We start from the raw sequence: 72,089 nt of genomic DNA, 5'->3' as shown, positions 1-72,089 counted from the left end.
TGGATTTAGAAATGGAAGAGGAACCAGCAATCAAATTGCCAACATCTGAAGGATCATAGAAAAAGCAAGAGAAAAAAAAATAATAATAAAAGCAAGAGAGTTCCTGAAAAATAACCACTTCTGTTTTATGGCCTATGCCAAAGCCTTTGACTGTGTGGATCGCAACAAACTGTGGAAAATTCTTACAGAAATGGGAATACCAGACCACCTCACATGCTTCCTGATAAATCCGTATACAGGTTAAGAAGCAACAGTTAGAACTGGACATGGAAAAACAGACTGGTTCCAAATAGGGAAAGGAGTATGTCAAGGCTGTATATTGTCATCCTGCTTATTTAACTTACATGCAGAGTACATCATGAGAAATGCTGGACTGGATAAAGCACAAGCTGGGATCAAGATTATAAGGAGAAATATCAGTAACCTCAGATATGCAAATGACATCACACTTATGGCCAAAAGTGAAGAACTAAAGGGCCTCTTGATGAAAGTGAAAGAGGACAGTGAAAAAGTTTGCTGAAAAATCTGGTAGACAGAATTCCTGAAGAACTACAGACAGAGGTTCATAAATCTGTCCAGGAGTCAGTGATCAAGATCATTCTCAAGAAATAGAAATTCAGGAAGACAAAATGGTTGTCTGTGGAAGCTTTACAAAGCTGTGGAAAGAAAAGAGGCAAAAAGCAAGGGAGAAAGGGAAATATATACCTAACTGAATTCTGAGTTCCAGAGAAGAGCAAGGAGATAAGAAGGCCTTCCTCAATGAACAATGCAAAAAAAAAAAAAAAGAGAGAGAGAGAGGAAAATAATAGAATGGAAAAGACTGGAGATCTTCCCACAAAACTGGAGAAACCAAGGGAATATTCCATGGAAAGATGGATACGAAAAAGGGCAGAAATTGTATGGACCTAGTTCAGCTCAGTTGCTTGGTTATGTCGGACTCTTTGTGACACCATGAACTACAGCACGCCAGGCCTCTCTGTCCATCACAAGCTCCCTGAGTCCACCCAAACCCATGTCCATTGAGTCAGTGATGCCATCCAACCATCTCATCCTCTGTCGTCCCCTTCTCTCCTGCCCTTAATCTTTCCCAGCATTGGGGTCTTTTCAAATGAGTCAGCTCTTCGTATCAGGTGGCCAAAGTATTAGAGCTTCAGCTTCAACATCAGTCCTACCAGTGAACACCCAGGACTCATCTTCTTTAGGATGGGCTGGTTGGATCTCCTTGCAGTCCAAGGGACTCTCAAGAGTCTTCTCCAACACCACAGCTCTAAAGCATCAATTCTTTGGCACTCAGCTTTCTTTATAGTCCAGCTCTCACATCCATACATGACTACTGGAAAAACCATAGCCCTGACGACATTACTTTAATATCTCTGCTTTTCAATATGATGTCTAAGTTGGTCATAACCTTCCTTCCAAGGAGTAAGCATCTTTTAATTTCAGGGCTGCATTCACCATCTGCAGTGATTTTGGAGCCCAAAAATATAAAGTCAGCCACTGTTTTCAGTGTTTCCCCATCTATTTGCCATGAAGTGATGGAACGGGATACCATGATCTTAGTTTTCTGAACGTTGAGTTTTAAGCCAACTTTTTCACTCTCCTCTTTCACTTTCATCAAGAGGCTTTTGAGTTCCTCTTCACTTTCTGCCATAAGGGTGCTGTCATCTGCATATCTGAGGTAATTGATATTTCTCCCGGCAATCTTGATTCTAGCTTGTGCTTCTTCCAGTCCAGCGTTTCTGATGATGTACTCTGCATATAAGTTAAATTAGCAGGGTGACAATATACAGCCTTGATGTACTCTTTTTCCTATTTGAAACCACTCTGTTGTTCCATGTCCAGTTCTAACTGTTGCTTCCTGAGCTGCATACAGGCTTCTCAAGAGGCAGGTCAGGTGGTCTGGTATTCCCATCTCTTTTAGAATTTTCCACAGTGTTTTGTGATCCACACAGTCAAAGGCTTTGGCATAGCAGAAATAGATGTGTTTTTTTGTTGTTGTTGTTTGTTTGTTTGTTTCTGGAACTCTCTTGCTTTTTCGATGATCCAGTAATTGTTGGCAATTTGATCTCTGGTTCCCCTGTCTTTTCTAAAATATGCTTGAACATCTGGAAGTTCATGGTTCATGTATTTTAAGCATTGTTTTACTATGAGTGCAATGGTGCAGTAGTTTGAGCATTCTTCGACATTGCCTTTCTTTGGGATTGGAATGAAAACTGACCTTTTCCAGTACTGTGGCCACTACAGTGTTTTGTGTTTTGTTTTGTTTATTTTGCTGGCATATTGAATGCAGCAGTTTAACAGCATTATCTTTTAGGATTTGAAACAGCTCAGGTGGATTTCCATCACTTCCACTAGCTTTGTTTGTAGTCTTGCTTCCTAAGACCCAGTTAACTTCATAGTCCAGGATATCTGGCTCTAGGTGATTAATGATACTGTCATGGTTATCTGGGTCATTAAGATCTTTCTTGTATAGTTCTGTGCATTTTTTGCCATCTACTCTTAATATCGCCTCCTTCTGTTTGGTCCATACCATTTCTGTCTTTTATTGTGCCCAACTTTGCATGGAACGTTCCCTTGGTATCTCTAATTTTCTTGAAGAAATTTCTAGTCTTTCCCATTCTATTGTTTTTACTCTTCTTTTCATTGATCACTTAGGAAGGCTTGATTCTCTCTCCTTGCTATTCATTGGAACTCTGCACTCAGATGGGTATATCTTTCCTTTTCTCCTTTGCCTTTCCTTATCTCCCCCTTTTGCCTTTTTGTTTTTTCTCAGGATGTTTTTGATCAATGACTCCTGTATAATGTTATGAACCTCCCTATATAGTTCTTCAGGAACTCTGTCAGATCTAATCCCTTGAATCTGTTTGTCACTTCCTTTGTATAATCACAAGGTATTTATTTAGGTCATAATTAATTGGTTTAGTGGTTTTCCCTATTTTCTTCAATTTTAGTCTGAAGTTAGCAATAAGAAGTTCATGATCTGAGTCACAGTCAGTTCCAAGCCTTGTTTTTGCTGACTATACAGAGCTTCTCCTCATTGGACTGTGAAGAATGTAATCAATCTGATTTTGGTATGGACCATCTGATAATGTCCATGTTTTGAGTCATCTCTTGTATTGTTGGAAGAGGCTGTTTGCTGTAATCAGTGTGTTCTCTTGGCAAAACTCTATTATCCTTTACGCTGCTTCATTATGTACTCCATGGTAAAACTTCCCTGTTACTTCAGGTATCTCTTCATTCCTACTTTTGCATTTCAATCTCCTGTTATGAAAAGGACCACTTTTTTTGGTGTTAGTTCTGTAAGGTCATGTAAGTCTTCATAGAACTGGTCAACTTCAGCTTCTTCAGCATTAGTGGTTTGAGCATAGATTTGGATTACTGTGAATGGTTGGCCTTGGAAACAAACCAAGTTCATTCTGTCATTTTGAGATTGCACCCAAGTATTTCAAACTGTTTTGTTGATTGTGAGGGCTGCTGCATTTCTTCTAAGGGATTCTTGTCCACAGTAGTAGATATAATGGTCATCTGAGTTAAATTCACCCATTACAGTTCATTTGTTCACTAATTCCTAAAATGCTGATGTTTACTCTTGCCATTTCCTTCCAATTTACCTTGATTCATGCATCTAACATTCCAGGTTGCTTTGCAATACTGTTCTTTACAGCATCGGGTTTTACTTCCATCACCAGTCACAACTACAACTGGGTGTTGTTTTTGCTTTGGCTTGACCTCTTATTCCTCTGGAACTATTTATCCACTCTTCTCTGGTAGCATGTTGTGCACCTACTGATCTGGGAAGCTAATCCTTCAGTCTCATATAGTTTTACCTTTGCATGATGTTCATGGTGTTCTCAAGGAAATTACTGAAGCGGTTTGCCATTCCCTTCCACAGTGGACCACGTTTTGCCAGGACTCTCCACCATGACCCGTCTGTCTTCGGTGGCCCTACACAGCATGGCTCATATTTTCATTGAGTTAGACAAGGTTGTGACCCATGTATTCAGTTTGGTTAGATTTCTGTAATGTGGCTTTCATTCTGTCTTCCCTCTGATGGATAAGGATAAAAGACTTCTGGAATCTTTCTCAAGGGAAGGACTGGGTGTGGGGAAATCTGGGTCTCATTCTGATGGGTATAGCCATGCTCATCTTTAATCGAGTTTTCTGTTGATGGGTGGTGCTGTGTAAGGGTAATAATGGTAATGGCCACCTCCTTCAGAAGGAGATGCTAGGTAAGTATTCACTAATCAGAACTGTCTGAAGAGATGAAAAGTCTTGAGAAGCCACAAGAAAACTCTAAATCTACCACTAGTTTTTTAGAGAAGATGATGATTATAGTAGAGCTTTCTGTACAACATGTGACTCAAATATTTTATGTGGAAAATGCAGATAGTAAAACATACTTAAGCTAATGAGGATAATATTGCTATATTATATATTGCAAAAATAATATTGCAATATTAATATTCTCAGTGGAGAACTCTAGGATCAAGGAAAGAAAAATTGGCAGAGACCACATTGCTTTCATAGTTAAATCTTACAGTAAATACAGAACAGAAATTGAAATACAGTAGTGAAAATATCTGGACTAGGAGATCTGGATCAAGGAAAACAGTTAGAACTGGACATGGAACAACAGACTGGTTTGAAATCAGGAAATGAGTACATCAAGGCTGTGAATTGTCTCCCTGCTTATTTAACTTATATGCAGAGTACATCATGTGAAATACCAGGCTGGATGAAGCACAAGCTGGAATCAAGATTGCTGGAAGAAATATCAATAACCTCAGATATGCAGATGACACCACCCTTATGGGTGCAAAGAAAAACCAAAGAGCCACTTAATGAAAGTGAAAGAGGAGCGTGAAAAAGTTGGCTTAAAACTCAATATGCAGAAAACTAATATCATGGCATCCAGCCCCATCACTTCATGGCAAATAGATGGGGAAACAATGGAAACAGTGACAGACTTTATTTTGGGGGTGCTGCAAAATTACTGTAGATGGTGACTGTAAGCATGAAATTAAAATATACTTGCTCCTTGAAATAAAAGCTTTGACCAACCTAAACAGCATATTAAAAAGCAGAGACATCTCATCGAAGCTATGGTTTTTGCAGTAGTCATGTAATGATGTGAGAGTTGGACCATAAAGAAAGCTGAGCACTGAAGAACCGATGCTTTTGAACCGTAGTGTTAGAGAAGACTCTTGAGGCTCCCTTGAACTGCAAGGAGATCCAACCAGTCCATCCTAAAGGAAATCAGTCCTGAATATTCATTGGAAGGACTGATGCTAAAGCTGAAACTCCATTACTTTGGCCACCTGATGTGAAAAACTGACTTACTGGAAAAGACCTTGATGGTGGGAAAGATTGAAGGTGGGAGGAGAAGGGGATGACAGAGGATGAGATGGTTGGATGGCATCACTGACTCGATGGACATGAGTTTGAGTAAGCTCCAGGACTTGGTGATGCACAGAGAAGCCTGGTGTGCTGTAATCCAAGGGGTCGCAAAGAGTCAGACATGACTGAGCAACTGAACTGAACTGAACTGAAGAGCCCTAGGTGAAATCACAAATGCATGCAGGAATTGTTCTCTGAGATAAAGGTTTGAAATTCAGAGACAAGAAAAATGATTTTTTTTTTTTTGAGCCTGAAGTCTAACTCAGATTTTCATGTATTATTCAACTATTCATCAGGTTCTTATCCCACATATATATTTCCCATAACCCTCACAAAGAATTATACATGGCACAATTAAAATTAGATCCTTTTCACTGATGGTATACTTTGTTTCTTAAATTTTCCTCAGCAGTTCTGCAGTCCATGTTCTTTCAGTTTCCCCACACCATGAGGGCTATAAGAAAACTTACTGACTACACTGAGACTCACAGAACAGAGAGCAGTGTTGGAGATGGTAGACATCACTTTCCTTCTGCTCCACAGTGCATGTATGGATGTTCGATATGCTCTGCGCTTGTATTCTAGATGTGTACAAAGAGTTTTGCCTGGCATCACAGGGCAGTAGACATTTCCATTTCTGTCCACTTTAGTCAGTCATGCATTGTAATTTTGAGCATTTTGTATGTCACAAATATTTATTCAATTATACTTGGGCTGTGCTTTCACAAACCAAATGGTTGTTCATCACCTTCTACAGGTAGTCTGGTTTAGCATGGCTTGTCCACAGGGAACAGAAATTAGCTGCAAAAGCAGAAAAACCTTTGTATTTGTTATTTCATTTTCTTTCACACTAGGGAGAAAAAGAAGTAATTTTATGAGCTTTTCAAGTTAACAGCTAAAATAGCTATAATTTTCAATAATAGTTTAGTGCAGTTTTAAAAAACATAATTCAACTGATTTTCCAAATGCTGTAATCCATGCATTCTTGAATCTTATCTTTTGTACATTCAAAAAGTCTACATACTTGGGGCTGGGCACAGTGGTAACAGAGACTTATCTCTCCTTCACTCATTGTTAGGGATCAGGTGTCTTTACTGATAAGTCAGTTTAGGTTCCCCTTTATGCTTTCCTGTCCAGAATTATATATCGTTACTTGTTTCTATTCTTGATATATTCTTGTTCAAGCATCACGTCTGTGTTGGCACATTTGAAAGGAGTGGCAGCTCAAAACTTAGGGGGTTCTTTGGGGGATAGTAATGTCTCTAGCATTCAAAGAAGTGATCTCTTTTTATAGATATAGAGAAAGAGGAGATGGGAAGGAGATGGATAGAAAAAAAGAGCGAGAGAATGGGAGACGAAGAAAGAGGAGGAGAAATGGTTACATAAGCAAACAAAAATTAAATCCTCATCGTGTTTGAAGTAACAGAATGTTGAATGTCAAAAAAGTGTACTGTCAAACAATGAGACCAAAAACAGTACAGTGTTGGATTAGATGAAAACACACACGCACAAACATTTCCAAAGGAGTTGAGAGTTGATTGTCTTCTTCACGTATGAAATATACTCATACATTAAATACTGCAAGGGCAAAGAATAATGTCCATAAAAGTAACACTTAATAAGTAAAATTCATGAGCAAACATAAACAGTACTTTTATTTTCCCCCCTATGGCTGCTGGTCACTGTTCATATTTCACTCACCAAATAATGTAAAGAGAATTTATGGATTATCATTTGCAAGAATTTACAGTGATAAACCCTATTAGTAAGCACTGCCTATTAAAATACTTCCTCATGGCTGCTATTAACATGCTTTGTACTAATGGTTCTCAAACATTTTCACCACATAAGTGAGTAAATTTATGGAGAAGAGTGCTGATAATGAGAGCTGGCCATTTCTTATTATATAAAATAATAGTATTACAATAAAACATTATCACCACAATTTCAAAAAAATATATATTACCAATATTTAGAAAGGATATAATCTCAGAATAAAAATCTAAATAGATATATCTGACAAAATTAAAATTAATACTTTAAATGTAAGTATACATTTATATATATTTTTTACTTTAAAATAGTCTAATGTTAAAAAGTAGCATGCATAATGTTGGGATATATAAAAACTTTTTAGGACATATCTCAAACATGGAGAATATATTTACCAGTTGTTAACTCTTCTATACATGTTGAGTGTAACTTTTGTAAATAATGTTTAAAAATGTTGCAGCACTGTTGGTGGTACAGTCTGTTTTGTATCATCATCAAACTTATTCTTCCATAGTTCTGGTCACATTTGTAATTATTTTACCAAGTATGAAAAGTGAAAGTCACTCAGTCCTGTTCAATTCTTTGTGACCCCATGGACTGTAGCCTGCCAGGCTCCTCTGTCCATGGAATTCTCCAGACCACAACACTGGAGTGGGTATCTGTTCCCTTCTCCAGGGGATCTTCCCAACCTAAGGATTGAACTGTGGTCTCCTGCATTGCAGGCGGTTTCTTTCTCAGTTGAACTACCAGGGAAGCCATGGTAATAATCTTTCCTTTCATGTCACATATACACATATGTACAAAAATCATTAGTGACTTTTTGAACAGTAAAAATTTTTGCATAAGTGTGATAATATTGCACAAAATCACTCAAAAATCTTTTTAATTTTGTATACTGGAGCTTTTCTCCTGGTTCAGACAGTAAAAAATCTACCTGCAGTGTGAGAGATCAAGGTTCAATACTTTTGTTGGGATGATACCCTGGAGAAGGGAACAGTCACCCACTCCAGGATTCTTGCCTGGAGAATTCCATAAGCAGAGGAGCCTTGCAGGCTACAGTCTATGGGTTTGAAAGAGTCAGACACTATTGAGCGACTTTCACTTCAGTATGTTACATTGTTACTCAAAGATCAGTTTGTGTATTTAATTTTCTGTATAATTTTCCATTTTATAACTTTTCTCAAGTTACGCATGAACCCCTTCCCTCCGAATCAATATTTGGGATGTTTACAATGTGCTTACAATGTACTATGTTTGTGCATGTATTACATGTGTGTTAGTTGCTCAGTCATGTCTGACTTTTTGAAACCCCATGGACTGTAGCTTGTCAGGCTTCTCTGTACATGGGATTCTCTTGGCAAGGATACTGGAATGGGTTGCTATTCTCTTCCACAAGAGATCTTCCCAACGCAGGGAATGAACCCAGGTCTCACATATTGCAGGCAGATTCTCTACCATCTGAGCCACAAAGGAAGTCATCATATTGTGTTTATGATGAAATAAACCATTCATATCTGTCCATTTGTCCCTGCAGGTCTTTCAATTCTTTTCAAAATGTCCATAAATCATTTTAATTCAGTTTATTCACTAGGTCGTGTCTGACTCTTTGTGACCCCATGGAATGCAGCATGTCAGGCCTCCCTGTCAATCGCTGACTCCTGGAGTTTACTCAAATTCATGTCCATTGAGTCAGTGATGCCATCCAACCATCTCATCCTCTGTCGTCCCCTTCTCCCCTCACCTTTAATCTTTCCCAGTATCAGGGTCTTTTCAAATGAGTCAGTTCTCCACATCAGGTGACCACAAGTATTGGAGTTTCAGCTTCAGCATCAGTCCTTCCAGTGAACATTCAGGATTGATTTCCTTTAGGATGGACTGGTTGGATCTCCTTGAAGTCCAAGGGACTCTCAAGAGACATTTGAATCAGTTCTGATGAGATGGATGAAACTGGAGCCGATTATACAGAGTGAAATAAGCCAGAAAGAAAAACTGAAATACAGTATACTAACACGTATATATGGAATTTAGAGAGATGGCAATGACGACCTTGTATGCAAGACGGCAAAAAAGACTCAGATGTGTATAACGGACTTTTGGACTCTGAGGGAGAGGGAGAGGGTGGGATGATTTGGGAGAATGGCATTGTAACATGTATACTATCATATAAGAATAGAATCGCCAGTCTATGTCCGACGCAGGATACAGCATGCTTGGGGCTGGTACATGGTGATGACCCAGAGAGATGTTATGGGGAGGGAGGTGGGAGGGGGGTTCATGTTTGGGAACGCATATACACCCGTGCTGGATTCATGTCAATGTATGGCAAAACCTATACAGTATTGTAAAGTAAAACAAAGTAAATAATAATAATAATAATAATAATTTTTTTAAAAAGGGTCTTCTCCAACACCACAGTTCAAAAGAATCAATTCTTTGGTGCTCAGCTTTCTTTGTAGTCCAACTCTCACATCCATATATGACTACTGGAAAAACCATAGCCTTGACTAGATGGACTTTTGTTGACAAAGTAATGTCTCTGCTTTTCAATGTGCTGTCTAATTTGGTCATAACCTTCCTTCCAAGGAGTAAGCATCTTTTAATTTCATGGCTGCAATCACCATCTGCAGTGATTTTTGGAGCCTCCAAAATATAAACTCTGATTCCGTTTTCACTGTTTCCCCATCTATATCCCATGAAGTGATGGGACTAGATACCATGATCTTCGTTTTCTGAATGTTGAGCTTTAAGCCAACTTTTTCACTCTCCTCTTTCACTTTCATCAAGAGGCTCTTTAGCTCTTCTTCCCTTTCTGCCATAAGGGTGGTACATCTGCATATCTGTAGTTATTGATATAGCAAGCTCATGTAAACCTAAAATCTAAATTAAAACTAGGACTATTAAAATATAAAAATTTGTCATCAAATTATATGCTGCAAAGTAGCAACATAATCTCTTTCTTTCCACTCTTCTAAAGTAAGACTTACTATCTCTTATTTTTCTTCTTCCTATGAATTCCTTTTATTTTATTTTATTTTTTGCAATATTTGGAATTGTTTTAATGACAAGAAACCAACCCTGAATATTCATTGGAAGGACTGAAGCTGAAGCTCCAATACTTTGGACTCCTGATGTGAAGAGTCAACTCATTGGAAAAGACCCTGATGCTGGGAAAGATTGAAGGAAGGAGAAAAAGTGGCAGCAAAGGATGAGATGGTTGTGTGACCTCATTGACTCAATGGACATGAGTTGACCAAACTTTGGGAGATAATGAAGGATAGGGAAGCCTGGCACACTACAGTCCATGGTGTCACAAAGAGTTGGACACAGTTGAGCAATTGAACAACAACAATAGCAACATGTACTAGTGTTCATTTTTTTGCAAATATTCTTATCATATTTCTAGTTTTTGATTTTTTTCTGAACATAACTTTTTCTTCCAGAAATTCAGGAGAAATTTTCATGTAAGATTTATTTTTCTTTCTCTTATAATTAAATGGACTTCCCCGGTGGCACTAGCAGTAAGGAATCTGCCTATCAATGCAGGAAGTGTAAGAGATGTGTGTTCGACCCCTGGGCTGGGAAGATCCCTTAGAGGAAGGCATAACAACCCTCTTCATTCTTCTTGCCTGGGAAATCCCATGGACAGAGGAACCTGATGGGTATTATGTATTATTAAATGATATCGGTGGGTATTAAATATCATTGCATGATATCAATAAATATTAAATGATATTAAATAAGTATCCCTATTTCAAAATCAAATACACATGCATACACACACCTCATTTAAACATTTACTTTTGTGACACTCATTTCCCCAAATCTTCCCTTCCTTCTGCAAATCAGCATTTTGAGTTTCTAATTGTCATCTCTCTTTCTCACCCAGTTAACCTTGATTCTGCCTCGAGAGAGAATGAAGTTACATTTTGTGGTAAAACAAAACAAAACATATATCAAGTTTCATCACTTAAGTTCAGGGTGAAATCTGTAGAAGTTGCAGTTTTCACCAGGGTTAAATATCTGTTGACTTCGCTAATTATCTGCATTACTTTACAATCTGAGTAATGCCTAGATAGTCATATGTTAGAATTTTTCTCTGTCTTGAGTTTCTAAGGAATGGTTTCATACAGCTAATAATGAAAATTCTTATATCAATAAGAGAATATAAGGAGTGTTCATTTAGATGTCTGGATGCTTTTGTGAAGTAAGATTTATAACATGACAATGAGTAGTGCATATAGTTTTAGATTTTTTTTTTAATTTTACAATTACATTAGTGCTAAAACTGTTTTGCTTATCTTGAAGAAAAAAAAATGTATAAAAGAAATAAATGGTGTTCAGAGAAAATAACCCACTATACTTTGTATAATTTTTCTTATGACATTTGTCAGATTTTTTTTTTATTCTTGAATTTAATTGGTTGGATTTTAGAAAATACTTTTACTGACATTAAATGCACATTAAGGAACGGCTAAAATGCAAACTAACAAGATCCAGGATATTAAAAATGTTAGACATTTCTATTCTTATCTAGAAGTAATGCTTTTAGCTGAGTTAAATTTAAATACACATACACAGGCATAAAATCATAAATACATCAGTTTTATTTTTAGTCTGCATGGTAGATATACAACAAGGTTGTGTTTGGATTAGAAACCCCAAATCTGCATTAAAAGACAACATGTTTTGCACCTGCATGTTTCCCTAGAGTAATTTAATGTTACAATTTCTGACAGGATAATTCCATCTTCACTGTAGCTGACTGTGCAGTAAGCTGCTGGGAGGAAATAAATGTGAAACCTACAGTGGGTTAGGAAAAGTATGTTTAACTAAGAAGAACTCAGCATATAATCCAGAAAACCTCAAATTGAAAAAGAATGAAAAGACCCATATAGAATGGAATCATAGCTTTGTCTTTACTTCACTTCCACATCTGGTGTTGTGTGTGTCCAGTGTGTCTGCATGTAAGCACAAATTGCTCAGCATACTGCTGGGGTGCAGCCCCGGTGGATCCAGGGAATTCGAAGCAGGGATGGAGTCGGCGATTAAAGAGGGATTAATTAGAAACTTAAAGAGAGATTAGGGAAGAATAATGTAATGAAAAAGTAGAGAAGAAAAGAGGCTGATATTCCTTGGTTCATACAGAAAACTACTAAAGTCTCAAGACAAGAAACTTGCACCATCTACGTTAGGCCATAGGTGCCCGCTTGAATAGGGGAGGGTGCCCCGCATTGGGCTCCCTCTCACGTGGGTCTTAGAAGCCTGGGCAAATAAGTAGACACGGGGACCTTCTGTGTTCCAAGGGATCAGCCTGAAAAAGAGAGGGAGGGAGAGGGAGAAAGAGAGAGAAAGAGTCAACACAGGGGAGGCCAAGCTTGTGCAAAAACCCCCTAACTTTATTTTCAAAAGGTGCTTATATACCCTAAGTTTTACATAATGGAAGATACAGAGTTATGCAGGGACAGCAGTCCTGACCCTTATTGATACCAGGCTTTCTTTCTGCATATCTCTCCATATACAAAAGGTCTCAGGTGATTTACATTATCTTCTGGCCAAGAGGCCTGTTAAAAATTTATGGTTCTCTTCCTTAATGAATGTTAATCTCATTTTCCCTGAAGTGTTTTTGTTTTAATCTGCATCACCCTCAAAGCACAAAAGTTACATCCCTTTGGAACAAAGGTGCAGTGGGTTATAACAAAGAAGGTACTTAACTCAAAGATCTATGTTGCTACTTGTTTTTTCTATATACCAACTATATCAACAAATAAAAGATGTGAAAACTTGGCAGCAAGTATTGGCTCAACAATGAAACCCTTAATCAGTCCTATTCTAATGATTTTGACTGCTTGGAAGCCCCTACATTCCTAGGATGTTTTAAGCTTCCTGTGCCTCTCATGGTCGGGAGGCTGTGAGCAATCACATGCACAGTTGTAAAAGGTCCGGACAGACCTGTCAGGCAAGTTAGAGAGCTATCAAAGGGTTTTGAGCTGAGACACTCCTTTTATATGCAGGAGACTGTTAGCTGGAGCTCTAAGTAAACGTTTTCCAGAAAAAGGTGGTGGGGGATAGCCCCCTGTTAACGTCAGAGGAATTGGTGACAGGCATGATATAGTAAAGCAGACAGATTTTGGTTCTGGAGGTAAACGCTTGAGAATATCCAGGTTGGCGGGGGGGCGGGGGCCTGAGGCCTGATCCATCCTTTGCGTTTTGTCAGGCCCCCTTCCTCATGACCTTTGCTACGGGCGGGATTCCCCATGCTGGCTCCTGGCAGCACACTTTGAAAAAAAAAAAAAAAAAAAACAAACCTTTGCTCGAGGAAGAATATTCTGTAGCAGAATGCTGGTGTTTCAGGGCAAAGAGAAAATATGCCACAGTCTCTTCTGAGAGCTATTTAGGAACAGTGAATTAAAATGAAGACGAAATTGCTTCAAGCCAACTAAAAAGATAAAAGGTTAAACTTCAGCTGCTAAGGCAGAAGAAGCAGAATTTATAGGCAAACACACTGACTTTCACTTCTGCTCACATTCCTTCCAAGCTCTGAAAATCCATTTTATTTTTCTCTAAGGAACTTTTACATAAATTTCAACGGAGTTCCTAGTCCATCCAGGAAACCAGAAGTCAGAAAACCTTCTCAAAGTTGAACTAACACGTTGCTGTTTTACAACAAGAGGTGGACTTGGGTGATCTGAATGAGCAATAGAATGCCATCTGGCTGTGGAATAACTTTTATTTTCCACTGTGAAAGAGCAAACAAGGTTTGTTTATCTTGTCACTCTTTCTGATTTTGCCTTAAAGTATTCATCATTGTGGCAATGATAAAAACGTAAGTGAGGAATTTGGGCAAAAAAAAGGTTAAATTTTCTCTGAAAGTGACACAGAAGTTGCTCAGTCATGTCTTGACATCTTGTGAAAATATGGACTGTATAGCCCACTAGGCTTCTCTGTCCATGGGATTTTCCAAGCAAGAGTACTGGAGTGGGTTGCTATTTCCTTCTCTAAGGGATCCTCTAGCTCAGGGATCAGGCTTGGGTCTCCTGCATTGCAGGCAGATTCTTTACAGTCAGAGCCACCAGGGCATCCCAAATTTTCTTTAAGTACTCCAATTATCATATAGTATCCTAGAACTTTCACTTCTGAAAAAAAGGACAGATTTACTAAATAAAATGAGCTAGCTGAGGAAAATACTGTGTTCAGATACTCAGATGAGATCCATTCCCAGTTTTCTTTATCATGAGGGTTTGCCAGCTCAGCTGTGATAAACTGTGTCACATTTAATTTCATTTGAAGTGTCGTGAGAATGCCTGTTTGCAATCAACCTAATAACTTATGGGCCACCTGGGAGGTGAGGAATTCCCTGAAACCAGAGAGCCTTGAAAACTTTTCAGTTTCTCTGTGATTCAGAATTACAGAACTCAACTCTCACCCTCCAAAAGGCAGCCCATTTGCTGAGGAACATATATTTTACATTTTCAAATATATAGATATAGATTTCAGCATGTAGCTCTCAGAATCACAGAAATGCCAGCTTTGATAGGATGTTTTAATTACTAATGCAACTAAATCAAAGCTTGGATCCTTTCAGCGTCTCTGATTCCTGAGGGTACAGGGTTTGTCTAATTACTAGATTATTGATATTGTGACAATGCTGGAGGACCCAGGTTCGATCCCTGGTTTGGGAAGATTCCTTGGAGAAGGAAATGGCAACCCACTTCAGGATTCTTGCCTGGAGAATCCCTTGGACAAAGGAGCCTGGCAAGATGCAGTCCATGGGATTGCCAAGAGTCAGACAGGACTGAGTGACTACCACTTTCACTTTCACTTCCAACCAGGTGCCACAGGAAGGGAGGTTCTGGGGGAAAAAAATAGGTTTGATAGAGTGGGTAAATTAGAGTTTGGAAGACTTGAGTTTATAATGCATTCTAACAAAAAAAAAAAAAAAAAAAAAAAGAACTGAGACATTTCCAGCAAGAACAAAGGTGTAGTAGACAGAACATGCCTGCCCATGCTTTGTAGTCCTGTTAAGATTGCCGGGACTTATGAATATTTTTGTGTTACATGGCAAAGAAGAACTAATATTGATGGTTAAGCTGACTTTAAATGGAGATTAAAGTGGGTGGGCCCAGTAGAAAGCAAGCCTCTTTAAAGCGTAAGAGAGGACAGAAGAGGACTTGGAGATGTAGCCAAGGAAGCAGGGTCAGAGGTATGCTAAGTGGGAGGCTGGACCATCCATTGCTTAGAAGCCTTAGAAGATGGAGGAAGTGTCATCTACCAAGGACTGTGGACTCCTGTAGCAGCTGGTCAAGGCAAGGAAGCAGACTGTCCCCTAGAACCTCTAGAAAGTAATTTTAACCCAACCAAACCTGCCTTCTGTATAAGACATTACATTTGTGTTGCTTTAAAGCCACTGTGGTTTGCAATGTCAAAAAAAAAAAAAAAAATTGCATAACCTAAAAGTTAAGGATTATGTTTTATTCAGTGAATTTTCTGAGTATGTGAGTCCAGAAGACAGCCTCTTAGATAATTCTGATGGACTACTCCTAAGAGGTAAGGCAGGAACCAGGATATATAGATTTCTATAGTTGAAACATCAAAAGATTACTATTAATTAAGGAAAACCAGATATCTCAAGGTAATTCATCTTTAAGGCTTTTCTATGTCTGGGAAGATGCAAGCATCTGGGCTCACTGGCGTCTTCCTCTGCTTCACACCTGGACTCTGTAACATTTTGCTGTCCTCCCTCATAAACCCCTCAGGGTACACAGTTGAGGGTGGTTGCCTGGTCTAGGAGCTTGATGGCTGCAATGTCCTTAGTTTATGAATATGGCAGTGACAATTTCCATACACAGTTATAGCAGCAATATATCAAAACCAACACACAGGGAGTAATGTTTATGATTAATAGAGATAAAGAGGGAAAAATCAGTTGTCTTCTGAATTTCATCACCTTAGATGGCCCAGACTCATAAACTGGACTAATAAAGATTAAAAAATCCTAGTACCCAGTAGGTCTGGAATTGAGAAATATCAACAGTATGGTCCTTATAATATCAATACATCAAAATCTTGTCTACAGTTTAGTCAACAATTGCTATGAAGTTAGAAGAGCATGGAAGAGCAGGTAGAGACACTGATGTCCTTTCAAAAACAGTCTTGAACACAGATTTGAACACACACTTTAGGGAAATGATGGTGTGGAAGCAGAATGCTGTGTATGCAGTACTGTTAAACAAAGTAATATAAGTATTATACCTTGTGGAAGTGGTGTGAGTGAAGAATAGAGGCTGTGAGAGCAGCTGTGAGAAGAATGAAGGCCCAGGTAGGAAGGAGGACACTTGCCCCTGCTCCGTTCATGGAGCAGGAGGGGCAGGGTTGACCACTGCTTTCCTGAACAAGTCCTTCCACAGTATCTGAGATGGGAAATGCATTCAAATATTTACTTGATTAAAAATAAATACTTACTTATAAATAAAATGCTAGTTTGTACTTCTCGACATATATTTCCCATTCTATTTTGAATCTGAAAATTAATAATGAAGAATTTAAGTCTCTCTTACAGTACTTATGATTAGTTTTAGCTCCCAAAAAGTGTTATTTATTTCCCAAACAGGGGACAAAGTAAGACTGGCATAAATCATAGTTGGTTACATAGATGCATAACCTGGTTAATTATTTCCACATTGTGGTCAAACAATTAGTGAAGGTAATAGTCAAATCACAGAACCTTGCTGCTGCTGCTGCTGCTAAGTCACTTCAGTCGTGTCCGACTCTGTGTGACCCCATAGACGGCAGCCCACCAGCTAACTTCCATCAAAATAGACCTGATTTTGAAAAAAAAAAAAAAAGTTCTCTGTAAACAAACAAACAAATGAAAAAACCAGAAAGGATATTATTGTTGATCCATGACATGGGGTGAAGTTATCCAACAGAACAACCCCATGACTGTCATGTGCAGAGAACAGATGTTAATAACATGTAATTGCTTCCATGTCCAGTGAAGCACCCTTTGACATATGATCAGAAATGGTTAATGGCAGCTACTTCAGAGTAGATTTTCATCAGTTTGTCGTTAAGCAACGCTCATTAACCCCATGGGGTATGCTCTTTTAGAACAAGCTAAACATGCATGTTACCTAAAGAACTAAGAAAAAGTGATATAATTTCCCCTTTTGAGAGTAATAGGCCCTTAGTAAATTATTGGTGGCTGGAAAAAACACAGATGCTAATGAAGTTAACACATTAATCTACATTGTGCAATTTGAGCGCATACTTTGACATCCTTCCTATTAAGATGTACAATTGGCCTCTCATCTCTGCCACTGTGTGACCTTGTGACTGCTTTGATTAATTGAGGATAATGAAAATGGTGCTGTGTAACTTCAAGTAATCCTCCTCTTCCTCTCTCTCCTCCTCTTAAAGCTGTTTGCAGCTTCCTCTTATTTCTCTGGCCATGCTTTCTCTGGAAGGGTCTAGATATTATGGAAGAGGGTTGGAGACATTGACACTAATGTGCTCTAGGGTCCAGAAGTAACAACTTCTGCCCCATGCCTGCTCCAGTGGACTGCCGTGCCAATAGCAGCATCGTTTCACTGCTAAGGAAATACACTATTTTGATCCAGCCTGGTTGAGTTTTCAGATGACTGCAGTTCCAGCTTATATCTGACTGAAATTGCACAAAAGATCCCAAGCAACTACTACCTAGGAAAACCGAGATCAATTTCATCACTGACAGATGAGCAATTTGAAATAGCTATTTTAAGTCAGCTTTGTATAATTAGTGATACAGTAATGGGGTCTGAAACATGCACATACAAAGGTATCCACTTATTTATATTTGTTATTATAGTTGAGAGAAAAAGAAAAGCTCCAGATAAGTATGCAACTTACATTTTACTTCTTACTGACAGTATAACTTTGAAGAAAATCACTTAATGTAGGTTTTTGTTTCCATATCTTCAAAAGAAAATCCATAATAACAGGAAACTCACCATATCATTATAAAAATCAAATAAGATGAAAGAAAATAAAACACTTGGCAGTGGCAAATATGCAATGTGGCAGACGTTATGGGAAGTTAATCAAAGCTCCTGACCCTCTGCTGCTTTGTGCAATGTGTGGACCAGATGCATTGCAAAGTCAGCGCTCACCATTCAGAGGGGAGGTCTTTATCTCTAGTATTCCTTTTTATTCTGAAGGCCTGCAGTTCTATATTTTATTAAGGAAAACTGTCTTTACTCTGTCCTTGGAAACACTGGAGTTAGATACAAATGAAAAATTCAAGATTATCTGTTATTTTCTTACTTTCATTAATAGAGTTAATGAACATGGCTATACTTAGAAAACAATTTTCTTTTTTATTAACCAAGACAGTCTCTCAGTTAATGGATATGGTCAAAACTCTTTATAAACAGTTACTGGACAAATTTTCAAAATAGATAAACAATGAATGACACTTTCCTGTGCAGTCAACTGTAATTATCTATTTCAGGAAAAAAAATGTTTTAAAATTAGAAAGAAAAAGCTAAATGATAACAATTTAAATCATACAAGAGAGAATGAAAAGAAATCTAAAGAAACGATAAATCTCATTTATTTAAAGGAATCTTACTCTGATTTTAATTACATTATTCATCAACACTTACGACAGCATCCATCCTAATGTTCTCTAGCATAGCTTTTTTTTTTCTTTAAGCTAGTATAAAATAGGCCAACTGCCAGGTCTCATACAGTTGCATTTGTAACAACACGCAGGAACAGATTTTCTCTTTGCTTCCCCTATGATAAGATATAAGGTAAACCATGCATATAAAACACAGAAGTTATTCTCTAAAGAGCTTAAAACATTAGCAAAACAGATTGTTTTTCCCAATGGAATGTTTCAACAAGAAAGGTACTTGCAAAATGTTAGTGTAAAGAACAGAAATTCACTTATATGTGTATTTGTGATGTTAAATACAAGCTCTTAAAATGTCTTGTAGATCACTGCTTATTAGCAAGATGCACTCACTAGGACGATTATACAGTGCACCATCTCTCAGAACCAGATGGTTTAAATCCCTGGTGGGAAATGTACGGGTGCGAAGAAAAGTCACAGGAGCAGAGCTTGACAAAACTTTAAACAGCCTTATAAAGAAATGTAAACTTCTTCACAGAAAAAGGCAATGAAAAAAAGACTACTTGCTGTGATTTTTTTTTTTTATTTTTTTGATGCAGTGCATGAAGTTCTTTAATCCTCTCGAGCGCCATCACATGGAATCAACTAACAATGACCCGATGTTTTGGAAGGTTAAGCATCAATTTGAACAACAATTCACTCATCCAATTTAAAATTGGTAATGTGTTGATGAAAAGTAAATAAACAGTTGAATTGATATAGGTCTGTTTAGAAATTTACCTAAATTAAAATGACACTTACCATACTTAAAATTGGTTAAGCCATCAGACTAAGGTCCCTGAAGAAATAATATTCATCTTTCAAAATGCAATTCAAATGCCAGCTCCTCTTGTATGCTCTCCTTATTTGTGCAAGCAAAACACTCTGGGAAGTCCTGTTGTGTCAGTAAAATTCATGATACTTTTTACTGAATAATTATAATTTACTTTTGCTTTTTTTATTTTAAAAATAATTTAATCACATAATCTCATTGATCCATCAGAATTCTGTTGCTCAGATTTCTTTAACAAAAAGGTTCTCAGTCTCTTTGTTTAAAGCATGACCTCTATAACATAGTTTTTTCCATGCTCTTTGACAATTCTCCAGCTAATATTACACTGACTATATTTTGGCTATAATTCATAACATAAAAGTAAATTAACTAAAATGATTTGAGAAAGTACATTAACTCTCTCTTATCCAAGAGTTGTGACAATGCAAATAGATGTAGAAGTGGAGATTCTCTAGGTGACTGACATGAGTAAATCAACACACAGAGCCTGATTGCTACCAGTGAAAAACAGTGGAGCTGGAGGCCAGACAGAAACAGTAGATCGATCATAGGTAGGCAGATAGATAATTGGTTCAAAGGCTTAACTTATAATAAAAGCAACATTATGGATCAGTTCACACATATTCTGGAAATAATTTTAATTATTAACACAAACCACAAAGATGACCAAAGATGTTTTAATTATGTTTTAAAAAATAATTATTATATTATCTAATTATAACACTCATGTCACTGATATAAAAAATTATGAGAAAATTAAAAAGAAACAAAATAAGATTAAAGAAATAAAACAGTTCAGATTACATATGATAGCAAATATCAGTCGGTTAATCTAAGAGCGGAGCAGGCAATGGCAACCCACTCCAGTACTCTTGCCTGGAAAATCCCATGGGCGAAGGAGCTTGGTAGGCTGTAGTCCATGGGGTTGCTAAGAGTCGGACACGACTGAGCGACTTCACTTTGACTTTCCATTTTCGTGAATTGGAGAAGGAAATGGCAACCCATTCCAGTGTTCTTGCCTGGAGAATCCCAGGGATTGGGGAGCCTGGTAGACTGCCGTCTATGGGGTTGCACAGAATTGGACAGGACTGAAGCGTCGCAGCAGCAGCAGCAGCAATCTAAGAGCAGATCATTATGACTTATTCTGAAAAAACATGCATATATAAAAACAAAACAACAAAGTATGGGTAAAAAAAAAAGTGTAATGTTGACCAAAAAAATATAGTATTAAGTACAAAGATTTAATAATAGATGAACATATCTTATTTATAAATATATAAATGTTTTGAGCAGATAAAGTAATAAATGGCAAAAATAGAATAATACAATCAAATATATGCAAAAGAATACAAACAGAGGGCACTCAGTGGGGCAAAGTTAGCATATTGTTTTCTAAACTTTCTCATTTTTTTTCAAATTTCAGCTCTTTATTTAATTCTTGCATGACTCAGGCAAATTATTCAAATTTACTTGGCTTGTTTTCTCTTCCTTCAAATGTACTTGAAAATATTTCCTGCTTTATATGACTATCTAGAGGAATAAGTGAGATAACATATAAAATATTAATCAAAATTCTTTTTTTATTTTACTTTACTGTGTTGGTTTTGTCATTAATTCATATTGTTTAGCTAATAAATGTTAGTCATATAGATACATATATGTGTGTATGTGTGTATGCATACTCCCCAATGATACTCAAGCCATTTATTTCTTGCTGCAGTGTTTATCTCTTAATATTGAGGTTTGAACTTTTTTAATTTCTCATATATCTTAATATTTCAATACTCTATGCATTGCTTTTAAAAATTATTGTGAACATTCTGATAGAATATTTGAAATCCAAAGATTTATTTGTCATTTCTAATTGCTTTTTTTATGGAGTTACTGTAAGAGTTAGAGTGAAGTATTAGAAATGTTACATCCTAGGAAAATTGTTAAGAAAGTTAATTTAGTTTCCCCTATGGTTGGAAAGATCAGGTGCATTTGTATAGAACTTTCTACCCTGTTTGAATTTGCAAGCTTTAAATTCCAGTACATTTTCTTGCAGGACATTAATAATTTTGCAGTTAGACTTCAGGATATTATAAAGGATGTGCCCAGGACTTCATTGTTCCTTATTACATTTCCAAACCATTCATCCTTTGCACATACTTTAAAGTTCAAAAGTCTGTAAAGTAAGCACATAATTTTTTCCATTAACTTGTTCCTTAGAGTTCTTGAATCGCTGTATATTCACAGACTGCCTGTCTTTACTATCTGTATTCCACTAAATGTGATTAGAAGTACATGAAGCACCCAATTGTACTTCCAGGCCAGCCAAACCACTGGGACAAATTAAGTGCATTCTCTGGAAGAAATAGAGGCCAAATGTACTTATTGTTGGATATAGTACAGCATTCCAGATGAAACCTGGAGTGAAAATGGTCCAAATTACTTTACATGCTACAATCTTAATCTATAAATTGAAGTATTTTTTAATATTTCAAAAGAAAAATTGCCACAGTAATTCATGAGATTTTCAGCTTTTAATTTTGCATGAAAACAGTTATTGTAAAACTACAGATAGATTAAAAGCTAGCACTGTTTTGATACATATAGGAGAAACAGGATATGTTGTGCAAATATTTACAAACTTTCAAATAAGTAATAGTAGAGATTATAATATATTGTTGAAAAAAGCAAATAGATTTATTCACAGTTATATTCATTTGTGTTAAATATGAATAATATTAAGATGAATTAGCAACAATTAACATTGTCAAATGGATTTTCAATAATTATTGATTCAGTTAGGAAGTCATAATTGATATCAGATAATATTTTAGATAATAATGTAAATGAGATATATTAATATTTGTGAAGTACATTTAAGGCGGTGCTTTAAAGGGAAATTATTGCTTTAAGGTCATCACATGAAATGTGATGAAATGTGAATACATGAAAATGTGATTTTCATTTCACAAAAATGAAACCAAATCATTTTTTATTTCAAAAATGAATATAAATAAATAATGTAGATTTCCCCTAAAAAGTTAATGAAGAAACCGTAAGAACATAGAACCTCCAAAAACATAAGAAAAACATAAGAATTCAATATCAAAATAGTTTTTAAAAAGGCATAAAAATTATAAAGAGACATACTGTGGAAAATAAGCTAAAAATATAATAGTTTGATTCATTGACAAGGTGAATCAAATTGAGAAGCCCATAGCAATACTGAAGGAAATAAGAAAACACTAATTATAACCACTGTAAATATTAAACATGCTAAAAAGATAATAATATGATACTATGAATAACTTTATGGTAATTTTAGATGAAATTGATACATTTCTTGAAGGACAAAACTTACCCAAAATGACACATGATGAATTTAAAAATTTGAGTATTCTTTAAAGAAATTGAGTCAGTAATGAAAAACACACTCACCAGTAAAGTATAGACTTGATGGCTTCTTCAGTGAATTCTTCCTAACATTTAAGAAAAACATAATAATAATCTCTCACAAATTCTTCTAGAGAATAAAAATAAAGAGGAAATATCCCCACACTTATTCATGAGGCCAAATTAATTTTGAAACATGAAAAGGATATCAAAAGAAAGGAATAGTTTAGGTGAATATCACTTATAAACTTAGATCCAACAATATCTGGAAAGATAGCCCATTGAATCAATAAATATTTATAAAGTAAAATATTACCCTGTAAAGATGTACCCCAGGAATGCATTTAATGTAATATAAAAAAACATAATTAATATAATTTCCACTTTAAATAGAGGGTAAAATTTATTTTCAAATCAATAGACACAAGAAAAAATCATTTGATGAAATTAACAATTAAAAACAAATTCTCAATAGCTATGAATATAAGAAATTTCTGTACATTTTATAAAGCATTTACACAAAATCATATAGAGCTACAAGCATATTAAATATCAAAATAATAAATATCTTCCTCTTGACTTTAAAAATAACTTCAAGATGTCTACTATCACCACTTATACTTAACATTGTTATGGATGTTCTTGCAAATTTAGTAAGACAGGAAGGTTGAACATTACAGAAGTATAAGCAAAGCAGGTATTTTTCACAGATGATAACTCTGCACTTGGAAATGAAAAACACATAAAAATCTACAAACTTTAGTATATATAGTAAGTGATTTCAATATTCTGGACACAAAATGAACAGAGTAATCCTATGTTAAATAAATATGTATATAAGATTTTCCATAACCAAAGACATAAAGAAGAAACCACACATGAAGTAAAGCTGGGGAGAAAGTATTTAGTAAGGAACAATACTCCCTAGTCAGAGATCCATGGAAAGAGAAATATCACAATTATAGATGTTCACCCCCAAGGAGCAAGGGAACAGAACTCCACACTGGGTTCCCAGCCCAGCGGTCTCACACTGGAAAGAAGAGCCCCCAAAATGTTTGGCTTTGAAAATGAACAGGGCTTTTGTTCCAGAGAGCTGGGAAGTTGAAGGAAACAGAGTCTCTACTCTTAAGCAACACTTGCAAGTCTCATGTTCTAAGTCTCATACATTGGCAGTAATTCAAGAGAAGCTTAGGTGGGACCCAACTGGTGATCTTGGTGAGCCTCCTGGAGAAACAAGAGGCATATGGGATACCCTCAGGAAGAGGCAGGCAGTGAATTTTCAGAGCTTATCTTATGAAATTAACACCAGTGACGGCAAGTTCTATGCTGGAATCCTCCCTCTAGCCTATCAGTGCCAAGGATCCAATCCCACCCACAAGCCTGTTTGCACTAGAGCTACATTCTTCCATGCTATGCAACCAATTGTGTATTAAATCTACCTTGCTCTCCAGCAGGCCCCCAACCACGGCAAAAGTCACAGCCTCATAGTCAGTTAAGAAGTAACCATCCCTCCCCATCAGTATGTCCATAGTAGTCACAACAGAAAGGCACAGACTACCACAGAGGAGTCACCTTGGTGATTAGAGGGGAGTATGCTGCTTGGCCCCATAGGATTTACCAAGGTAAGTATGTTTCTCCAATATCTGGAAGCATAGCTAACCTACCTAACATGTAGAAATCAACAGAGAATTGAGTAAGATGAACAGACAGAGAACTATGTTCTAAACAAAGGACCAAGAAGCTAAATTAGAAAATGAACTGAATAATTAACAATCCAGCTGGTAAAGAGGTCAAACTAATGATTAGAAAGTTGGTAAACATGATTGAGAGAAGAATGGATAAGTACAGTGAGAAATTCAACAAAGAATCATAAGATACAAAGAAGAATCAAATGGAGCTAAGAAATATTATAACAAATAAAAATACACTAGAAGAAATCAGCAATAGATTAGATGATATAGAGGAATGGATCTGGAAGACAAAATAGTGGAGATCATCAAGCAGAACAGAAAAGAAAACAATTTTAAAAATGGGGATCATTTAAGAAATGTCTGGGACAATATCAGGTATATTGATATGCCAATTATAAGGGTCCTAGAAAGAGACGAGAGAGAGAGAAAGGAGCAGATAACTTATTGGAGGAAATGATAAACCTTCCCTAACATGAGGAAGGAAATGAAAATCCAAGTCCAGGAATCAGAGGGAACCACACAAGATAGACCAAAAGAATTCTATATTAAGACATATTACAATTAAAATGGCCACAAAGATAGAGAATGTTCAATTCTGCAAAACTAGAGAAAAAAAAAATCCTTATATAAAATAGAACCCCCAGTAGAAAATCGGACTCTTTGGCAGAAACTTTGCAGGCCAGTCGCAATGTCATGATATTCAAAGTGAAAACGGGGGTCGGGGTGGGGAGCATCCTGCCTAGTAAGTCCATCATTCAGATTTGAAAGAAAGATAAAGCTTTACAGACAATCAAAATCTTCAAAAAGTTCAGCACCACTAAACTGGCTTGACAAGAAATGTTAATGGAACTACTGAAAGGGCTACAACTAGGGAAAAAAGAAAGAAAGACAGATTTTCACTGATAAAGCCATATAGCAAATGTAGATCAATCATTTATGGAGCTAGTAGAAATGTTAAAGACGAAAGTAGGAAAATCATCTACATCTACAGTAAACAGTTAAGGGATGCACAAAGAAGAAAGATGTAAAATATGACTTCAAAAGTATGAATCATTGGAAGGGAAGTAAAAATGTATGGTGGTTATAATGTGTTTAAACTTAAGAGATTGTTAATTTAAAATAATTATACATGTATATGTTGATAGGTATAACTCTCATAGTATCCGCATACCAAAATCTGTAATAGATATACCCACAGAAATAGAGAAAGAAAATGCAAACAATAACACTAAAAATAATTACCAAATTGCAAGAGAAGAGAGCAAAAGAAGAGAACACAGCAACATCAAAACTACAGGAACAGAAAACAATACTGTGTTGACTAAAAGTGGTGAGAGTGGGTACCTTGTTTTGCACCTGATCTTAAGAGCAAATTCTTTCTGCTTTTCAACACTGAGAATAATTTTGGATGTATGTTGGTTATACACGGCTTTTGTTATATTGAGGTGTGTTTACTCTGTAGTCAGTCTGTGGAGAGTTTCTATCATCAATGAGTGTTGAATTTTGCTGCTAGATTTTTCTGCATCTGTTGAGGTGATCTCATCAGGTAATTTTTACTCTTCAGTTTGCTAATATGATAGATCATATTTATTGATTTGTGGATAATGAACCATTCTTGCATCTTAATGTATTGTTAATACATTTAATGTATTGTTGAGTTCAATTTCTTAATATTTTATTGAGAATTTGTGCATCTTCATACACCACTGATGTATATATATATATATATATATACATATATATGTATATGTATGTATATATACGTAGGAAGAAAGTGTTAGTTCTCAGTTATGTAAAACTTTTTGAGAGCCCATAGACTGTAGCCTGTCAGGTTCCTCTGTCCATGGAATTCTCCAGGCAAGAATACTGGAGTGTGAGGTTTGACAGAAAACTGTAAAGCAGTTATCTTTCAATTTAAAAAGATAAATTAATAAAAAAAAAAAAAGAATACTGGAATGGATTGCCATTCCAGGGGATCATCCTTACTAAGGGATCGAACCTGGGTCTCTAGGATTACAGGGAGATTCTTTACCAGCTAAGCCAGCAGGGAACATATTTATATATGTAGATGCACACAAAAAGTCTCTTTTTTCCCTAGTTGTAGCTCTTTCAGGAGTTCCATTAGCATTTCTTATAAAGCCAGTTTGGTGATGCTGAAGTTTTTAAGATTTTGATTGTCTGTAAAACTTAATCTTTTTTTCAAATTTGAATGATAGCCTTACTGTGTAGGGTATTTCTCCCCTGCCCCCCCTTTTTCACTTTGAATATCATGACGTTCTTTCTGGCCTGCAAAGTTTCTGCTGAAGAGTCTGATTTTCTTCTGGGAGTTATATTTACAATGTGTGTGTATGTGTGTGTGGGTGTGTGTGTGATGTCTTTATCTAGCTTAATATCATGGTAACATTGGCCTCATAAAATGAGTTCATAAGTGTTTTTTTTTTTTCTTCAAATTTTAAAATAACTTGAGAAGTGTAGATGTTAACTCCTCTTTAAATATTTGGTAGAACTAACTTGTAAAGCCATCTCTCCTACACTTCTGTCTGTTCGGAATGTTTTTTTGATTTATGATTTAATTTCATTACTGGTAATCAGTCTATTAATATTTTCTATTTCTTCTTCCTTTGGTCCTGAGAGACTGTACATTTTTAGGGATTTGTCAGTTTTTCTAGGTTGTCCATTTTATTGGTACATATTTGTAGTAACACTTTATGATCTTTTGCATTTTTGTTTTTATTATAAGATTTCATTTTTAATTTTATTTACTTGGGACCACTCTCATTTTTTTCTTGATGAACCTGCCTAAAGTTTTATCTTTTCAAATAACCAGGCCTTATTTGTATTGACCTTGTCTATTATTTTTCAGTCTCTACTTTATTTATGCCTACTCTGATTTTTATTTTTTTCTTCCACTAATAGGAGGTTTTGTCTGTACTTCTTTTTCTAGTTCCATAGGCACAAAATTAGATGGTTTATTTAAAATTCATCTTCTTTCCTGAGGTAGGCTTGCATTGTTGTAAGCACCCCCTTTAGAACTGATTTTACTGTCTCCCATCAATTTTCAATTATTGTATTTCATTTGTCTTCAGGTATTTGTTGATTTTCTCTAATCTCTTCAGTTACCCATTGACTGTTAGTAATATGTTATTTAGACTCTACTTCCTGTGTATTTTTTGCAGTATTATTTTTTCTTTTCTGTTAGTTCATTTCTAGTGATCATACAATCGTAGTCAAAAAAGATGCTCAATGTGATTTCAGTCCTTTTGAATTTACTGACACTTCCTTTGTTGCCTAGCATATTATCAGTCCTGAAAAATGTTTCGTGTACACTTGAAAGGAATGCAAATTCTATTATTTTTGGATGTGATATCATTTTGTATATGTATCCATTAGGCCTCTCTGGGCTGATGTGTCATCTCAGGATAGTTTTTCCTTATTGATTTCTGTCTGGATGATCTGTCTATTCATATAAGTGGGGTGTTTGTTCCTTATCATCTATTATTGTGTTACTGTCAGTTCACCCCTTACTGTTTCATAATGCTGGTTTTATGTGTTTAGGTGCTGCTGTGTTAAATGCATATGTACACAATTGGTATGCTTTCTTCCTGGATTGATCTCTTTCCTTGTCTCTTGTTACAATCTTTTTTTATTTTTTCTTTAAATCTCTGATGTTATACAACTATTGCTACACCAAATTTCTTTTTGTTTTGATTTATATGGAATGTTTTTTTTCTTTTTTTTTTTTTTCCCATTCTCTCAGTTTCAGTCTGTGTCTGTCCTAGATCAGAAGTAAGTCCCTTTTGGTGGCATAGGCAGTTGTGCTCATTTCAAATGATACTTGCCATGAAGTGATGGGACCAAATGCCAATCTCTTAGCTTTTGAATGTTGAGTTTCAAGCATGCTTTTTTACTCTCTTCTTTCACCCTCATCAATGGACATTTTAGTTTATCTTCACTTTCTGCCATTAGAGTGGTATCATCTGGATACCTTGAGTCTGTTGATGTTTCTCCCAGCAATCTCAATTCCAGCTTGTGATCTATCCAGCCAAGCATTTCACATGATGCACTCTGCATATAAATTAGATAAACAGGGTAACAATATACAGCCTTGTCCTACTCGTTTCCCAAATTTAAACTAGTCAGTTGTTCCATATCCAGTTCTAACTGTTGCTTCTTGACTTGCATATAGGTCAAGAAGGTAACATGGTTTGGCAACATGGTTTGGCACGTAACGTGGTTTGGCATTTCCATCTCTTTAAGAATTTTCCACAGTTTTTTGTGATTCACACAGTCAAAGGATTTAGCATAGTCAACAAAATCAAGTAGATGGTTTCATGGAAATCCCTTGCTTTTTTCAAGATACAGCAAATGTTGGCAATTTGATATCTGATTATTCTGCTTGAACATCTGGAAATTCTCAGTTCATGTGAAGCTGAAGCCTAGCTTGAAGAATTTTGAGCATTACCTTCCTAGTATGTGAAATGTTTTGCCATTGCCCTTCTTGAGGAATGAGATGAAAGCTAGCTTTCTCAGTCCTGTGGACACCACTGAGGTTTTCAAATTTGCTCACATGTATTGACTGTAGCAGGCTGCCTGGTGCAGGAGCGGTGGAGAGGAGCTACCCAACATCGAAGATAAGGAGCAGTGAAAGCACTTTTCTGGAGCAGCCGTGAAGATATACCTCAAGTCTAAGGTAAGAGAAAGCCAAGTAAGATGGTAGGCACTGAGACAGGGCATCAGAGGGCAGACAGAGTGAAACCACAATCACAGACAACTAGCCAATCTGATCACATGGACCACGGCCTTGTCTAACTCAATGAAACCAAGCCATGCCACGTGGGGCCACCCAAGATGGACAGGTCATGGTGGAGAGGTCTGACAGAATGTGGTCCACTGGTGAAGGGAATGGCAAACGACTTTAGCATTCCTGCCTTGAGAATCCCATGAGCAATATGAAAAGGCAAAAATATAGGACATTGAAAGATGAACTCCCCAGATTGGTAGGTATTCAATATGCTACTGGAGATCAGTGGAGAAATAACTCCAGAAAGAATGAAGGGATGGAGCCAAAGCAAAAACAATACACAGTTGTGGATGTAATGGGTGATGGAAGCAAGGTCCCATGCTGTAAAGAGCAATATTGCACAGGAACCTGAATGTCAGGGCCATGGATCAAGGCAAATTGGAAATGGTCGAGCAGGAGATGGCAAGGGTGAACGTCGACATTCTAGGAGTCAGCGAACTAAAATGGACTGGAACAGGTGAATTTACCTCACATGACCATTATATCTACTACTGTGGGCAGAGAACCCATAGAAGAAATGTAGTCATCATGGTCAACAAGAGTCTGAAATGCAGTACTTGGATGCAGTCTCAAAAATAACAGAATGATCTCTGTTTGTTTCCAAGACAAATCATTCAATATCACAGTTATCCAAGTCTATGCCCCAACCAGTAACACTGAAGAAGCTGAAGTTGAATGGTTTTATGAAGACCTACAAGTCCTTTTAGGACTAACACCCCCAAAATATGTCCTTTTCATTATAGGGGACTGGAATGCAGAAGTAGGAAGTCAAGAAACACCGCGGTAACAGGCAAATTTGGCATTGGAGTACAGAATGAAGCAGGGCAAAAGCTAATAGAGTTCTGCCATGAGAACACACTGGTCATAGCTAACACCCTCTTTCAATAACATAAGAGAAGACTCTACACATGGACATCACCAGATGGTCAATACTGAAATCAGATTGATTGTACTCTTTGCAGTCAAAGATGAAGAAGCTTTATACAGTCAGAAAAAATCAAGACCAGGAGCTGACTGTGGCTCAGATCATGAACTCCTTATCACGAAATTCAGACTTAAATTAAAGAAAGTGGGGAAAACCACTAAACCATTAAGTCAGGTATGACTTAAATTCCTTATGATTATAGAGTAGAAGTGAGAAATAGATTTAAAGCACTAGATTTGATAGACAGAGTGCCTGATGAACTATAGCCAGAGGCCTGTGCTATTGTACAGGAGACAGGGATCAAGACCATCCCGAAGAAAAAGAAATGCAAAAAAAAAAAAAAAAAAAAAAAAGCTGTTGAGGAGGCCTTACAAATAACTATGAAAAGAAGAGAAGTGAAAAGCAAAGGAGAAAAGGAAAGATATACACATTTGAATACAGAGTTCCAAAGAATAACAAGGAGAGATAGAAAAGCCATTCTCAGTGATCAATGCAAAGAAATAGAGGGAAATAATAGAATGGGAAAGACTAGAGATCTCTTCCAAAAATTAGAGAAACCAAGTGAACATTTCATGCAAAGACGGGCTCGATAAAGGACAGAAATGGTATAGACCTAATGGAAGCAGAAGACATTAAGAAGAGGTGTCAAGAATACACAGAAGAACTGTACTAAAAATATCTTCACAATCCAGATAATCAATACAGTCAGACATCCTGCACTGTGAGGTCAACTGGGCCTTGGGAAGCATCTCGATAAACAAAGATAGTGGAGGTGGTGGAATTCCAGTTGAGCTATTTTAAATACTAAAATAATGCTGTGCTGCACTCAATATGCCAGCAAATTTGAAAAACTCGGCACTGGCCACAGGACTGGAAATAGGCAGTTTTCATTCCAATCCCCAAAAAAGGCAATAACAAAGAATGCTCAAACTACTGCACAATTGCACTCATCTTACACACTAGTAAAGTAATGCTCAAAATTCTCCAAGCCAGTCTCCAACAATACATGAACCATGAACTTCCAGATGTTCAAGCTGGATTTAGAAAAGGCAGACGAACCAGAGATCAAATTGCCAATATCCGCTGGATCATCAAAAAATCAGGAGAGTTCCAGAAAAACATCTATTTCTGCTGTATTGACTACACCAAAGCTTTTGACTCTGTGGATCACAATAAACTGTGGAAAATTCTGAGAGCAATGGGAATACCAGACCACCTCACCTGCCTCTTCAGAAACCTATATGCATGTCAGGAAGCAACAGTTAGAACTGGACATGGAATAACATACTGGTTCCAAATAGGAAAAGGAATACGTCAAGGCTGTATATTGTCACCCTGCTAATTTAACTTATACACAGAGTATATCATGAGAAATGCTGGGCTGGATGAAGCACAAGCTGGAATCAAGATTGCTGGGAGAAATATCAATAATCTCAGATATGCAAATGACACCACCCTTATGACAGAAAATGAAGAAGAACTAAAGAGCCTCTTGATGAAAGTGAAAGAGGAGAGTGAAAAAGTTGGCTTAAAGCTCAACATTCAGAAAACTAAGATCATGGAATCCAGTCCCATCACTTCATGGCAAATAGATGGGGAAACGGTGGAAATAGTGTCAAACTATTTTGGGGAGCTTCAAAATCACTGCAGATGGTGATTGCAGCCATGAAATTAAAAGACACTTACTTCTTGGAAGGAAATTTATGACCAACCAAGACAGCATATTAAAAGGCAGAGACATTACCTTATCAAAAAAGGTCCATCTAGTCAAGGCTATGGTTTTTCCAGTAGTCATGTATGGATGTGAGAGCTGGACTATAAAGAAAGCTGGACTATAAAGAAAGCTGAACACCAAAGAATTGATGCTTTTGAACTATGGTGTTGGATAAGACTCTTGAGAGTCCCTTGGTCAGCAAGGAGACCCAACCAGTCCATCCTAAAGGCAATCAGTCCTTGGTGTTCTTTCGAAGGACTGATGTTGAAGCTGAAACTCCAATACTTTGGCCACCTGTTGCAAAGAGCTGACTCATTTGAAAAGACCCTGATGCTGGGAAATATTGAGGGCAGGAGGAGAAGGATACGACAGAAGATGAGATGACTGGATGGCATCACTGACTCAATGGACATAAGTTCGGGTAAACTCTGAGAGTTAGTGATGGACAGGGAGGCCCGGCATGCTGCAGTTTATGGGTCGCAAAGAGTCAGACTGAGCAACTGTACTGAATTGAGTGCAGCACTTTAACAGCATCATCATTTAGGATTGGAAATTGCTCAATTGGAATTCTATCACCTCCACTAGCTTTGATGATAGTAATGCTTCCTATGGACGAATTGACTTCACACTCCAGGATGTCTGGCTCTAGGTGAGCCATCATGGTTATCCAGGTCATTAAGACCTTTATTGTATAGTTCTTATGTGTATTCTTGCAATCTGTTCCTAATCTCTTCTGCTTATGGTAGTTCCTTATGGTTTCTGTCCTTTATTGTGCCCATCCTTGCATGAAATGTTCCCTTGATATCTCCAATTTTTAAAGAGATCTCTAGTCTTACCCATTCTATTCTTTTCCTCAATATCTTTGCATTATTCATTTAAGAGGCCTTCTTATCTCCTTGCTGTTTCTCTGGAACTCTGCATCCATTTGGTTTTATCTTTCCCTTTCCCCCTTGCCTTTCACTTCTCTTCTTTCCTCAACTATTTGTAAAGCCTCCTCAGACAACGACTTTACAGTTTTGCATTTCTTTTTATTGTGGATTATTTTGGTCACTGCTGCCTGTACAGCATTATGCTCCTCTCTCCATAGTACTTCAGACACTCTGTCTACCAGATCTAAGCCTTTAAATTATTTGTCACTTCTACTGTATAATCATATGGGATTTGATTTATGTCATACTGGAATGTCCTAGTGGTTTTCCTTGTTGTCTTCAACTAAAGTCTGAATTGTTTGATAATGAGCTCATAATCTGTGTCACAGTTAATTCCATGTCTTATTTTTAGTGACTGTATAGGACGTTTCCATCTTTGGATTCAAAGAACATAATCAATCTAATTCTGGCATTGGCCATCTGGTGATGTCAATGTGCAGAGTCATCTCTTGGTTTGTTGTAAAAGGATGTTTTCTATGACCAGTGTATTCTCTTGACAAAACTTTGGTAATGTTTACCCGGCTTCATTTTTCACTCCAAGCCCAAACGTGCCTGTTATTCTGGGTACTTATTGACTTCCTACTTTTGCATTCCAGTCTGCTATTGAGACAAAGGACATTTGTGTGTGTGTGTGTGTGTGTGTGTGTGTGTGTGTATGTGTGTCCTAGAAGGTGTTGTAGGTCTTCATAGATTGTCAACTTCAGCTGGTTCAACACCAGTGGTTGGGGCATAGAGTTGATTACTGTGATGTTGAATGGTTTGCCCTGGAAATGAACTGAGATCATTCTGCTGTTTTTGAGATTGTCCATGGCTAATGCATTTCAGACTCTTTTGTTGACTATGTGGGCTACACCATCTCTTCCACAGGATTCTCACCCACAGTGGTAGATATAATGGTCATTGGAATTAAATTCACTTATTTTACATTAAATTCATCTGTTCATTTTAGTTCACTGATTCCTAAGATGTCGATGTTTGATCTTGCCATCTCCTGCTTGACCATGCCCTATTTACCTCAATTTCTGGACAAAACATTCCAGATTCTTATGCAATATTCAATGTTACAGCATTGGACTTCTTACCACCAGACTCACCAGACACATCATTCCCACTTTGGCCCAGCCACTTCATTCTATTCGTAATTGACCTCCACTCTTACCTTTATGGCCTTCTCTGGTAACCTAACTAGTAAAGAATCCACCTGCAATGCAGGAGACCCTGGTTCGATTCTTAGGTAAGAAAGATCTGCTGGAGAAGGGATAGGCTATCCACTCCAGTATTCTTGGGCTTCCCTGGTGACTCAGCTGATGAAGAATCCACCTGTAATGTGGGAGACCTGGGTTTGACCCCTGGGTTAGGAAGATCTTCTGGAGAAGGAAACGACTACCCACTCCAGTTCTGGCCTGGAGAATCCCACAGACTGTACAGTCCGTGGGGTCACAAAGAGATGGACATGACTGAGTGACTTTCACTTTCACTTCTCTGGTAGCATATTGGACACCTTTCAACCTGGGAAATTCATCTTCTGGGATCACATCTTTTTTTTTTTTTTCCTTTTCTTACTGTTCATGAGGTTCTCCATGCAAGAAAACTGGAGCGGTTTGCCATTTTCCTCCAGTGGGCCAAGTTTTGTCAGGACTTTTCACTGTGACTCATGAAGTGTTGGGTGACCCTTCATGGCATGGCTCATAGCATCATAGCTATGAGCTATGACACAAGCCCCTTTGCCACGACGCCTAAGTTTGTGATTCATCAAGGGGGCTCTGGTGCTTATGTTAGCTAATAACTGGGTAGGTGGGTAAGTGTGTAAAATAATCTAATTGTAAATATTCTGGCTTATTATTAGCACAAATGAAAATTTCATCCTTTGGTCATTTTTTCATGAATGAATATACCACCTTTTCAAACTGGCACTTGTGGAGTGAATTTTGTAAATAAAACACAGGACTTCATACTTATCTCACTAAAATGACAACGTTTTTTACACATTCTAGTTCAGTGACCCATGTTTCAAGTTTTATTTCACCAGTCTTTCCAGGTCCTTTCCTTCTGACTTTCCCATTGATAAATTTGTTAAGAAAAACTTGGGTCTTCATTTAGTCAACAAACACAGACCAAGTGGCTACTATGAGACAGCCCAAAGGACAGTTGAAGATAAATAGATGAATGAAGCATGACCTCTGACCTTAAAACACTCACAACCTAGTAAAAGATTAGATACATAAATAAATAGATGACTGGGTAACTAAGTGTTAAGTGCTGTTATAGAAGAAAGCTGAGTTCTATGGGAATTGAAGGGATTGACAGGTGAAGATGGAACAGTTCAGTTCAGTTCAGTTCAGTCACTTAGTCGTGTCTGACTCTTTGCGACCCCATGAATCGCAGCACACCAGGCCTCCCTGTCCATCACCAACTCCGGAGTTCACTCAGACTCACGTCCATTGAGTCCGTGATGCCATCCAGCCATCTCATCCTCAGTCGTCCCCTTCTCCTACTGCCCCCAATCCCTCCCAGCATCAAAGTCTTCTCCAATGAGTCAACTCTTCATATGAGGTGGCCAAAGTACTGGAGCTTCAGCTTCAGCATCATTCCTTCGAAAGACATCCCAGGGTTCATCTCCTTCAGAATGGACTGGTTGGATCTCCTTGCAGTCCAAGGGACTCTCAAGAGTCTTCTCCAACACCACAATTCAAAAGCATCAATTCTTCAGGGCTCAGCCTTCTTCACAGTCCAACTCCCCCAAATAAATGGAAAAGCATTACAAAGTCATGGATGTGTCTAAAGAATTGGCAAGTATTTTAGGTGGTTGAAATATTGGTGTAAATTAATAGGGACAAGCTTGGAAGGCTATTAAAAAGATGTGATATATATTTACAATGGAATGTTACTAAACTACAAAATATTAAATACTGCCATTTCTGAAAACATTGATCAATCTAGAGGGAATTATGATAGGTGAAATAGATAGGAAAAGACAAATACCACATGGTATTGTTTATAACAAAAAATAAGACAATGAAAATAGACTCATAGATTCAGAGAATAAATGGATGGTTGATAGAAGTGTTGAAGGTGTGGTCTGGGCAAGATAGGTAAAGGTTATTAAGAGGTTCAAATCTCCAATTATGAAATAAATAAGCCACAGGTCTTTGTGAACTTCCACCATGAAGTACTTGGGTCAGGGCCTGAGCATACAAATAGTGATGGTGCAGCCCATCAAGCTCATCTTCAGATACTTGGAAAATAGATCTCAGATTCAGGTGTGGCTTTATGAGCAAGTGAATATGTGGCTAGAGGGCTGTATCATTTGTTTTGATGAGTGTATGAACCTCGTATTAGATGATGCAAAAGAGAGCCAATCTAAAACAAAATCAAGAAAATAAATAGGTCAGATAATGCTAAGTGGAGATAACATTATACTGCTCCAAAGTGTATCCAACTAGAAATGATCAATGATGAAAGAAAACATTTGAAAAAACAGTTCATTTTTTAGGTGTCCTTTGTTAGAGACTTTGTCAGTTAGTTCTAAAACATGTATTCATATTGATGATTTGCTCATCCTTATACTATTACCAGATAACAATAAATGCTGAGGGCCTGTTTTTATAAAATAAACCACAGGGATTAAATATACAGCATAAATAATATGATCAATAGTATAATTACTTTGTATAGGAACAGATGATTTCTAGACTTATCATGAGGATTACTGCATCATGCATGCAAATATCAAATCACTATGTAGTACACCTGAAACTAACATAATATTGCCTGTAACTATACTCCATAAAAAATAATAATGAATCTTAAAATATCACTTGTAATGTAAAAAAATAAAACTAATTAGGAATAAATGTATTTTATAACTTATAATATGTCTACATAGAGGTTGTATTTAAAGAAATTAAAGCAATTGAGAAAAATATTACTTCCATAAGATGAAAAGTTCCTCTTTTCATGATGAAAAGTGTGAAAAGAAATATTCATGCTTATTATGAATATTCAAAATCGCCTCAAACCAATGTGATTTCTAGACAATCCCAGGAAGTGTGTGTGTGTGTGTGTGTGTGTGTGTGTACAATGATGAGCTCATTCTTAAAAACATATAAAATTCATATGATTTATAGGGTATGGGCTTCCCTGATATCTCAGTTGGTAAAGAATCCTCCTGCAATGCAGGAGCCCTCGGTTGGATTCCTGGGCAGGGAAGATCTGCTGGAGAAGGGATAGACTACCCACTCCAGGATTCTTGGGCTTCCCATGTGGCTCAGCTTGTAAATAATCCACCTGAAATGTGGGAGATCTGGGTTCTATCCCTGGCTTGTGAAGATCCCCTGGAGAATGAAAGGCTACCCACTCCAGTATTCTGGCCTAGAGAATTCCATGAACTGTATAGTCCATGGGATCACAAAGAGTCGGACACGACTGAGTGACTTTCACTTTCATTTTCATAGTAGGATCATGCTTAGTCATGTCTGACTAATTGTGACGCCATGGACTGTAGTTCACCAGGCTCCTCTGTCTGTGAGATTCTCCAGGCAAAAATACTGGAGTGGATTGCCAGTTTTCTTCTCCAGGGGATCTTCCTGACTCTGGGATTGAACCTACATATTTGTGTCTCCTCATTGGCAAGGATGTTCTTTAGGACTAGCACCACCTGGGAAGCCCCTATAGTATGGCAAGAAATATCAAAGAACAAATCATACAGACAGTCTGTCATATCAACACTTACTGTAAAAAAGTGTAAGTAATAAGGTAGTGGAATATTGGTACAAAAATATGACAGAGACCAATTAAAGAGAATTAAGAATATTGAAATGGACTCACAATTGTTTATTTGATTTAAGACAAAATCTTCATTATTTATCTGTAGGGAAAGGATTACCCTCTTCAACAAATGACCTAAGGGCATTTGGAAATCGATATAGAAGAAAAACAATGAATCTAAACTGAAAGTATTTAAAAATTTGAGAGAAATTACAAACCTCAAATGACTAAGCATCTAAAATAAAGCATAGGAAAATTTCCTCATGAAATTGAGAAAGACTATGATTTTTGAAAGAGGATACACTTTTTAAATTGTGCTAGAATACATTTCTTATTTTGTTCAATAAAATAGCATTAAGAAAAAAATCAAGTCATAAGTTCAGTTCAGCCACTCAGTCATATCAGACTTTTTGCAACCCCATAGACAGCAGCACACCAGGCTTCCCTGTTCCTCAACAACTCCTGGAGTTTACCCTAACTCATGCCCATTGAATCAGTGATGCCATCCAACCATCTCATCCTCTGTCATCCCCTTCTCCTCCTGCTGTCAATCCTTCCCAGCATCAGGGTCTTTTGAAATAAGTCAGTTCTTCACATCAGGTGGCCAGAGTATTAGAGTTTCAGCTTCAGCATCGGTCCTTCCAATGAATATTTAGGACTTGATTTCCTTTAGAATTGGCTGGTTAGTTCTCCTTGCAGTCCAAGGAACTCCTAAGAGTCTTTTCCAATATCACAGTTCAAAAGCATAAATTCTCCAGTTTCATCCACCTCATTAGAACTGATTCAAATGTATTCTTTTTAATGGCTGAGTAATACTCCATTGTGTATATGTACCACAAGTTTGTTATCCATTCGTCCACTGATGGACATCTAGGTTGCTTCCACGTCCTGGCTATTATAAACAGTGCTGCGATGAACATTGGGGTACACGTGTCTCTTTCAATTCTGGTTTTCTCAGTGTGTATGTCAAGCAGTGGGATTGCTGGGTCATAAGGCATTTGTGTTTGCAGTTTTTTAAGGAATCTCGAAACTGGAGCTGATTATACAGAGTGAAGTAAGTCAGAAAGAAAAACACCAATACAGTATACTAACACATATATATGGAATTTAGAAAGATGGTAATGATGATCCTGTATGCGAGACAGCAAAAGAGACACAGATGTAAAGAACAGACTTTTGGACCCTGTGGGAGAGGGAGAGGGTGGGATGATTTGGGAGAATGGCATTGAAATGTATACTATCATGTAAGAAATGAATCGCTAGTCTAGGTTCAATACAGGATACAGGATGCTTGGGGCTGGTGCATTGGGATGACCCAGAGAGATGATATGGGGAGGGTGGTGGGAGGGGGGTTCAGGGTTAGGAACTCATGTACACCTGTGGTGGATTCATGTCAGTGTATGGCAAAACCAATACAGTATTGTAAAGTAAAAATATTTAAAAAAAAAAAGAGAATAAATACATCTAAGTAAAAAAAAAAAAAAAATCAATTCTTATGCGCCCAGCTTTCTTTATACTCCAAATCTCACATCCATACATGACTACTGGAAAAACCAAAGCTTTGACTAGATGGACCTTTGTTGACAAGGTAATTTCACTGCTTTTTAATATGCTGTCTAGCTTGGTCATAACTTTCCTTCCGAAGAGTAAGCGTCTTTAAATTCCATGTCTGCAGTCACCATCTGCAGTGATTTTAGTGTCCAAAAAGAAAAAAGTCTGTCACTGTTTCCCCATCTATTTGCCATGAAGTGATGGGAGAAGTGATGGGACACTATGCCATGATCTTAGTTTTCTGAATAATGAACTTTAAGCCACCTTTTCCCTCTCCTCCTTTACTTTGATCAAGAGGCTCTTTAGTTATTCTTCATTTTCTGTCAAAAGGCTGTTGTCATCTGCATATCTCAGGTTATTGTTATTTCTCCTTGCAAATCTTTATTCCAGCTTGTGCTTCTTCCAGGCCAGCATTTCTCATTATGTCCTCTACATATAAATTAAATAGCAGGGTGACAATATACAGCCTTGATATACTTCTTCCCCTATTTGGAACCAGTCTGTTCCATGTCCAGTTCTATCTGTTGCTTCCTGACCGGCATACAGATTTTTCAAGAGGCAGGTCAGGTGGTCTGACATTCGCATCTCTTTCAGAATTTTCCACAGTTTGCCATAGTCCACACTGTCAAAGGCTTTGGCATAGTTAATAAAACAGAAATGGATGTTTTCTGGAACTCGCTTTTTTCATGATCCAACCGATGTTGGCAACTTGATCCTCTGGTTCCTCTGCCTTTTCTAAATCCACTTGAACATCTGGAATTTCACATCTCAGACACTGTTGAAGCCTGGCTTGGAGAATTTTGAGGACTACTTCATTAGCATGTGAGATGAGTGCAATGGTGTGGTAGTTTGAGCATTCTTTGGCAATGCCTTTCTTCGTGATTGGAATGAGAACTGATCTTTTCAATCCTGTGACCACTGCTGAGTTTTCCATATTTGCTGGCATATTGAGTTCAGCACCTTCACAGCATCATCTTTCAAGATTTGAAATAACTCAGCTGCAATTTCATCACCTTCACTAGCTTTGTTTGTAGTGATGTTTCCTAAGGCCCACTTGACCTCACATTCCAGGATGTCTGGCTCTAGGTCAGTGATCATACCATCGTGATTATCTGGGTTGTGAATATCTTTTTGGTATAGTTCTTCTGTGTAGTCTTAGTATCTTTTGCTTCTATTAGGTCCATATCATTTCTATCCTTTATTGTGCCCATCTTTGCATGAAATATTCCCTTGTATCTCTAATTTTCTTGAAGAGATCTCTAGTCTTTCCCATTATACTGTTTTCCTTTATTTATTTATTTATTTATTTATTTATTTATTTGTACTGATCACCGAGAAAGGCTTTCTTATCTCTCATTTCTATTCTTTGGAATTCTACATTCAAGTGGGTAAATCTTTCCTTTTCTCCTTTGCTTTTCACTTCAAAGAATATTTCACAATTCATAACTGCCAAATGGACTCAGGTAGAATAAATTAGGTACAATCATAAATACATTTTTAAAATACAGATAACCTAAGCAAAGGAAAAAAAAGGGAAAAGCTTTTGAATAGTCTCTTCCCAAAATGAATATCAAAATGTTGATGAATAAATTAAAATTTGCTCACCATCATTAGTTTAGAGAAATGCAAATTGTAAACACTATTAGATACCATGCTTTAGCAACTAGAATAACTAAAATTAAAAGCACTGATTCTTCCAGATGTTGGTGAGAATACAGACCTGTTGAAAACTTCTTATGCTGCTGGTGCAAGGTTGAATTGTAAAATATTTTACAGTACCCCTTACTATGTATTAATATATGCATACCTTGTGATAATGAAAGTCAGCTTCTGGATATTTAGCTATTAGAAATCAGGGTTTATGTTCACCAAAAGAGCACGTAAATCTTGCTCATAGCACCTTTGTTGTTATAGCCCCAGACTGGAAACTGGTATATTAATAGTGGTGTATTTATTGAATGAAATTCAGTACACAAATAAAAAAATAATAATGTTGGTATATGTAGCAACTCTCTGTTTAAGCCTTATATTTCTCTAGTATCCATCATCACTTATCTCTCTACCTATCTCTTGACTTCCTACTTTTTCATTTCAATCCCCTATAATGAAAAGGAGAGCTTTTTTAGTTGATAGCCATAAAAGGTCTGTAGGTTTTCACAGGTCAACTTTAGCTTCTTCAGCATCAATGGTTAGGGCATAGATTTGGATTACTGTGATGTTGAAATATTTGCCTTGGAAACAAACCAAGATCATTCTATAGTTTTTGAGATTGCACCCAAGTACTGCTCTCCAAACTTTTTTGTAGGCTATGAGGGCTTCTCCATTTCTTCTAAGGGATTCTTGCTCACAGTAATAGATATTATGATCGTCTGAATTAAATTCTCCCATTTCCAGATTCACATTATCTTTCTTAAGAAAAAAAGAGGCCTAAAAGAAGCCTAATTAAATGTCACAGTTGCCTTATACATATTTTTGTGTGTGTGTGAGAAAGAGACATCATATTATGAAATTATTTTTCTATATATCTTGGAGATTCAAGCTGGTTTTAGAAAAGGGAGAGAAACCAGAGATCAAACTGCCAACATCCTCTGGATCATGGGGAAAGCAAGAGAGTTCCAGAAAAACATCTATTCCTGCTTTATTGACTATGCCAAAGCCTTTGACTGTGTGGATCCCAGTAAACTGTGGAAAATTCTGAAAGAGATGGGAATACCAGACCACCTAACCTGCCTCTTCAGAAATCTGTATGCAGGTCAGGAAGCAACAGTTAGAACTGGACATGGAACAACAGACTGGTTCCAAATAGGAAAAGGAATAAGTCAAGGCTGTATATTGTCACCCTGCTTATTTAACTTATATGCAGAGTACATCATCAGAAACGCTGGACTGGAAGAAAGACAAGCTGGAATCAAGATTGCCAGGAGGAATATCAATAAACCTCAGATATGCAGATGACACCACCCTTATGGCAGAAAGTGAAGAGAAACTAAAAAGCCTTTTAATGAAAGTGAAAGAGGAGAGTGAAAAAATTGGCTTAAATCTCAACCAGTCAGAATGGCTGTGATCCAAAAATCTGCAAGCAATAAATGCTGGAGAGGATGTGGAGAAAAGGGAACCCTCCTACACTGTTGGTGGGAATGCAAACTAGTACAGCCACTATGGAGAACAGTGTGGAGATTCCTTAAAAAATTGCAAATAGAACTACCTTATGACCCAGCAATCCCACTGCTGGGCATACACACCGAGGAAACCAGAATTGAGACACATGTACCCCAATGTTCATCGCAGCACTGTTTACAATAGCTAGGACATGGAAACAACCTAGATGTCCATCAGCAGATGAATGGATAAGAAAGCTGTGGTACATATACACAATGGAGTATTACTCAGCCATAAAAAAGAATTCATTTGAATCAGTTCTGATGAGATGGACGAAACTGGAGCCGATTATACAGAGTGAAGTAAGCCAGAAAGAAAAACATCAATACAGTATACTAACACATATATATGGAATTTAGGAAGATGGCAATGATGACCCTGTATGCAAGACAGGGAAAGAGACACAGATGTGTATAATGGACTTTTGGACTCAGAGGGAGGGAGAGGGTGGGATGATTTGGGAGAATGACATTCTAACATGTATACTATCATGTAAGAATTGAATCGCCAGTCTATGTCTGATGCAGGATACAGCATGCTTGGAGCTGGTGCACGGGGATGACCCAGAGGGATGTTGTGGGGAGGGAGGTGGGAGGGGGTTCATGTTTGGGAACGCATGTAAGAATTAAAGATTTTAAAATTTAAAAAATAAAAAAATAAATAAATATGACCACTGGACAATAAAAAAAAAAATCTCAACATTCAGAAAATGAAGATCATGGCATCCAGTCCCATCACTTCATGGGAAATAGATGGGGAAACAGTGGGAACAGTGTCAGACTTCAATTTTGGGGGGCTCCAAAATCACTGCAGATGGTGATTTCAGCGATGAAATTAAAAGACCCTTACTCCTTGGAAGAAAAGTGATGACCAACCTAGATAGCATATTCAAAAACAGAGACATCACTTTGCCGACTAAGGTCCGTCTAGTCAAGGCTATGGTTTTTCCTGTGGTCATGTATGGATGTGAGAGTTGGACTGTGAAGAAGCCTGAGCACCAAAGAATTGATGCTTTTGAACTGTGGTGTTGGAGAAGACTCTTGAGAGTCCCTTGGACTGCAAGGAGATACAACCAGTCCATTCTGAAGGAGACCAGCCCTGGGATTTTTTTGGGAAGGAATGATGGTAAAGCTGAAACTCCAGTACTTTGGCCACCTCATGAGAAGAGTTGACTCATTGGAAAAGACTCTGATGCTGGGAGGGATTGGGGGCAGGAGGAGAAGGGGACGATCAAGGATGAGATGGCTGGATGGCATCACTGACTCAATGGACATGAGTCTGCGTGAACTCCGGGAGTTGGTGATGGACAGGGAGACCTGGGGTCCTGCGATTCATGGGGTCACAAAGAGTCGGACACGACTGAGTGACTGAACTGAACTGAATTGAACTGAGCTAAGTCTTAAGTAAACTATCTCTTTACATACTAAAAACAACCCCATGAAAAAACCATTACCATCCTTAATTTGAAAATGAGAAATAGGCATTTCTCTTAGTTTGAAAATGAGAAATAGGCACTACCCTAAGTGTCTGATGCAGAGCAGCAGCTAGATGGGATCTGAACCAGAATTCCTACCCATGGTATCAGACCACAGATCTCACATTTCTATTATGATCTTTATGATATCACTCTGGACTTTATAGCAAAGCAAGCATACATTTTAGCTACTACCCCTGTATCTTGCATTAAACTGAGACAGGCTGCAATGCTGAGTGCCCATCATCTTATATTTCATTGTCCCTACCAATAATCTCTTTGGTCTCTGTCACTCTCCACTTACTGTGCCTTCGGGGCTACCTGAGCCCTTCCAATAGATCTTTATATTTATTAAGATTATCTGTCAATTTTCATTCCGGCATTGCTGAGAGCTGGAGAGCTATTCTATCCCTTTTTTTTTTTTTATTCTATCCCTTTTTATGGATCTCTTTCTGCTTATATCCATACAATTTATGTATTGTTAAAAATCTCAAAGGTCAATCTTTTTTCCTTCAATTGTTTTTGGTCCCTTGATGTGGTCCCCAGGGTTCAGCTCTGTAGCTAACATGCAAGTGCAGGTGCAAACCCCAGGGCAGGTGAATCCAACGCTCAGCACCATTCTGTTATCAGAACACCCTTCTATTAACTGTCTATTAATAAAATGGTAAAGCTTTATTTTCTGATTAACCTTGAATATTTCAATTTCAAGAATATGGTCTCCATCACATGGAAGCTAATATTTGAATGACCACCCATATGTTATATATATATATATATATATATATATATATATATATATATATACATATATAATCAGTTCAGTTTAGTCGCTCAGTCCAACTCTCTGCGACCCCATCAACTGCAGCATATATATATATATATGCATATATATATACAAATTCATTTATTATCTAATAATTCTTTTTTTTAATTTAATTTAATTTTATTTTATTTTTAGTTTTTTATTTTTTAAATTTTAAAATCTTTAATTCTTACATGCGTTCCAAAACATGAACCCCCCTCCCACCTCCCTCCCCATAACATCTCTCTGGGTCATCCCCATGCACCAGCCCCAAGCATGCTGCATCCTGAGTCAGACATAGACTGGCATTCTAACATGTATACTATCATGTAAGAATTGAATCGCCAGTCTATCCTAATAATTCTTGAAAGAGGTGTTGTCTTCTCAGTGTGCAGATGGTTACTGGAAGCTCAGAGAGTACCTGAGAGGTGATCAGTTGCCTTCTTCAAGAGCTAAAGAATCTTGGGGCAGATGTGAGTCTCTGAAAATTGTCTTCTTTTTTCCACAATAGAAATAATGTTTCCATATGGAGTTTTTGACAGAATTTAGGAAAACATCATATTCACATGGTGCTTAACATGTTACAATAAAATGGTCATATATCACATGCTTCATATATAGTAACCTTATCATTATGATCAATTTAATTTTATTATCCTAATTATGGCAAAGGGAGACAAAAATTCGGGTGGCACAGACCATAATCCAAAGTGTATTGTACTGTAATGCTCTTGTAGTCCTTCATAAAATGAAAGATCCTGGTATTTTAGACACTGACATTTTAGAGGCACTATTAAGTGGTACTTTGAAAGCCACATATTTTCAAGTTTCTCTGAAATTAACATCCTGTGATGTATCATTCAATCTGAATTATCCCACAATGAGAACATCCTGAGTCCCTGTGAGTGTTTTCATTAACTTTGTTAATGACCCTACCCCTAAATTTCTATTGAGAATGCAGTCCTGATGAGCAGTGATTTCATTCCAGCCTAATAAAAATGATTCCAGAGGAGGTTGTTAGATTTTAAGGTCATGCAATGACTCTATATAACCTACTTTAGTAGTATATAACCAACTTTTTGTTTTGTTAACGACAAGTGTTTTTGGAAACATATTCTCAACAACACAATCTATTAGTAACTAGCTTTCCTTGAAATTACTATTCAGTCCAACGTGATGAGTCCTTTGAATAATGGGGTCTTAGGCTGGTTATTGTATATTCATGTTTAGCTGCTATCTTTATGAATATCTAGTGAATTCTATTTATGCCCAATAATGTTCTACACATGGAAGGGTATTTACTGTTCTTTCCTTTGATGTTTCCCTAAGCACTATTTGGAAAATACTAAGACTTCATTAGCTTGAAAAATTATCTTTGCTTAGAGTGACTTAGAGAGAGAAAGTTTCTCCTTACTGCAAATCATTTGGATATTAAATTTGATATTTTTAAAGAACAAAGAATTAAAATATGGCATGCTAAATAGAGGTCAGAGAGCAGTGGGAAGATATTAAAAATAAATAAATAAATAAATAAACTCATTTGACGTCCACAGCACTCAAAGTCAGACTTAACTAAATTGTACTTATCATTCAGAAAATGGATGTAGTCCTAGCACATTGCATTACTGAACATTATATACCCTGCACTGCTAATGCTAAATGTTATCAACTTTAAACTGCCACAAAGTTCATGGTGTATATATGTGTATGTGTGTGTTTTAATAACCATTTTTCAACAATTTTAACCCACTAGTAAAATAATATATTTGAAAATATTTCTCTTCCAAAGCATAATATTTTCATGTTCACTGTAGAGATCTTTTTTTAAGAGGAACAATTGAAAATTTAATGTACTCACTCTGACTAATCAAATAGATAACTTCTTTCCTTTTGGAAAAAAATATGTATCATTCATCTTTCTGAGATGGAAAGCTATCTATTGTATTTCTCAATAATGACCTTTTCCTAAATTCAAAATATTACGGAATCCTCAAATCTGAAGGAGAAATTCCCCACACTCATTTCTCCTGTGAAATAAAAGGCAGGAAAAACAAGGATGAAATAGTTGAGACCTCAGAAGAGTTGACCTGTCAATAACATGCTATTGTCCTAGGACAGATCTGGGCACAGCTGCCAAGGCAGGGACTGGGCCTTTGATGGGGTATAGCTGCACAACTGCCTGGGAAAATGGTATACTGTCTTCCTATCCTGCAGGCTCCCAACCTTGAAGGTAAGCAAGAGAATCCTATCTTCCCGCAAGAGTGCATGGCAGAGAAAACACCAAACCTGTAGTGACACCACTCAGCATCAAGAAAAAGATCTGAGTAATAGCTTTAAAGAGAGACACAGATCTCTAGGATTCCAGGTAGGAAAGAGGTAGTGATTCCCTTGCAACCCTAATAGGCAACATCTCTGTACCTGAAAAAAGCAGGGAAAAGAAGAAACAGACTCACAGATGTAGAAAACAAACTTGTAGTTACCAAAGGGGAAAGGCAGGGGAAGGATAAATTAGGAGTTTGGGATTAACAGATAAACACTACTATATATAAAGTAAATAAGCAAAAGGGACATACTGAATAGCAAAGGGCGCTCTATTCAATATCTTATAATAATATATAATGTACGAGAATATACAAAATAATATGCATATATATATATATATGGAGAAGGAAATGTGAACCTTCTCCAGTATTCTTGCCTGGAGAATCCCATGGATAGAGGAGCCCGGCAGGCTACATACCATGGAGTCGCAAGGGTCGGACATGATTTAGCAACTAAATCACCACCCAAATACATATATCAGTGATGCATACACATACACACACGTTGTTGTTGCTGTTTAGTTGTCCAGCTGTGTCCAACTCTTTGCAATCCCATGGAGGGCAGGACACAAGTCCTCCCTGTCCATACCAGCTCCTGGAATTTGCCCAAGTTCATTGCATCAGTGATGCCTATACATATATATGTATAACGGAATTACTTTGCTGTACATATGAAATGGATACAACATTGCAAATCAACTATATTTCAATAAAACTTTAATTAAAAAGCAGGAAAATTGGACTTCTCACTCAAAGCCATACCTTGGTTTGATTTTGAAAATAGATATGGCATTTCTTAAACTTCAATGTCATTGAGCAGTGCAAACTGTCTATATATTCTAAAAATTCTGCAAATAGAAAGTCGAGCTCTTTGCAGATTCGTACTCCCTGCTGCTGCTGCTAAGTCACTTCAGTCGTGTCCAACTCTGTGCGACCCCATAGACGGCAGCCCACCAGGCTCCCCCGTCCCTGGGATTCTCCAGGCAAGAACCCTGGAGTGGGTTGCCATTTCCTTCTCCAATGCATGAAAGTGAAAAGTGAAAGTGAAGTTGCTCAGTCGTGTCTAACTTTGCGACCCCATGGACTGCAACCTACCAGGCTCCTCCATTCATGGGATTTTCTAGGCAAGAGTACTGGAGTGGGGTGCCATTGCCGTCTCCATCTTACTCCCTATATGCCTTCATATTCACTTCATGTTTCCATTGGGGCCATAATAGGGAAGCATTCCCCATTAAAAAAAAAAAAAAGGAAAAGAGAAAACAATTAACAAACAAAAATAAATTTCAGTTGACAGCATTGCTTTTTCAAGGAGTTACATGGTAGCCATGTTATGGAAAGAATCTTGCTACTATTTGATGTCTATTTGATTTCTCAGATTCAGTCTTGCATTTACTGTTTGATAGCTTCATTTTTCCTTTAAAGTGTCCAGGCATTAAGATATGTTCTGAATTTTTCTAGTTTTAATTTTTAAATTTGTTGAATCTGAGGACCCTTGGTATTTCCTTAAATGTATAATCCAGACTTTCAAATTGTCTGCAATCCTTTAGCACCAGTTCTTCTTGGAAACCCCATTGGGATCCCAGATGGCAAGACCACCCTGTGTTTCTTCGTGTTTGTTTCTGTCTGCATCCCAGAGACAGATGCAGAACAAACAACAAACACACTTGAATAAGCCACATATTCCTGTCGATAGTTCCTCCCTGTTCTGATGTCAGGCTGGTTTATCTGCAGCACCTGCTTGTCCCATTCCACCTGATGTGCTGGATTGCGAGATTTCCTTCCGGAGACTGTGGGCAGCAGCCCCTTTCTTGCCTCAAGCCTAGAGAAGATATTTCACCCAGGATAGGAGTGGTAATTCCCAGATCTCCTGAGTGTCTGTCCCACTCATCTCCCATGTAGGCTGTCTAGTTTTAACTGTACAACTACTTACATCCCCTCTACCTGTCTATTATCTGGAAGTTCACTATTCTTACTTTCAACATGTTATTATTCATCTCTTTAAATGTAAGCCACAGGAAGCCACCACAATTATGGGGAATATTCCTCATTCATTGAAGCATAAATTATTAGTGATTCTACTGAGAATTTTTACATCTATTTAAAGTGAAAATACTTCAGAATCCTTTGCTTAGGAATTTTCTCTGTCTTTTCAGGTTAGAGACATAGAAGCCTCATAAATGGCCTAAGAAGCTTTGTATCTTTTCTTGGATATTGTTTACTTTATTACAAAATGTAGATGAGAAATGATCTATTATATGAAATTTTGCTTGGAAAACTCTTTGAACCTGACACACTTTCCCAAGGAGAAAATCACTGGCTGATTTCTGCATTTGTCTATAGTTAAGGCACTATTCACATTTTCTGCTTTTTTGAGGTTCAAGTTACATAATGATTCATTTTACTAATTTTTCAAATTTTCTGGACTGATGTGTATTTTCAGTACGTTTTTCAGTGCATTTCATGACTGTACTCAGTAATTTTCTCATTTATATTTTTAATAGATAATTTCAGGTTTGCTTTCCTTTCTCTGACACAATCAGTTTTTTATTCAGTGTATATATGTGAAGTTAAAAGGACTTTAGGAAACAGTACTATGAACAAAGCTAGTGGAGGTGACAGAATTCCAGCAGAGCTATCGCAAATCCTAAAAGATGATGCTGTTAAAGTGCTGCATTGAATATGCCAGCACATTTGGAAAATTCAGCAGTGGGCACAAGACTGGAAAATATTAGTTTTCATTCCAGTCCCAAAGAAGGACAATGCCGAAGAATGTTCAAACTACTGCACAATTGTGCTCAGTTCACTTGCTAGCAAGGTAATGCTCAAAATCTTTCAAGCCCAGCTTCAACCGTAAATGAGCCAAGAATTTCCAGATGTACAAGCTGGAATTAGAAAATGCAGAGGAATCAGAGTTCAAATTGCCAACATCCATTGGATCATAGAAAAAGAAAGGGAATTCCAGAAAAACATCTGCTTCATTGACACACTAAAGCCTGCAACTGTGTGGTTCACAACAATCTGTGGAAAATCCTTAAAGAGATGGGATTACCAGATCACCTTATCTGCCTCCTAAGAAACTTGTATGCAAATCAAAAATAAACAGAACCAGACATGGAATCACTGACTAGTTCAAAATTGGGAAAGGAATACATCAAAGCTGTATATTGTCATCCTGCTTATTTAACTTATATGCAGAGTACATTTGATGAAATGCCAGGCTGAATGAAACACAAACTGGAATTAAGATTTCTGGGAGAATTATCAATAACCTCAGATATGCAGATGACATCACACTAATGGCAGAAAGCGAAGAGGAACTAAAGAGCCCCTTGATGAAAGTGAAAGAGGAGAGTGAAAAAGCTGGCTTAAAACTCACATTCAAAAACAAAGATCATGTCATCTGGTCCCATCATTTCAAGGCAAATAGATGAGGAAACAAGGGAAACAGTGACAGAATTTATTTTCTTTGGATCCAAAATCACTGCAGATGGTGACTGCAGCTATGAAATCAAAAGATGCTTAAGAAAAGCTATGACAATTCTAGACAGCAAACATCACTTTGCTGACAAAGGTGCATATGTTCAAAGGTATAGTATTTATTGTAGTCATGTATGGATGTGAGAATTGGACCATAAGGAAGGCTGAATATCAAAATATTGAATGCTTTTGAACTGTGGTGCTGGAGAAGACCTTGAGAGTCTCTTGAACTGCAAGGAGGTCAAGCCAATCAATCATAAAAGAAATCAACCTTGAATATCCATGGGAAGGACTAATGCTGAGGCTGAAACTTCAGTGTTTTCATCACCTTGATGTGAAGAGAAAGGACTCATTGGAAAGGACTCTGATGCTGGGAATGACTGAGGACAGGAGGAAAAGGGTGAAGGGGGACAGAAAATGAGATGGTTGGGTGGCATCATTGACTCAATGGACATGAGTTTGACCAAACTTCAAGAAATAGTGAAGGGAATGGAAGCCTGGCATGTTGCAGTCCATGGATTAGCCGACTGAGACAAGACTGAGTGAGTGAACAGCAAATATTTTCCTTGGATGTATTTTTCCTTAAAACTTGCTATCTGATTTAAACACAATGTTGAAAGTAAATACCACATAAAAGTATGGAAGTGACAACATAAACACTCTCTTTAATGTATATGCAAACCTGTATTTAGTTTTTAATGTTAATCTGGCTTTTCTTGAAGAGGTATGTTAATGCTACTCCTTCTGATTAATGATTTGTCAAATTCTCATTTTCTTTCTAGTGTTTTTGTATCTGTGATTTGAAACTCTGGCAATAAAAGTATTAAGAATCTTGACTCTTGGATTCTTGTCATCTTGGAGAAAAAAAATTTGTCAATATTAAATATATCTTTCCTTTCCTTTTAAACTTGAGATATATTTTCTGTACATTAAATTAGGTCTACACTCCTTTTGTCAGCATGTGCCTTTCATAGATCATTTTTATTCCTCTACTTTTAACCATTTTATGTGATTTATAGTACATCTAGTTAATTTTATTTTTATCAGTATCACTGATATGTTTTAAGAGGCACAGCTAATTAACTAACAACTTTTCTGATATTAAATATTTTGTATGTTTTATTTTATCATGTATTTCCTCCTTTGTTTCTGATGTTTTGAATTCAAAACCACATAGAACTGATGCTCCTCATCCCACCCAACATGTGTATGTTAGTATGCATAATTGAAAAACAATCTGATGCTGGGAAAGATTGGAGGCAAAAGGAGAAGGGTGTGACAGAGGATGAGATGGTTAGATAGCATCACTGACTCAAAACATACGAATTTGAGCAAACCCTGTGAGATAGTTGAGGGGAGAGGAGCCTGGCATGCTGTAGTCCTTGGGATCACAAAGTCGGGCATGACTTAGCCACGGAGCAACAACATGTCTCAATCACTGAGCTTCCCTGATGAGTCAGAAGTAAAGGATCTGGTTGGCAATGCAGGATGTGGGTTAGATCCCTGAGGAGGGAACATCCCTTAGAGAAGGATATGGTGACCCATTCCAGTATTTTTGCCTGGGCAGTTCCATGGACAGAGGAGCATGTTTAGCAGTCCTTGAGGTTGCAAAAGAGTTGGACATGACTTAGCAACTAAACAACAAACATGCCCCAGTCACTAGTTGCACACAGAGATAGAGATATAGGTACATATTTCATATGCATTTTTACTCTAAACTTTATTTCTTCAGGAAGATATTTTATCTATGTTATGTATAATTTATGTTATGTAGCATCTTTGTTCTATGTAAACTAGCAACAATAACATTATCAATAATAATAATCATAATTATAATTTGGCTTTGTCCTATATCGATTTATCTATTTGGTTACATAGTTCACCCATTGAGATATATAGATAGATATAAATTAAATTTATAATGTGTAATTTTTACTTCTAATTTTTGTTCAGATAATTTATTTAAATATATCTGACTTTTCAAGACATAATTTAATATAATTTAATCATACCAGAGTTTTCTTCTAATTTGTTCATCAAATCTATTCCTTCAGGTGTTAGTTCTTTATATTGTTTCCTCAATTTTATATTTAAAGATCATCATTTCACCCATTGTTATTTCACTTGTCTTTTCCCCAGTATTTATCATAGGGATGTAAAGAAGTTACAATGATTTCTTATTTGCTGGGGTGGCAAGCATTCTGCTCCTATCAGAGAGTAGGTATGAACATGTCTTTGCAGACCTGTGCCTTTATATCCTCTGTACCCACCACTTCAGCATGGAGGCAAAAGCCACTGGGTAGCATCAGTGGGAGAAGAGGCTAATAGACTTCAGTATTGTAAACTGATTTTCTAACTCCAAAATCATCTCAATGTACCTTAAGCATCTTTTAATTATCTGATCTTACTACTCCTTGATTTCACTCTTGTAATTGAAAGATTTTGTTCTACATGTGGTTTTCTCTATAAGTACTTTTGTGTTGTTACTGTTTTCTCTTTAGGTTTAACATCTTTTTTTTTTTTTTTTCACCTTAGGAAACTTCCAACCCACCACACAATTTTTTAAAACATGGACAACAGTCAAGTATGTTTGAACATATTGCTGAATTATAGAATTAAAACTAAATGTGAAATTTGAAAAATCCCCATATAATATTGAGAAAAGAAACAATGTCCTTCATAACTGACTTAAGGGCATTTATTAGTATGCTGCTCTCTGAAAATAATGTCATCAGGTATGCTTATTTTGAGAGTAACATTAAATAATTCTAAGTGCTTGTCTGCTGACTTGTGTCCCACCCTTTGCGACACCATGGACTGTAGCCTGACAGGTTCCTCTGTCCATGGGTTTTTAGGCAAAAATACTGGAGTCGGTTGCCATTTCTTCCTCCAGGGGATCTTCCTGATGCAATGATCAAATCTGTATCTCCTCTTTCTGCTGCATTGACAAGAAGATTTTTTACCCACTGGGACTTCAGAGAAGTCCAATAATTCTAAAAGTAATCTCAAATGTCAACATCTTTGAAAAACTTCCATTGAATGGAATCAATATGATGTTATCGATCTTTCTGAAAAATACAAATGATGAATTAATGGAGAATTACAAATAATCTTGAAATAAGCATCCTTGAAGACTCTGGAAAAGAAACTATAAAGACATGGTGGAGTCCATTCTTAAAAGGACAAGGATGTGTTAACACTGTTAGGTTTCCTAGGTGGCACAGAGGTAAAGAATCCACTTGCCAATTCAGGCGATCCAGGAGATTTGAGTTGGATCCCTGGGCCAGGAAGTTACCCTGGAGAAGGAAATGACAACCCATTCCAGTATTCTTTCATGGAAAACTTCATGAACAAAGCAGCCTGGTGGGCTACAGTCCATGTGTCACAAAGAATCAGACATGTTAACACTGTTACTTAAAGTCAGAAAATTGTTATTGTCTAGAATGCTAAGGATAACTGATTTTTCATAAAATGGAACATACTTTAGCCTAATAGTATCTATGTCTAGCCATCTTGTTAGACCTTAACTGTTAGGGAGACATGCCTGCAGAATTGGTCTTTGCAATGATACCAGCTTGGATTTTACTGATAGGTTCTATCAAGCCAAGGTTTCTTTCCTCATTTAGATTTTGATTTTTCCCCTTCTGAAAAGATGAGCTTTTAAGAAGAAGGCAGAATTGAGATACAGATGAGTTTGTGAGAGTGTGAGTTACACTGTACTCAGTCAGCATCACTTGATAGGGCATTGGCTGATTATTCATTAATGTAACTATTTGGTCACTCAGTAAATATGTGTTGAGCACTAACAGTGATATAGAGACTTACTATATGGAGCTCTGAAATATATATCTTTTTAAGTGAATAAGCCACAAATTTCTGACAGAGTAGACAATGGACACATAGTTCAAAAAGTGTGATAAATGTAACTGGGGCCATGGAGGAGCCACCTTTATCAAGATAGTGGATGGAGGCAAACAGTAATCTCAGTTGTAGACCCATGATGTGGACAGTTAATAAAGATCCCAAGTGCAGGTCAAATAAGTGATTTTTTTTAAAAAGAAACAATTTTGAAATTCAAAATGTTTTCTATGTGAACTGATGAACCACCTGTTCTGTCTTACTGAATCTCCTACTCACAAATACAGCCGTGATAAAATAATGCATTTCCATGAATGGAAGAGCACACTGCTATCAAGATTGAGATGTATAAACTTCAGTGTTAATCTCTCCTAGACAGCAGTCTTGTAAGTTCAGGAAAAAAAAAATCTATTTAAATAAAGAAAAAATAAAATATCTAAGTTTCGACTTTCATATGCTTTATTTAGCCCAATTTGATTACATGTATTTCTCAATATCAATTTACAAGGTCAGTTTTCATTCCAATCCCAAAGAAGGGCAAAGCTAAAGAATGCTCAAACTACGGTGCAATTGTGCTCATTTAACATGATAGTAAGGTTAGGCTTAAAATTTCCAGATGTACAACAGGGTTTAGAAAAGGCAGAAGAAACTGAGATCAAATTGCTAACAGTGTCTGGACCATGGGGAAAGCAAGGGAATTCCAGAAAAACATCTACTTCTTCACTGGCTACACTAAAGCCTTTGATAGTGTGGCTCACAAGAGAATGTGGAAAATTCTTAGAGATGAGAGTACCAGACCACTTTACCTGCCTCCTGAGAAACCTGTTTGTGGGTCAAGAAGCAACAGTTAGAACTTTACATAGAACAACTGACTGGTTCAAAATTGGGGAAGAAGTATGACAAGGCTGTATATTGTCACCCTGTTGATTTAATTTATATGCAGAGTGCTGCTGCTTAGTTAGTTAGTCATGTCCAACTCTTTGTGAACTCATGGCCTATAGCCCACCAGTATCTTCTGCCCACCCAATCCAGCATTCTTGCCTGGAGAATCCCAGGGATGGGGTAACCTGATGGGCTGCCATTTATGAGGTCTCACAGAGTCAGAAATGACTGAAGCGACTAAGCAGCAGCAGAAGCATCCTCTGTCCATGGGATTCTCATTGCAAGAATACTGGAGTGGGTTGCCATTCCTTTCTCCAAGGGATCTTCCCAATCCAGGAGTCAAACTCAGGTCTTCCACATTGTAGGCAGATTCCTTACCGTCTGAGCCACCAGGGAAGCCCATACATTATGCCAAATGCCAGGCTGCATGAGCCACAAGTATCAACAAGAATGCCAGGAGAAATATCAACAACCTCAGGTATGCAAATGATAGCACTCTGATGGCAGAAAGTGAAGAGGAACTAAAGAACCTCTTAATGAGTGTGAAAGAGAAGAGTGAAAAAGATAGCTTAAAACTCCATATTCAAAAAACTAAGATCTTGGCATCCAATTCCATCATTTCATGGCAAAAAGAAGGGGGAAAAGTGGAAACAGCAACAGATTTTATTTTCTTTGGTTTCAAAGTCACTGCAGTTGGTGACTGTAGCCATGAAATTAAAAGATGCATTCTCCTTGGAAGGAAAGCTATGACAAACCTAGACTGCATACTAAAAAGCAGAGACATCACTTTGCTGACAAAAGTCCTTACACTTAAATCTATGTTTTTCTGAGTAGTCACATACAGAGGTGAGTGATGGATCATACAGAATGCTGAGCACCAAGAAATTCAGATTTTTGAATTGTGCAGCTGGAGTAGGCTCTTAAGAGCCTCTTGAACTGCAAGGACATCAAGCCAGACCATCCTGAAAGAAATCAACCCCAACACTCACTGAAAAGACTGATGCTGAAGCTGAAGCTCTAATATTTGGTCAACTGATGCCAAGAAACAGCTCACTGGAAAAACCCTAATGCTGGGAAAGATCGAAGGAAAATGAAGAGGGGAGCAGCACAGGATGAGATGGTTAGGAAACGTCATCGACTCAATGGACATGCATTTGAGCAAACTCTGGAAGATAGTGGAGGACAGAGGAGACTGACATGCATGCAAAGGGTCAGACCCGATTTAATGACTGAACAACAACAGTAGTTTTCAATATGCTATAAATATCATGGACTAACAATATTATATATATATATTATATATAATGCAAAACATATGTGAAGAAGATTAAAATTTTCACCTCAGATTACATAACTACACCTCAATCAGTCACACAAAAGCAAGAAAATAATAACAAACTATGACTCTATTGAAACAGAGTAAATAGATAGTTATAATAAAAAGTAATAGAACTTTATGACACATAGATAATATGGTTCTATGTGTCTATTTCTACAATATCCATCCTGCAATGTTCCTCTCCACCAAGCAATACACAGGATTAATCTATCAACCTTAAATTCTCGAGGCCATAGCTCATCAAAATTTGACAGACTATTCTACATTATTATGTACACAAATATGCCTTCTCACTGATTAAATGAAAAGGATGAAAAGTGCCTAATATGCATTTACTCTTTTTTCCATTTGAATAACATATTTTTTTCAGTTTTAATTATTTATTTACAATATTATATTGGTTTTGCCATACATTGACATGAATATGCCATGGGTGTACATGTGTTCCCCATCCTGAACCCTCCTGCTACCTCCTTCCCCATTCCATCCCTCTGGGTCATCCCAGTGCACCAGCCTCAGTACCCTGTATCATGCATTGAACCTGACTGGCAATTCGCTTCACATATGATAATTTACATGTTTCAATGCCATTCTCCCAAATCATCCCACCCTCTTCCCTCTCCCTCTCCCACAGAGTCCAAAAGACTGTTCTATACATCTGTGTCTCTTTTGCTGTCTCGCATACAGGGTTATTGTTACCATCTTTCTAAATTCTATATATATACATTAGTATATGTATTGGTGTTTTTCTTTCTGGCTTACTTCACTCTGTATAATAGGCTCCAGTTTCATCCACCTCATTAGAACTGATTCAAATGTATTCTTTTTAATGCCTGAGTAATATTCCATTGTGTATATGTACCACAGCTTTCTTATCCATTCATCTGCTGATGGACATCTAGGTTGCTTCCATGTCCTGGCTATTATAAACAGTGCTGTGATGAACATTGGGGTACACACGTCTCTGAATTCTGGTTTCCTCAGTGTGTATGCCCAGCAGTGGGATTACTAGGTCGTATGGCAGTACTATTTCCAGTTTTTTAAGGAATCTCCATACTGTTCTCCATAGTGGCTATACTAGTTTGCATTCCCACCAACAGTGTAAGAGGGTTCCCTTTTCTCCACACCCTCTCCAGCATTTACTGCTTGTAGACTTTTGGATAGCAGCCATTCTGACTGGCATGAAATGGTACCTTATTGTGGTTTTGATTTGCATTTCTCTAATAATGAGTGATATTGCGCATCTTTTCATGTGTTTGTTAGCCATCCATATGTCTTCTTTGGAGAAATTTCTGTTTAATTCTTTGGCCCATTTTTTTGACTGGTTCATTTATTTTTCGGGATTTGAGCTGCAGGAGTTGCTTGTATATTTTTGAAATTAATTTTTTGTTAGTTGTTTCATTTGCTACTATTTTCTCCCATCCGGTAGGCTGTCTTTTCACCTTTCTTATAAATTTCTTTGTTGTGCAGAAGCTTTTAATTTTAATCAGGTCCATTTGTTTATTTTTGCTTTTATTTCCAATATTCTGGCAGCTGAGTCATAAAGCATCCTGCTGTGGTTTATGTCAGAGAGTGCTTTGCCTAGGTTTTCCTCAAGGACTTTTATAGTTTCTGGTCTTACATTTAGATCTTTAGTCCATTTTGAGTTTATTTTTGTGTATGGTGTTAGAAAGTGTTCTAGTTTCATTCTTTTACAAGTGGTTGACCAGTTTTCCCAGCACCACTTGTTAAAGAGATTGTCTTTTCTCCATTGTATATTCATGCCTACTTTGTCAATGATAAGTTTCCCGTAGTGTGTTGATTTATCTCTGGGCTTTCTACTTTATTCCATTGATCTATATTTCTGTATTTGTGTCAGTACCATATTTCCATACAAATAGTGAAATTATTTGTTCTAGTTCTCTGAAAAATATTGTTGGTAGCTTGATAGGGATTGCATTTAATCTACAGATTGCTTTGGGTAGTATACTTATTTTGCCTATATTGATTCCTCTGATCCATGAACACAATATATTTCTCCATTTATTTGTGTCCTCTTTGATTTCTTTCACTAGAGTTTTATAGTTTTTTATATATAGGTCTTTTGTTTTTTAGATAGATATATTCCTAAGTATTTTATTCTTTCGTTGAAATGGTGAATGGAATTGTTCCCTTAATTTCTCTTTCTGTTTTCTCATTGTTAATGGTAAAAAGATTATACATCATGATCAAGTGGGCTTTATCCCAGGGACGCCAGGATTCGTCAATATCCGCAAATCAATCAATGTAATGCACCACATTAGTTAGTCGCTCAGTTGCATCTGACTCTTTGTGACCACATGAATCGCAGCATGCCAGGCCTCCCTGTCCATCATTAACTCCGGGAGTTCACTCAGACTCACGTTGATCGAGTCAGTGATGCCATCCAGCCATCTCATCCTCTGTCGTCCCCTTCTCCTACTGCCTCCAATCCCTCCCAGCATCAGAGTCTTTCCCAGTGAGTCAAATCTTCACATGAGGTGGCCAAAGCACTGGAGTTTCAGCCTCAGAATCATCCTTCTGAAGAAATCCCAGGGCTGATCTCTTTCAGAATGGATTGGTTGGATCTCCTTGCAGTCCAAGGGACTCTCAAGAGTCTTCTCAAACACCACAGTTCAAAAGCATCAATTTTTCAGTGCTCAGCCTTCTTCACAGTCCAACTCTCACATCCATACATGACCACATGAAAAACCATAGACTTGACTAGATGGACCTCAGTTGGCAAAGTAATGTCTCTGCTTTTGAATATGCTATCTAGGTTGGTCATAACTTTTCTTCCAAGGAGTAAGCATCTTTTAATTTCATGGCTGCAGTTACCATCAGCAGTGATTCCAGAGCCCAGCAAAATAAAGTCTGACACTGTTTCATCTATTTCCATGAAGTGATGGACAAATGCATGATCTTCGTTTTCTGAATGTTTAGTTTTAAGCCAACTTTTTCACTCTCCTCTTTCACTTTCATCAAGAGGCTTTTTAGTTCCTCTTCACTTTCTGCCATAAGGATGGTGTCATCTACATATCTGAGGTTATTGATATTTCTCCCAGAAATCTTGATTCTAGCTTGTGTTTCTTCCAGTCCAGCATTTCTCATGATGTACTCTGCATATAAGTTAAAAAAGCAGGGTGACAATATACAGCCTTGACGTACTCCTTTTCCTATTTGGAATCAGTCAGTTGTTCCATGTCCAGTTCTAACTGTTGCTTCCTGACCTGCATACAGATTTCTCAAGAGGCAAGTCAGGTGGTCTGGCATTCCCATGTTTTTCAGAATTTTCCACAGTTTATTGTGATCCACACAGTCAAAGGCTTTGGCATAGTCAATAAAGCAGAAATAGATGTGTTTCTGGAATTCTCTTGTTTTTCCATGATCCAGCAGATGTTGGCAATTTGATCTCTGGTTCCTCTGCCTTTTCAAAAACCAGCTTGAACATCAGGTAGTTCACAGTCCATGTATTGCTGAAGCCTGACTTGGAGAATTTTGATCATTACTTTGCTAGCATGTGAGATGAGTGCAACTGTGCGGTAGTTTAAGCATTCTTTGGTGTTGACTTTCTTTGTGATTGGAATGAAAACTGATCTTTTCCAGTCTTTTGGCCCCTGAGGATTTTTCCAAATTTGCTGGCATATTGAGTGCAGCACTTTCACAGCATCATCTTTCAGGATTTGAAATAGCTCAACTGGAATTCCATCACCACCACTAGCTTTGTTTGTAGTGATGCTTTCTAAGGTCCACTTGACTTCACATTCCAGGATGTCTGGCTCTAGATGAGTTATCACACCATCATGATTATCTTGGTTGTGAACCTCTTCTTTGTACAGTTCTTCCATGTATTATTGCCACCTCTTCTTAATATCTTCTGCTTCTGTTAGGTCCATACCATTTCTGTCCTTTATCAAGCCCATCTTTGCATAAAATATTCCCTTGGTATCTCTAATTTTCTTGAAGAGATCTCTAGTCTTTCCCATTCTGTTGTTTTTTTCCTATTTCTTTGCATTGATCACTGAAGAAGGCTTTCTTATCTCTTCTTGCTATTCTTTGGAACTCTGCATTCAGATGCTTATATCTTTTCTTTTCTCCTTTGCTTTTCACTTCTCTTCTTTTAACAGCTATTTGTAAGGCCTCCCCAGACAGCCAATTTGCTTTTTTGCATTTCTTTTCCATGGGGATGGTCTTCATCCCTGTCTCCTGTACACTGTCATGAACCTTATTACATAGTTCACCAGGCACTCTATCTATCAGATCTAGGCCCTTAAATCTATTTCTCACTTCCACTGTATAATCATAAGGGATTTGATTTAGATAGTCTAGTGGTTTTCCCTACTTTCTTCAATTTAAGTCTGAATTTGGTAATAAGGAGTTCATGATCTGAGCCACAGTCAGCTCCTGGTCTTATTTTTTTGACTGTATAGAGCTTCTCCATCTTTGACTGAAAAGAATATAATCAATCTGATTTTGGTGTTGATCATCTCGTGATGTCCATGTGTAGAGTCTTCTCTTGTGTTGTTGGAAGAGGGTGTTTGCTATGACCAGTGCATTTTCTTGGCAAAACTCGATTAGTCTTTGCCCTGCTTCATTCCACATTCCAAGACCAAATTTGCCTGTTACTCCAGGTGTTTATTGACTTCCTACTTTTGCATTCTAGGCCCCTATAATGAAAAGGACATCTTTTTTGGGTGTTAGTTCTAAAAGGTCTTGTAGGTCATCATAGAACCGTACCCCACACCCAAGGTAAGAGAAACCCATGTAAGATGATAGGTGTGGCAAGAGGGCATCAGAGGGCAGACATACTGAAACCATACTCACAGAAAACTAGTCAATCTAATCACACTAGGACCACAGCCTTGTCTAACTCAATGAAACTAAGCCATGCCCACAGGGCATCCCAAGATGAGTGGGTCATGGTGGAGAAGTCTGAGAGAATGTGGTCCACTGGAGAATGGAATGGCAAGCCACTTCAGTATTCTTGCCTTGAGAACCCCATAAACAGTATGAAAAGGCAAAATGATAGGATACTGAAAGAGGAACTCCCCAGGTGAGTAGGTGCTCAACATGCTACTGGAGATCAGTGGAGAAATAACTCCAGAAAGAATGAAAGGATGGAGCTAAAGCAGAAACAATATGCAGTTGTGGATGTGACTGGTGACAGAAGCAATGTCCGATGCTATAAAGAGCAATATTGCATAGGAACCTGGAATGTCAGGTCCATGAATCAAGGCAAATTGGAAGTGGTCAAACAAGAGATGGCAAGAGTGAACGTCGACATTCTAGGAATCAGCAAACTAAAAGGGACTGGAATGGGTGAATTTAACTCAGATGACCATTATATCTACTACTGCGGGCAGGAACCCCTCAGAAGAAATGGAGTAGCCATCATGGTCCACAAAAGAGTCCGAAATCCAGTACTTGGTTGCAATCTCAAAAATGACAGAATGATCTCTGTTCGTTTCCATGCAAACCATTCAATATCACAGTAATCCAAGTCTATACACCACATTAATAAACTGAAAAATATATAAAATAAAACATGTAATTATCTCAATAGATGCAGAGAAAGTTTTTGACAAAATTCAACATCCATTTATGTTAAAAACCCTCCAGAAAGCAAGAATTGAAGGAACATACCTCAACATAATAAAAACTATATATGATAAACCCACAACAAACATTATCCTCAATGTTGAAAAATTGAAAGTATTTCACCTAAAATCATGAACAAGACAAAGGTGCCCACTCTCACCACTACTATTCAACATAGTTTTGGAAGTTTTGGTCACAGCAATCAGAGCAGAAAAATAAATAAAATGAATCCAGATTTAAAAAGAAGTAAAACTCTTACTGTTTGCAGATGACATGATCCTCTACATAGAAAACCCTAAAGACTCCACCAGAAAGTTACTAGAACTAATCAAGTATATATTAAAGTTGCAGGATATAAAATCAACACACAGAAATCCCTTGCATTCCTATACACTAACAATGAGAAAACAGAAAGAGAAGTTAAGTGATAACTTATTTTTGAAATATGGTCATTTTTTTTTTCTATTCTAAACAGAAACAGAAATTGAATAAATTATAACCAAATGTACTAGTAGAATGGATAATTCAACTGCTTTATATTCCTAAAATGGAAATGTTCTTAAATGCATATTCTTATGGAATGGAATGGACTACTAAGGAATAATGTAGATAAACAAATAATTATTACGTACAGAAACATTAATGACAGTCATAAACTTTAAGCAGAATGTCAAAGAAGTCAGACCAAAAAGAAAAAGAAAAAAATCCTATTAAAAAGACAAATAGGCACAATTAAAAGATATTTTAGAAATTAGTAAAGTGGGCACCCTTTCAAGTACTGACCTAATGGGTGAACAAAGAAATTTCATGAATTGGTAACCTTCCTCATCTTCATTTGGAAAATAAATACATATTTACATATGGTGTGAAAATCACTAGGCTGCAAGCTTGCATGCTGTATTTCAGTTAAATAATTTTTTAAAATTATGCTACTATAAAGAAAAGACTGATATGTGACGCAAAATTGACCGCTAGAATCATTACAGATTTGTCAACAACAGCTGCCTGTGGCAATGAAAAGAAAACCTGCAGGACTAGGAAAATCCATAGTTTTTGGGGGAGGAAAAATCCCATATAATTCCAGAGCCAGCTAAAGTATCATCCAAAGTACTATTTGTAAAGAATTATGTAAATAGTAAGAAAATTTACATCCCTATGAATATACTGAAAGAAATAGTAAAGAACATAATTCTCAAAAATAGTTAAAAGAGAAAGGGAGATTTAAAAAAAAAAAAATGAGCAAACCAGTCATTACTGAGTGATAGATCTAAGAATGTGTTGTATACATCAGGAGTTATGCAAAATTTGGAAATTTAAAACATAGTACATGAGGATTAGCCAAAAGTAATGTGGAAAAGGAGAAGAAGAAATTCTGGCACAACTTACTAAGAGGCTCCTGTTATTTTGAGAAAATAATAATATTGATTAAGTCTGTGTTAAATGAATTGCATTATTTCTCATTTGTCAGATAAAAGGAGAGCTCCTTAATAGAAGAGAACACATGTTAAACCAAGAAAGAGAAAATAAAAATATAAAAACAAAATGTTATGGACTACATTGTATCTCCTCAAAATTCACATGTTGAAGATTTACCCCTAATGTTGTGGTATTTGGATATGGGGCCTTTGGGAGGTAAGTGGGATTAGAATAGGTCATGAGGGTGGAGATCTCATGATGAAATTTGTGACTTTATAAGATAAGAAAGAGAGAGGAAGACATCTCTTTCTTTCTTCATATAAGGCACAATAAGAAAGTGACCCACAAAACAGGAAGAGGTCTTCTAAGAAGTGAGAAAAAAAGTCTGTGTTTCAGCCCCCTGCTCCATGACTCTCTATTACAGCAGAGTAAGAGACATTATTCTAACATGAAGCAAGTTAAGAAGCAAAGATTTATAAAGAAAGGACAAAGTCAATAGGAAAGCCAAATTAAAATTATAGAATTGTCTTTGTTGTTGTTGTTGTTCAGTTGCTCAATAGTGTCTGACTCTTTGTGACCCCATGGATTACAGCATTCCAAGATTCCCTGTTCTTCACTGTCTCCTGGAGTTTATTCAAATTTGTGTCATTGAGTCGGTGATATTATCCAATGATCTCATCCTCTGTTTTCCCCTTCTCCTGCCTTCAATCATTCCCAGCATCAGGGTCCTTTCTAATGAGTCTGCTTTTTGCATTAGGTGGCCAAGGTATTGGAGCTTCAGCTTAAGCATCAGTCCTTCCAATAAATATTCAAAATTGATTTCCTTTAGGATTGACTGGATTCATCTCCTTGTAGTCCAAGGGACTCTCAAGAATCTTCTCCAGCACCATGGTTTGAAAGCATCAGTTTTTCAATGCTCAGCCTTCTTTCTATTCCAATTCTCACAAGCATACATGACCACTGGAAAAACAAAAGCATTGACTATACATACTTGGTCAGTAAAGCAACGTTTCTGTTTCTTAATATGCTGTCTGGTTCATCATAGTTTTTTTTTTTTTTTTTTCTTCTTTTCCCCAAGGAGCAAGTAAGTGTCTCTTATTTTCATGGCTGCAGTCACCATCTGTACTGATATTGGAGCCCAAGAAAAGAAAGTCTGTCACTGTTTCCATTGTCTGTGCATCTATTTGTCATGAAAGGATGGGGCCAGATGCTATTATCTTTATTTTTTGAATGTTGAGTTTTAAGCCAGCTTTTTGATTCTCTTATTTTAACTTCATCAAGAGGATTTTTAGCTCCTCATAACTTTCAGTCACTAGGGTGGTGTAATCTGCATATCTGAAATTATTGATATTTCTCTCCACAATTTAGATTCCAGCTTGTGATTCATCCAGCCCAACATTTCACATGATGTACTCTGCATATAAGTTAAATCAGCAGGGTGATAATATACAGCCTTGACGTACTCCTTTTCCTATTTGAAACCAGTCTGTTGTTCCATGTCCAGTTCTAACTGTTCTTTCTTGACCTGCATACAGATTTCTTAAGAGGCAGGTCAGGTGGTCTGGTAGGTCTATCGCTTTAAGAATTTTCCGTAGTCTGTTGTGATCTACACAATCAATCAAGGCATTAGTATAGTCAGTGAAGCAGATGTAGATATTTTTCTGGAATTATCTTGTTTTTTTTTTTTTTTTCCTAAGAGTCAACAGATGTTGGCAATTTGATCTCTGGCTCCTTTACCTTTTCTAAATCCAACTTGAAATCCAGAAGTTCTCAGTTCACACACTGTTGAGGCCTAGCTTGAAGGATTTTGAGCATTAGCTTGCTAGCATGTGAAATGAGTGCAGTCAGATAGTAGTTTGAACATTCTTTGGCATTACCCTTCTAATGAATCCTCCTTAAATGTGGGAGACCCCAGTGCAGATCCTGAGTTGGGAAGTTTCTCTGGAGAAGGGATAGACGGCCCACTCCAGTATTCTTGGGCTTACCTGGTGGCTCAGATGGTGAAAAATCCACCTGCAGTATGGGAGACCTGGGTTCAGTCCCTGGGTTGGGAACATACCCTGGAGGAAGGCATGGCAACCCACTCCTGTATTCTTGCCTGGAGAATCCTCATGAACAAAGGAACCTGGTGGGCAACAGTTCATGGGATCACAAAGAGTCAGACACAACTGAGCAACTAAGCACACATAGCACAGGATGAAACCTGACCTCTTTCAGCCCTGCGCCCACTGCTGAGTTTTCCAAATTTGCTGGCATATTCAATGTAGCCCTTTAACAGCATCATCTTTTAGGATTTAAAATTGCTCAGCTGGAATTCCAACATCTCCATTAGCTTCGTTCACAGTGATGCTTCATAAGGTCCTCTTGACTTTTGTGTATTCTTGCTACCTCTTCTTAATCTCTTCTGCTTCTGTTAGGTCCACACCCTTTCTGTCCTTTATTGTGCCCATCTTTACATGAAAAATTCCCTTGGTATCTCTAATTGTGTTGAAGAAGTATCTGTCTTTCCCATTCTATTTTTTTCCTCTGTTTTTTCGCATTGTTCACTCAAGAAGGCTTCTTTATCTCTCCTTGCTGTTCTTTGGAACGCTGCATTCACGTGGGTATAGTTTTCCTTTTTCCTTTGCCTTTCACTTGTCATTGGGGAAGCATGTGCGTTTATCTTTTCTTGTGAGAGCACCAAAGTTGCAACTAAATGCAAAACAACCATTGACAGAACATTGAAAGCCACCAGAAAAAGACATCCATGTTCAAAGGCAAAAAGAGGCCACAGCAAAATGGTAGGAGGGGTGCAATTATGTTTAAAGTCAAACTTCATAGAGACATTCAGATGGCACAGAAAAAGCTTGTGTGCACCAGGACCCAGTAAAGGAACCATAACCTCCATAAGAACTGTCTGAGTCACACAAATTGTCAGTTCTGAAAATTTGTATTTGAGAACAGAGATGATCAGACAGGACAAATAAAACCTGAAGCAAATCTAGCACAGAAGGATTGCAAGTGCTAGAAAAATATAGTATACAAAATAAATACAAACCAAAAGAAAAATGCATAGCAATACTACGTCTGAGAAAATATATGCTGAAAATATTTGAGAAAATAATATTTGATATCTGTAGCTCTATTAAACATATTACTTAATAATTAAAATGCAGTTTATTAATTATATAATGTACTAAATCAAATGCACCTAAAGCATAGTCTAAAAATATGAAAATTTAAAGTGAAACAATTGCATAGTGAGTGTGAAAGATCTCCAAAAATTAAAGAAGAATTTCATATTGCACTGGTATAAATGAATAAAACAAATAACTAAAAAGTTGAATTCTACAATGTATACGCTGTCAGTATCTATGTTAGAAGTTAAAAATATAAATAATACTAAAGGAATCATTGTGTAGCATTAACAATCCAACATACTTCAAATATATAATTTTATTTATTATTAACAACAAATCTAAGAGGAAAACAATACTACTGTCAATATTTTATATATTAGAAATGTAAATCATGAAGAGCTCAAAGGATTAGCTTGAGCTTGCTGGTAGAGGGTTTAACATTAAAAACATTATTAAAATAATTAGTAAATTAGAATTGAGCAACAGGAGAGTCTATAAAATAACATCGCACCAGTAACAGAATCATCCAGTATCCTAAAGTCAATTTCTAATATTGTCCTTCAAATACAAGGGGCCGGTGTGTCTTGGAGGAATGACTGGTTCTAGTGTTCTGGCATGGAAAATATAAGATGATCCTGCAGCATGAATAGTGTCCTATTTTAAGAAAACGTATAAAATCTAAGGATGGACAAATATCAAAATGGTGGGGACAACTACCTCAAGGAACTTCTGATGGTCAAAGTTAAACAAATTTGAGCAACCACAAAAATAGCTGCACTAAAGAACTGTACCCTAAACAAATAAATAATTATAAGTGCATAGTAATATTATTATCAAATATATAAATAAATGGGAAAAAATAAATCTTCCTTATAGAGGCAATCCATGAAATGCATATAAATAACCTCTCCTACTTCAGGAGGCAGGCTTAATTCTCATCCCTACCCCTTCACACTGGCTGGATTTAGTGACTTGCTCCCTGAATTAGAGTATGGAAAAATGAAAATAGTAGCTTCATAATAGAAAAACCTCATAGACCCCACCTTAGCCAAGAGATCAGTTTAACGTCATCTGTAATAAGTCCTATTGCTATCATATGCCTTTTGATATCAAGTACTTCACAGTGTAAACTTCTTTCTTATAACACAAAACATAATTCAGTCATGAAAAAACATCAGATTAACCTAAACTGTGAAGCAATCTACAAAGTGCCAGAGTACTATTTTTCTAATTTGTCAAGATGGTGAAGAATAAGGCAGTAGAGAGAAGTGGTCACACAAGAGAGAAAGGAATCACAGTGACCAAACGTAACATGGCATCTTGAATGGGGCCTTGGAAGAAAAGGACATTAGTGGAAAATGAAGTCAAATCTGAAGAGAGTTTGGATTTTCATTCATGGTGGCTGTCCCATGTTGTTTTCTTGATTTTGAAATATGTGCCATGGTTCTGTGAGAATTTACCGACAGGGGAAGTAAGTGAAGGGATTACAGAGACTCTCTCTGTTGTATGTAATACTTCCTCATTATTCCAAAATGCAGAAGCTCATTTTAAAAACTGAACAGCATGGAGTTCTTAGATAAAGAAATTTTAAAAGAATCAATATAGCAATGATCAAGATCAAAGATAACATTTTTTATCAAAAAAAAAAGAGAGAGAGAACATTTCAGAGTAAGATTATTTTCTAGACACAGACATTAAACATAAGGAAAACATACAGTAAAATTAAAAGTATGTCATATACAAGTTCATATACATATACACTGTTCAATTTTAGGAAATAAGAAACAGACTAGTATAACACATTTAACATAAAATATCTGACTTGGGCTTCCCTGGTGGCTCAGATGGTAAAGAATCAGTCTGAAATACATGAAAACTGTGTTCGATCTCTGGGTTGGGAAGATCCTCTGGAGAAAAGAATGGCTAACCACTCTAGCATTTTTGTCTGGAGAATTCCATGACCAGAGGAGCCTGGCAGGCAACAGTCCATGAGCTCACAAAGATTCAGACAGGACTGATTGACTTTCACTTTTGCTTTTACTTTCACTTCAATGAACGAACAAAGGAATGCCCCCCCCCCACACACACACAAAAGAAGAACAGATAATTTTATATAGAATCTGTTTTTAACATAGTCGAAGGGCATTCTACTAAGTGAATGAAATAAGCCAGACAAAGAAAGACAAAGACTTCAGGTTTCACTTAGTGTGGAATCTAAAAAAAGTCAAACTCATGGAAACAGAGGGTGGACAAGTGACTGGCAGGGACTGAGGATGGGGGAAATAAAAGGAGGTTGATAAAAGGGTAAACATTTTCAGTGTAGGATGGAGGATCTAACGTAAAACATGCTGACTACAATTCATAACAGTGTACTGCTTAATAGAATTTCCTAAGAAAGTAGAATAAAGTTCAGTTCAGTTGCTCAGTCATGTCCGACTCATTGCGACCCCATGAATTGCAGCACGCTAGGTCTCCCTGTCCATCACCAACGACCAGAGTTCACCCAAACCCACGTCCATCGAGTAAGTGATGCCATCCAGCCATCGCATCCTCTGTCGTCCCCATTTCCTCCTGCCCTCCAATCCCTCCCAGCATCAGAGTCTTTTCCAGTGAGTCAACTCTTTGCATGAGGTGGCCAAAGTACTGGAGTTTCAGCTTTAGCATCATTCCTCCCAAAGAACACCCAAGGAATGAATGAACTGGTTGTATCTCCTTGCAGTCCAAGGGACTCTCAAGAGTCTTCTCCAACACCACAGTTCAAAAGCATCAATTCTTCTGCGCACAGCTTTCTTCACAGTTCAACTCGCACATTCATACCTGCCACTGGGAAAACCATAGCCTTGACTATATGGACCTTTGTTCTCATAAAAAAAAAAAAGATAAAATGTGAATTATAAGAAGTGATAAGAAGTGATGAATGTTTTAACAAGGTGGAGGAATCCTTTACAATGAATATATGAATCAAAGCATCGGGATGTGACCTTAAATATCTTACAATTTTATTTGACAATACTACCTCAACAGAGGTAGAAAATAATGAAGAATAGTTTAAAACTTAAAATATATACCAGATTTTGACTAGTTGGTATAAAGAAAACTATCTCAATAATTTTATATCAACTACATGTTGAAATAATATTGGGATCATTGAATTAGCACATATTATTAAAATTTTTACAAAGCCATAAGATAAGCAACCAAATTAATAGGAAGCCAGACAAAATATATCAAAATTATATTAATAGAAAAGTGAACTATTATGTGACTAAGTTTGCAAAGGGATAATCTCACTAGTAATTATTGAACTGTGAATTAAATAGATTTTTTACCTTGCTGTGCTATGTGCTGTGCTTAGTTGTGTCCAACTCTCTGCGGCCCCACGGACTATAGCCCACCAGGTTTCTCTGTCCATGGGATTCTCCAGGCAAGAATATTGGAGTGGGTTGCCGTTTCCTATTCCAGGGGATCTTCCCTACCCAGGGATCAAACCCTCATTTCTTGCATCTCCAGCATTGGCAGTTGGATTCTTTACCATTAGAATCACCTGGGAAGCCCTTTTAATCTTAGTTTAAGGGCAGAAACATTGAAAACCAACAGATGAGACATCAATGTGAAGGAACGGAGATGTTTGTGTGAGTTTGATAAGAGTTTAAATTGGATACAATCCCTTTTATTTTCAAGTCAAAAGTCTAGACCTGCCTCCTAACACAGTGGACCACATGTTCTAGCATGGACAGCAGCCCCAGTTGAGCGTCTGTGCTGGAGGATTACTTAACTAGGTGCAAGTAGAGACAGAAGCAAATGTTTGAGTTGCTGTTCTGGAGAAGGAAATGGCAACCCACTCCAATACTCTTGCCTGGAAAATTCCATGGACTGAGGAACCTGGTAGGTTACAGTTCATGGGCTCACAAAGAGTTGGACATGACTGAGCAACTTACCTCACTGACTCACTGACTCACTCACTCACTCTGGCAATTTAAAACAACCTAACTGATTATGGAAAGGAAGTAAAATATATATATATTTCTCACGCTATATTCTTATGATGCAGCTCTAGATAGCAACTCAAAGAATTGAACTCCATTGCTTTCACCATTGGATAAATTGTACGAATATGATATCAGAGCAAAAAAGAAAGTTACAGAGCACAGCACTTTATAAGATAATGTTGAAAATATTGAAAATACATGCATTAATTATGTGTATTTCACTGATGCACCAAGTGACAAAAGTAAATGTATCTTCCAAAACTCTGAAGCAAATGTTGTTGTTCAGTTGCTAAGTCTGGTCTCATTCTTTGGAACCCCATGGACTGGCAGCATGCCAGGCTTCCCTGTCCTTCTCTATTGCCCAGAGTTTGCTCAAACTCATCCATTGAGTCAGTGATGCCATTCAATGATCTCATCCTCTGTCATGCCCTTTTCTTCTTGCCTTCAATCTTTCCCAGCATCAGGGTCTTTTCCAGTGAATTGTCTCTTCTCATCAGGTAGCCAAAGAATTGGAGCTTCAGGTTCAGCATCAATCCTTCCAATGAATATTCAGGGTTGATTTCCTTTATGATTGATGAAGTAAGTAAATATATAAAACAATAATTGAGAAAATTTTTGTGATGAGTGAAGAGTTTTATGTTAACATTTGAAGTGTTCTGAATTTTATAAAAATTAAAACTTCAAAACAATAATCGTACTTTTATATACTCTGATTTACTCTTTTCTCATCTCTACACCTTTTCCCTCTTTATTTGTAATTATAACTACACTAAGAAACTCTTGAATATTACATAAATATATTTAGAATAGAAAATTTTACCTGGAGTGTATATTAGAAAAATGAATAACTTTGTACATTTTAATTCTTTCACATACAACACAATAAAATTCTTACAAATAAATGGTAAGTACCAAGCATACTTTTTCACTGTTTCATTACACATGTATAATATTTATACTTATATATGTGTGTCTGTGTGATACATCCCTTAGGTCACATCGGATTCTTTGTGACCCTTTGGAACTGTAGCCCACCAGTTTCCTCTGTCCATGGGATTTTTCAGATAAAATCACTGAAGTGGGTTTCCATACTCTCCTCCAGAGGATCTTCCCAAACCAGGAATTGAACAAGCATCTCCTGCAAGGCAGGTGGATTCTCTACCAGCTGAGCTACAGGGAAACCCATTATTATATACACATATGTCTATTCAAAGGAGATATTTTTAAACAGAAAGCAATGCATTATTTACTTAAATAAATCCTTACAAATACATTTTCCCTTA

General features: G+C 37.1%; 1 pseudogene; it reads left to right on the top strand.

The window, feature by feature from the left end:
• Positions 36,222 to 36,500, top strand: LOC108635925 (annotated as a pseudogene).

This window comes from Capra hircus, chromosome 4 (genome assembly GCF_001704415.2).
Source record: "Capra hircus breed San Clemente chromosome 4, ASM170441v1, whole genome shotgun sequence".
NCBI lineage: Eukaryota > Metazoa > Chordata > Mammalia > Artiodactyla > Bovidae > Capra > Capra hircus.
Note: the sequence above shows the minus strand (reverse complement) of the source record. Positions and strands in the feature narration are given on the sequence as shown.